The 72,089-nt window shown below is 36.3% G+C and overlaps 4 protein-coding genes across 4 annotated transcripts in view; 1 reads left to right on the top strand and 3 right to left on the bottom strand.

The window, feature by feature from the left end:
- LOC121296943 (matrix metalloproteinase-21-like) overlaps positions 1–8,323 on the bottom strand; it is a 13,200-nt gene extending 4,877 nt beyond the window's left edge. The window contains exons 1-3 of the mRNA XM_041222891.1: positions 8,234–8,323; positions 2,323–2,714; positions 1,045–1,717 (exon numbers count right to left, since the gene is read on the bottom strand). Coding sequence (XP_041078825.1) covers positions 1,045–1,717; positions 2,323–2,490 — 841 coding nt within the window. The 5' untranslated portion in view covers positions 2,491–2,714; positions 8,234–8,323. The remainder of the gene's footprint in view (positions 1–1,044; positions 1,718–2,322; positions 2,715–8,233) is intronic.
- Positions 8,324–19,932: 11,609 nt separating this feature from the next.
- LOC121297552 (interleukin-12 subunit beta-like) lies at positions 19,933–26,159 on the bottom strand. The gene is made up of 7 exons (XM_041223912.1): positions 26,064–26,159; positions 25,041–25,322; positions 24,669–24,783; positions 23,941–24,110; positions 23,202–23,404; positions 22,616–22,740; positions 19,933–20,135 (listed from the first exon to the last, which is right to left on the bottom strand). Exons 1-7 carry the CDS (start codon positions 26,143–26,145, stop codon positions 19,991–19,993), a joined length of 1,122 nt encoding a protein of 373 aa, XP_041079846.1. The 5' UTR covers positions 26,146–26,159; the 3' UTR covers positions 19,933–19,990.
- A 9,749-nt stretch (positions 26,160–35,908) lies between these two features.
- LOC121297366 (EF-hand calcium-binding domain-containing protein 9-like) lies at positions 35,909–38,130 on the top strand. Its single transcript, XM_041223651.1, has 4 exons — positions 35,909–36,166; positions 36,465–36,613; positions 37,414–37,590; positions 37,856–38,130. The coding sequence occupies exons 1-4, from the start codon at positions 35,968–35,970 to the stop codon at positions 37,997–37,999; spliced, it is 669 nt and encodes a 222-aa protein (XP_041079585.1). The 5' UTR covers positions 35,909–35,967; the 3' UTR covers positions 38,000–38,130.
- Positions 38,131–43,569: 5,439 nt separating this feature from the next.
- LOC121297367 (ubiquitin domain-containing protein 2) lies at positions 43,570–69,188 on the bottom strand. The gene is made up of 3 exons (XM_041223652.1): positions 69,029–69,188; positions 54,015–54,251; positions 43,570–44,146 (listed from the first exon to the last, which is right to left on the bottom strand). The coding sequence occupies exons 1-3, from the start codon at positions 69,096–69,098 to the stop codon at positions 43,749–43,751; spliced, it is 705 nt and encodes a 234-aa protein (XP_041079586.1). The 5' UTR covers positions 69,099–69,188; the 3' UTR covers positions 43,570–43,748.
- Between the last annotated feature and the right edge of the window lie 2,901 nt (positions 69,189–72,089).

Raw genomic sequence — 72,089 nt, 5'->3', positions numbered from 1 at the left:
CAAAAGATTTAGAAGTGAGTAGTTTTTCGAGATTTACAATTATACTGTAAATACAGTTATTTTGTGCTAAGCACAAATACCATGGTTTATCTATAAAAATGTATTCTCCCTCAAAATTTAGGTTTTTCACTAGGTCTTCATACAAAAGCACCTTAAGCTGTTTGGAAAATTAATTTTTATCCAAGAATTTAACAGTTCTGTGAATTATAATTAGGAACCCAGCTCTAATTTCAGTTCTGTTTTGGAAATCAGGGAAAAAGTTAGCTGTGTAAGTGCTACACCTCCTTCCCAGCCAATGTGGTAAGACAGGACTTTCCATGTCACTGAAACAAGGTCATCAATGAGTCTCACGTCATACAGGTTTCTCTGTTTGTACCCCTGAGCGTTGGTAACATGATGCCGGTTGGCACTGATGTGTGTTGCATTTGATTTATCTCTAACAAAATCTGTGTTTCTGTTCAGTTGTAACAGCTGCTTCATTTTCCTTGGATCAGCCAGAGAGGACATGTTATAGTAATTACACTGGAATCTGTTACCAAATGATTTCTTCTGTTAGGACACCTTGCTCAGTTAGTTATGCATAAAATAGTGTGTGTGTGTGCATGTGCATGTGCGTGTGTGTGCATGTGTACTACCAACTGGCTATGTGAATCCTTCGTCTATTGCTGCAGTTTGTAATACAAGAAATAATTTGTCATTTTATTTATCATTTTTTAATTACATTAATGGAATTAATATGGTTCCGCCATAGTATTTCTCAGTGGTTGATGTTAAAGCACATGCCTAAGATACGCTATACTAATATGTCATTTTCATCTCAAAAGCATACCTCTTTTTAGGTGCTGTGGTTTGTAGGTTGCTAACTTTGGTCCCCCTAGATGATTTTGTTATATTCAAGTTCATGTAAATGATAGGGACATTTAGAATAAGCTGCCACAAAAGTTCAGACTGACCAATGTTCTATTGCATGCAGAAAATGTCAAGAGATTAAAGCAGTCCCTTTCCTAACATCTTAGTCGTTGGCTTGCTAATTCCTTTACTCACCTGTGCCGAAGCCAAGTTTGATGTCAATCTCAGAAGAGGAAGAGGTCAGATCCTCTACAAACTGCACGGGTATGACCTCGCTCCACATGCGGAAAGCAAGCCTTAGCACACTCTTCTGCTGTTCAATGGACAGGTGCATGCTATAGCCCTCCTCCATCAGACGCCACTTCAGCGTGGCCTTGCTGAATGCCTGGTTGGTCCTGCTATCTCCAGCCAGGGTGTACACATCGGCCCTTTTCTTCCTGACATGCTCCACCAGCCAGGACAGGAACCTCTTCTCCCGTATAGGTGCCATCTCTGTGTCGCTGGAAGCGAGCTCCGTGGTCGAGTTGGCCTGGGAGGCGGTGGACGTCTCATTTGAAGCTGTTTCATTGGAGCTTGCTTTGTGGTCTGGGACACCACAGCGGGGTCGGTTCATGACTTCCTTGGTTTGCTCATCCAGGACGCCGGTGACCGGAATCCCGTTTTCCCTCTGGAAGCTCTTCAGGGATTCAATGTAGGCTGGGCTTTCGGTCGGTTGCTGTTCTATATCTTCTCCGAACCTAGATGGTGGTTCTCCCTCAGAAATCAGCTCTTTGGGGGCCTGATTCTCATCTATAGGCATGGGGACATTCTCAGAATCTAAATCCTCCCAACCAACAGGTTCGACATAACCATATTTTGTTAGGAATTCCTATAAAAACAAAAGCCAAATTATTAGAAAATTACATTGCAAATTATATCCAATTTACAACAAAAGCATGCTAGATATCTCATAACAATGCACTAATTATACAGTATTGTGCTATTTTAGATGATCTAGCGTGAAACAATTTGACAGCTGATATTCTACAAAATGCCTGATTCATGTGTTGTTATACGATATTTCACCACATTTGCCAGTTTCACAGGCAGTTATAATTTTTGATGATTTATGCTGGGAAATTATACATGTAATGGCTTTTATTCTCGTTGTTCCTCACTGGATCTAAGAGTTCATCTTTACAAGGGTACAAAGGCTTACAAAGAGCTTTGCATTACTCTATTATATAATCAGTTTAAGAATTACAACTGGTGGTAAATGAACAAGACTGAGCACCACTGAACCACTGTTATAACACAACAGTATATCCTTTGCAAAATATCCTGCAATAGAGACCAGGCAGTGTGAAAATAAACTTAGCAGTGCATGGGATTCTGCATTCTTTACTTCTAGTTGAAACATAACATGTTTTTATTAATTTAAAAAGTTGTGCTGTCTTTACACTCCAGAATGAAATTGAAATGACAAAGCCTTACCTGCGCAGACTCGGGTGTCTGAATAAGCTGTGCTTGCCTTGAGGGCAGGTCCTGGATGTCTGAGTGATCTCGGCTGTGAAAGAGCTTTTCGGCCCCTGCATGTCTCACTGTCAGGTAGAAGACCAGGGCTAGGAAGGTTCCAGTGTTTCTATAGGTTAAGGGCTCCATCCTCACTCAGATTACTGACTGGGGCTGAACTAGTCAAGAGGAACACTCAGGCGTGAAGCTGGTGAATCCAAAAGCCCTCAAGTTCTTCTTTAGGGCTTTTGCTTTCTGAGATATCTGGCTGTCAGGCTGCTATGTTTAATACCCCAGAGGAATTCTTTTCTCCTCCCTTTATCTTGTGACGTGTTGAGAGAGAACACCCACCTGGACAGGTTCTGGCTGTTGTCCTAATGAGAATAAAAAATAAATTAATTAAAACTATACCATACCATGCCCATACCATCAATTTATCATGGTTTTACAGTGCTATCGTTTTAGTAGGATTTACTATATCCACCCTATGTTTTATTATTCATTAATAGTATGCCAAAGTAAAAAGAATAATGTTATCTAACCCGAGTGGATAAATAAATAATTGCTGTATGCAACTAGAGAAATTGCAACTGGCACAAGAACAGAGAGTCCTGCAGTAATAATATATCACACGCCAAGAGAGATACAGCTATCACTGATACAACGCTTTACATATTAACACTAATCCAATCTGCTCAGCTGTTTAGCAGTTAGCTATATTATATTTTTACTTCAAGAGATTATAGTGAAGGAAGTCTAAGGAGTTAATGTCCATGTTTTCTGGGTGGGTGCACTGGTGCTTTGGAAGTGTAATGTTTTCATTCACTTCACAATAGCAAGTGAATTTGATAGCCTTGCCTTTGTCCTTATTATGAATTACTTGAACACATATTACTGAACAGCCCTAGGTAAACCCCGGCTAGGTTCGTGACTGCTTGATCTATAAAGGCACAGGCAATTAAGGACATAATGTGTGCGACTTGTTGTTTAATTACAATGAATCACTCCTAGCTTTGGAATGTTTATGCAATTACCCCTGTCAAGTAGCAAATCAGACATCTAAGAACAGTGCACAGCACCTCATTCCATCAAGAAACAGGACAGATGCCTCAATATAAAACACGTGCCTGTATCGAAGACTGTGTGAAAATTTAAGCTGTTACTGCTATCAAACTCCACTTTACATCATATTTGCAAGCATTATTGTAAAGTATTACCATCTCCTATCACTGTAACGTCAAATACTACATGTGAAGCTGGAGAGAATTGATGTCCAGGTCTTGGTTGGATGAATTAGTTCAGGCTATGGGTGGGGAAGCAATAATGTATTCATTCTGTGGTTACCTGATCCCCATTTCATTCATTAGCAAGAAGAGCTCTAATTACTCCTGTACTCAATTCTAATTGCATATCAAATCACAGTGAACAGTTAAACAAAGAGAAACATATTAACTTACGAATACTAGTATCTATCAGTTGGAAACTGCGAAATGTATGTTTCATATACAATTTGTGTGATATTTCCTAAACAGATACTAGAGGACAGATAAAGTCTGAATAGTTCAGAATGCACTAAAGCTAAGGAATAACCCTGTCTGAGAACTTATTTTAGAGGGCATTGATTATTTATAAAAAACCTCACGGTCAATCAGATTGCCAATGAGCTTCTCTCTTTTGAAACATGACAGAATGTTCATTCCAATGTCGCTGCTCTCATTGTTAATCAAGATGGCACTTCTAGATGGAATAGAGGCCTAGTGAATTACAAGGAGGCTGTGCTGGTAGTTATTTTTAGCAAGAATGCCCTTTTCAGCACCAAAATATGTGACGATACAACTTTAAACTTCGGGATAGCCGGTATAACTGATTATTAAACAATCTTCTGTAAAAAAATTTTACAGACACAAATGCTTTTCATTCCAATTGCATTACATAATTACAGCCTTTCACACATACGTTCTACTTGATACTAAAACGGCACTGTATTTTTGAAGAATGGCAGCAACAAATAGTGGTGAAATGGACTTAAAGCCACGTGGAAAATGTCTAAGTTAGTTAATTAAGCAATTTTTGCTAGTTCCTATTTCCTCAACAGAAGATAACATTCATATAACCTCAGAATTGCTGCCAACATGTGACCCCTGCTGTGGGTGCTGCAACTTCGCAGTGTGCCACCAGAGGGCATGTGAAGAATGAAAATGTAAAAGAAGCACTTTCAGATCAAAATTAATCTCATGTTACCATCAGATTATTAGTATTCACAGTGATTTCAAGACACAGGTGAATCTTATTGTGCTGATACTACAAAATCATAGGTTGTCCTTTTATAAATATAAATATCTGGTACCACACTAGGTTAAAATAACTGTAGCTAACCAAATACTTGCATCGCCACCTTGCACATCCTCTCAGAGGCTTCAAGTGTGCTGCCTTAAAAGACACACACGTTTTACCTCACATGTATTTTCAATATAAAACATGCTATCTTGTACTCAACTTGGTTAAATAAATCTGTTTGTCAGCCATGCTTTTAGAGCTTAGAGTTGTCCCACCACTTCACAGGCTTCTTTCCTACTAATAACCAATCAGCTGCTTCCCATATTGACTGACATGCTTTCGACCAGCAACATGCTGTGACCCAGAAGACACTGCGGTGAAATAACACAGGATGTAATGATTCATATGGATGTATTCTGTTAGCGAATATTCCTTTAAAGAAAGCATTCAGTTCAGATGCCTTAACTTCAGCTAGTCTATATTATTTTCCCTCCTAGGTAAATTCACCTCAGCAGTGTTTTTAACATCAAAGCATGTCAGTGAGAAGCATCTACATGGTTATTGAAAAGAATGCATGACACAGGCGGGAGGAAATGATCAAGGTCAGCAAGACTACCTGAAAGTAATATGCAGAGAAAGCTCTTTCTTTAATCTACGATAGTGGCAGGGAGAATGTTTTTGAAATTTCAATACGTGTCAGATTTGACAGAAAGTGCACGACAGGTACAATTCCTGCTATTATTTTGTTAGCTGTAAACACTTTAAGCACCTAATGTAGTGTGTCTCTCATCACCTCTAGGAACACGAGATTCCTGTTTGACGCGCGGAGATCCCGTCCGTCTCGTTACAAGTGCAGGTATTTTCTTCCAGACACGCAAAGGCTATAAAACTAATTGGCAGTTCCTCATCTCTGCCCTCTCCATCAACAACATAAATGCATTTCTGAAAGAGCAATCTCCCCATGTGAATAGTGCAATCCACCACGTCTAATGCAAGTTGCTTGAAAGACAGGGTCCGTTAGGATTAGGAAAACGCTTTATTAGAGTCTCATGAATACGTATTTAATTAATATGCAATTATCCATTTGCTTAAGTTTATTTACATGTTCACATCAATAGATATACCATTCATGTGTGTATCTATCACCTGACTGACATTTTAGCTCATATGTTGAGTATGTTTCTTGAGACTTGGTAGCACAAAGATGTGTAGTGTTACTGATAGTATTCCATATGTTATCCACACTACCTAAATAATGCATATTTAAACCACATGATTGCCATTCACAATCACATTTTCAAATCATGGTGATCGTATGAATACGGCATTACAAGCTTTACAGTCTTTGTATCTTTTTTCTTTTTTCTTTTACTGGAGCAGGAAATGCACAAATGCACATCTATTGGCTGTTTATTAACATGTAACTAAACTTCAGCAAATGCCTTATTGCATATGAATGAAATACTTGTTTATGACACTCAGAACAAAGTGTTACTGGAAGAGTGTGTACATGAAAGGGCAAAATTGTGAACGTCTCCCCTTCACTTGTTTGTTATTTCTAGTAAAAGGGTAGCACAAAAAGACATTTCCGCATGAGGTGTGTTTTAAGTCTTTCTGTGTTTACAGCCTCTCCAGTATTGGAAACCATGAGCAAACTAATTTGAACCAGCTATGCAGCAGAAATGTTAAGGCTAAAAAAAAGTTCATTTGATCAACTATACTCTACACCACCATTCTGCTGCTGCTGCTGCTGTGAAATGCATTTGTAAAAAAAAAAGACCTTCCATTGATTAAACAATTTATATGTTGAATGAACCTCTCTGGCATTTTCCGACGCCCCAGAGCTGTTCTTGTTTGGCCACATTCCTACTCCACTTGTAAGCCTCAAATCTTAAGAAAAAGCTTTTTAGACATTTTATATTAGGGATATTTGTATTTGTGTGTGTGTGTGTTTGTGTGTATGTGCATGCGTGTGTGCGTGCGTGCGTGCGTGTGTTGGAAATAAGTTAACTGAAGATTAAACATTTCAAGATCTAATATATTTCCACAGAAGTTGTTGTGTTATTTATCCTATTTATGTTCATTGTATCTTTCTAAAATGATCCCTGCTAATTATAGATCCTTACACAGGTAATAATAACACTAAAAGCTGTTTTTATTTCTAGTTTCAAACACCAGAAACAGAGTATACTGTATAATGAATTTGGGTGATTGACGAGAGCTGTTAGTGTCCAGTGAATTTCCATGAACTGGAATAACAGAGTGTGGGTTGCACAGCTCCAGATTAAACACACATAGGAGTGATTTATTTGAGGTTACATGATTTCCATCTAATAGAGCAGCACTGAACTCCAAATAACATCAGCACCCGATAAATCAAACAAACAAAGCAGTAACCTTTAAAATAACACAGTTTCAAAGAGTTATTTCATTGATAGATGTTGCATGTGTATGGAAGCTATATGGGGATAGACTACAGCAGTAAACAGTAAAGATGCTGTGGAACATAGCAAAGCTGGAGTATGATGAAACACGACAGTGACTTCCTAACCGGAAGAAGGCAAGGGCAATAGTATTTCAGCATATATGACGTGCATTTTCTCCGAGGGGAGATTTTCTGACCCCATTATTAACAATAAAAGAAGGTGGAAAGTTTACAGTGTTTAATTATATTCCGCTGCTATTTGGATCAGAAGAGATGTTTCTTATTGGGAAGCCAATTCCTATAGTTATCAAACTACTGCAGCACATTTCCTCTGCTGTTATCTATTACTTTTATACACTTCACTGATGTTGTATTCTGAGTCAGCTTCAGCTCATCGCCATCATTTCTCACTCCACTCTCTACATACTGGTGCTGCTGCTGTTTTAAAAACACAGAGCTGTATTGGAGTACATGGAGAATGTACATTTTTACAGAAGCTTAAAACAGTGTCTTTAGCTCGTTCAGTCAGGTGTCCGTAAAAATATGTATTCAAATTTAATTTAAAGTAGCTAAACCATGTCTATTTTTCACATTGGAATCTGGCCAAAACAGTTGTCTGCTTGACTTGTTTTTCCCCCCATAAATCATATGGACAGCAGTATAGACACATAGTAATGGGAAGATTACACAATTATGATCTACTTCCTCTCTGTTGCTATTTTAACGCAGCATCAAACATGGGACAGTTGTGTGACTGGAATTATTCACATAGTTTTTAACTCATTAACTGGAAAATTTCATGAATATCAAACTATTAATTAAAACAGGTACAGCTTTATGAATAACATCCCATATGATAAACCATCTCATCCAACATTGCCTAACCTGAATTTTGTTAGAAAGAACTAAATTAATTTAAAAAGTGAAAAGCCTGTTCAGCTTATGAAGGCTCATCCCAATCTATTTATAAACCCATCATCCTTGACCATATCATAACCTTTACATAACTGCAAGATATGTTTCCAACTGCTACAATTATTCAGACAATAACACGGCTATAACAGTGCTATAATTGGGATCTGACAAGGCCGGTGCGTCCTTATAGTCTATGCACTGAAACTCAAATGCACATCCATGTCGCAGCTGAAGACAAGTTCCTTATGGCTTTATTTTAATATTCAGAACTCTTACCTTCAGGTTCTGCAGCGTCTCTCTTATTTAAGTTGTAGTTTCCTAGTTTGTGGACGAATAAAGAGCTCTTGAGCTGGAACTGCTGGCCCTGTTGTGGTTGAGAGCTGTTATGAAGACAACATCCTCCACACTCCACCAGCTGACACCTTTCAGAGCAAGGGGTCACTCCCTTGAGCATTCTGCTCCAGCAACTAAGGAGGACTTTTTCACACAGACTACTCAAAAACACTTTAGACTTTAATAAAGCTTTTATAATCTTTTTTTCAATCTTTTTGTGTTTCATGTTAATTAAGTCAAGGGGCATTCAATAATATATATATATATCGTATATATATATCTATATGATATGATAATATATATATATATATATAGATATATATGTAATCTTTTTAGAAAAAAAAATGAAATTTATAAAGGTATCATTCAAGTAAGTACTATATAATATTCAAATAGTCCTCCCCCCCTCCCATCCCCCCCCCCAGCGCCCCCCCCCCCCCCCCCCCCTTTTTTCCCCCCCCCCCCCCCCCACCCCCTCCCACCACCCCCCCCCCCCCACCCCGCCAACACACACATAGGACCGGGTAGCTGCAATATGTTGATTCTCTTCTAGGTGGCTAGAACAAATGCAGAATACAGGTGTTATGTATAAAGTGATGTATAGTATGCCCAACAGGTGGTGATAGCAACGTCATTGGTATTGGACCCCCCTACTGCCCACCCACCCCGAAATAAGCTTTGCACAAAGACATACATCATGTTCAACACATAGTCAATACATGCCCTTAATGTCCTCTACTGACCTTTTTTACACTTTGGACAGTATCTCGATTTTTATTACATTGCAGCAATGTCTTCTTCAGCAATGAATTGCAACACAAATCGTGTTGTACTGTAGAATGCTGGTTCCCAGGAGTTAACTGCTTCCACATCTCTTAAGAATAGGAAGAACAGGGCAGGGATTCAGTAGGTTTCTGGCAGGGAGTGGATGAGAGAGAAGGGTTTTCTCTCCCGCATATTGGAGTGGTTCTCTTTTTGTGACCCACTCCACATGGCTATCATAGAATCACTTCATTTACAAGGATGTGTTGCTATGAAACAACAGAACATACATCTGTCACTTGAAACAGTCAATCATTGGTACTGTATTCAGGCGGGCGTCAGAATATATAAAAGAATATTATATTCCTCATTACAACAGACTGCAGTACATGCCAGTTCACATATACTTTAGTTGGACCCTCAACCCCACTCCCTGTTCCTGTGCTAGCAACATGCATAAAATGCATATGATTTGATATAACATTTATATGACGTATATAGATCTGTGTTGAATCTTGTATGTTTTGTATCTCAAACGCCAAGAGAAGAAGTACAGCGCTCTGAATCTACCTTGGAACAACACCAGACTTGCGCAGTGTAGAAATGCCAATCTGATTACATGCAGCCCTTTCATAAACTGTGTCCTTCCTGCAATTCAAAGGAACTATTTAATTACTATTATTTGATTTCAATGGATTTAAGACTGAAGCAATGCCACTGACCAGGGAAGTTGGATGCCAAAGCTAACACAGGTTTATTACTTTGTGTAATAATGCTCTGAAGTGACACCAAAGAAAACAGCAGGTTAAACAATGAGATGTTGTCAAAACAGAAAGATTTAAAACACATCACAAAACATCCCTTCACAACGTTTTAATCGTAGAGCATGATTTAAGCTGAATCTGATATGATTTGTAATGTGTTGCATAAATGACACCCCAAAATAAGACCCCTTTTTTATGACCCGGCAGCTTTAATTTTCTATTTTGTATTGTACCTGTTTTGCTAGGAGCTAGCAGTTGCAAAGCAGTGGATTGAATGATAGCAGACGGACAGTATTGTTGAGTAACAGCTTTCTTTTAAATCTATTTTTTTGAGCAGAGCTACTGTACCTCAAATACATTTGATGTAATATATCTCCATTGAAACAAAAACATTGCATACAAAAATGCATCACAATACCTGTTGTGCTCTATTGCCCACAGCCACTGTATCTTGAGAATCTAATGTTTCCAATGCTTTCAGTAAGCAGTTATAGAGATAATCTGATGATGTTTTGTTATAGAGTACGTTGCTGAAATTATTTCAAGTAGCTCTTTGTGTAATTGCAAGACTAAATGGATTTTCTAAACACGGGTGTGTAGGTTTTAGGGCAAAAATTTGGTAATTGTAGTATTTTGGGAGGTATAATGACACAGTGAAGTTCAAATTAGCTAGTGTCTGGACTAGTTTATGAAAAGCATATTGTAGCATCCTGATGTCTTATAGACTGATGATGAACCCAGTTTCCCACAATTTGTCTGGTTAAACCAATTTTAAAAAATCCTAATTAATTAGTTAACACCACGTCACTACTTTGTGATTGCGTTTCTTGTGCCTTACTCTGCATCTGGAGCTGTGGGATTATATCTCACAGTCTTTTGGCATCCAAGGATTATTTGGGCATCCTTCATTCCAGAGTCTGTCATAAGCTTTAAAACTGGCTAAAAAAACCCTTCTGTATCCTCTTCAGTGGATATTTCTAGTTTGATCTGTTTTAATAAGGAATGATTGCTACCTTCCATTTACCCAGCCGTGACTACCCACAAGCCAGTGTTAATGAATTACTAACATTGACAATGCCTCCTTTATACTCCATATAGGCAGCCCCTGTAGCACAATTCTGATCCTGTGCCACCTAAATACTGTGAAAAGAACACGTTTCTGAGTTTCGGTGCAGCAGTATTAGGATCTGGCATTTCCATTATTAAGATAACATTTCATACAGCCTTTAAGCTTGAGGTTAGTGGAAGATGCAGGGCTGTGTCAAGCCAACATCACTAAAAGGTCAGCATGATCGTAACAAAGCAGGTATCCTTGATCGCCTCGGGATATGGGTGTCAATGGATATCAATTTAACAAGGAAAGACGGCTTCCTTTTCATGACAGTAAATAAATGAAAGCGTTGCTTTAACTGAAACCGTCAGTTAGCCAAAGTGAATTTTTGTTTTTTTTAATCTAGTGTACATCTATACCGTATGTATTGAAGACAAGTGAAATGTTCCAGTGACTGAAATAACACAGAAAGCTTCCTACCATATTGTGTTTTCTTTACATTCTTTATTTTGTTACATTTCATGGAGTATCTTGGCTGTGACCTGCTGCAGGTGTAATGGTGGCTGATTTTAGCAAGGCTGCCAACACAGACTGACTAAAACCGAGGCTGGCAGTAAATATCTCCATTAAAGTATTTCTGACTAAATACTCTCCCTTGATGCAAACATAATTGAAAACTGGGCTTGGACTCATTACTGTGGCATGCATTCAGTGTTGTCATTGCACTAATATATTGAAAAGTACAGTAATGTTTTAATGTGCTTCGAGAAATATTCCAGTAAAGGTACATGTTGGCATCTTTGAGTATACAAACAAGCTTGTTAATTAACAAGCTGTGGTTAATTAAAGTGTGCTTTCATTCATTCAAGACACCTATATTATTATTTTTTTTTTTTCAGTGACTACAGGGAAGTCATGTTTGCAGATAGTTTCATCTTGTCACTCTTTGCGTGAGCATCTTCAGTTCAATGTGATTGATTGATGTTATGGCCCCAGGTTCTACTGTCTGTGCTTGGGTTGTTTGCTCATTATTAATGACATGACTTTTTCTTTTTTTCTGGAAGTATTGCACGAAACTGCCATCTAACCATGTCATGTGTTATTTGCAACCCTTATGTTTAGAATACACATATGTTTAAGCAAAGGGAGATAGACACTATAGTGCAAAGTAATACAAAAATGTAAAAATGATGTAAAACATGATCTCATTTAATAAACATAACTACAGTAACCTCTTTAAAAGTGCCTTGATAATCCCTATATCAGCCGAGGTGTCTGATGAGCATTGATGGCTTATACATTTATAATATATATAATATATATATATATATATATATATATATATATATATATATATATATATATATATATATATATATTATAGTTAATATATAATTAAACTATACTCGTTGAAAGCTTTGTTAGAACTTAGTTTGTAACGTAGGCTTGTTGTTAACAGTTAATACACAAGACTATGTGATAAGCGCTATCAAAATGTGTACAGATATATAAGATGCATGTTGTCGATAGCACTATTACATTTATATAGACTGTATATTGTTAGTGGTATATCTGTTTTGTTTCTGTATTATTTGTTTTTAAAGACAGGATTTGAACTGAGCACAGTTAGTATACGGTGTGCAAAGCTGTATCACAAATGTTAATCCTTTTTATGCGTTAGTGAAGGCAGTTGTGGATGCTGTTTGCACTGGATAAGTGTCAGTGCAGCTCTGTGAACAGGTGTGGTGCTTTTCACCAGGTGATTGAGAGCACCAGCCCTCCTGCTGAAGAAGGAGGATGCAATCTCTGAGCTGTGCGTGCTATCAGAGATGGGAACTGCAGCAAGCAAGCCTGGGAAAAGGCTGACCTCAAAAGATTGCGTGACAGGCACAGCTCATAACATTTTGTTTTTAGAAACTGAAATAACCCTGTTGCAGATACAAAAGCTGCAAGGCTGCTTTTTTCATATATAAAAATGTAGGTTCCACATACATATCTTCACATATACAACAGTATAGAAAAATACATTATATACCAGTGTTCAACATGCAACGACTAATATATAAACACAATTAATTAAAATCGCTTAGAAAATGTATCTTACAGACTGAGGCATATATAATATATTGTTTCTGCTTTATTCATATACAGTTCCAGTCGCTGCTCTTGCCAAACTATTACATTATTTGGTTAATGAACTTTGTAATAGCAGTTGGAACATTAAAAAAAAAAATAAATAAATAAAAACTGTACTGTCTACTAGCCTACTGTCTCGATCCACTCCATATTTAAAATACAGCTTAGACAGGATTTCTATACCTGTACTGTCATGATAACACTTACTGGAGAGATGACCCCACAGTAAAAGTTGCCTTGCTGGTAACCCTAATTTTCAGGAAGTACATTGTACTGTACATGCTTTTCTATTGCAATCATGTAATCAATGCAGTATAATCCTTAGAAGCATGTACATTTCTAATATTTCATCTTTGTGGTTTACCTCAATCAGTATATTACTATCGGTAGGTTTCACATCCCCCTAAATTGAGCCTCATTTTAACTGTTCTATATGAACTCAGTTTGTTGCGTGCCTCATGGTTGATGGATTAGTTGCTGGCTAGAATATTTATTGTAGCCAGGGATAAGTACTTTCCTTTGAAGAACAATGAAATCCGCACAACACAACTATAATCTTTTTTTCAAGGTCCTATAATTTCAGCCTGTAACCAATAATTAGTGGCTAATGTGACTTATAGCGCAAAGTCTGTATTACAATAAATATGTGTATTTAACTGGAATATTAGACTCATCAGAGAACTCTGCAAAGTTATAATTAAAATAACCAGGTGCATTTTAAGCAATACGATTAGAGCTAAGAATGTTTCGATAATAAAAGAAAGTAAAATTTCCTGTTGCACTGTCAAAAAAAGGTTTCAAAAGAAAGCAGGTCCATTTAAAATAATATGAATCTGCACCCCTGTCTTTCTCTCCGATTTGTAATGTCCTTTTATGTTCCTTCAGCGCACAACAGCTCAGGAGAGGTGAAGGTCAGTAGAGCCACTGCCAAGCCAATCCCCTCTGCCAGGAACGGAGGTTGGCAAGCTGTCAGCCTCTAGAGGACAAAGGCCAGCCCTGAAAGGGTCCTCTTGGCAAGCCAGGGCACCCATACTGTGAGGAGGAGACTCCCTACCGATGTGACCACCCTGACCCACGAGAACGCCAATGCAATGCTTCCCGTGGAATCTCCAGCAATGATTGGCAACGTTGCAAAGCCAGGAAGTGAACCTGAGTACCCTTGGAATTATAGTTGTGTAGCAATAAGACATGCTTTCTTGAAAGCAATAAAGACATTTTAAAAAGCCATTCAGCATGAATGGAATGATTCCTTCCTTTAGTGTTCACTAACAATTCCTTTAGCTATTTTAAGGTGACAGATTTCTGAATGAAAAAACAAAAATTATTAAGACACCATCCAGGTGGTTGACTAAATATTTGTGCAAAATTAAATGACACTTTTATTACTTGCCAAGCTTAACATGAATTGCACTGAGTAAAAAAAGCTGATATACCAATAGTGTTTTTTTTTTTTTTTTAAATATATTTAAATATTATTCATGTGTGTTTTATTGACATGCTAATATTTTTAAAGGAAGTCCTTATGGCGCCTTAAAAGCGATGTCCAAACAAACAAACAAAACCAGGTGCAGATCTGCAAATGCGTGAATTAAAAATCCAAAATGATCTGCACACTGCTGTTTGAAGAGTGGCAACAAAAAAACACTACAAAATCAAAATTATGTAAAAAAACAGCCTTTTATTTGTAGGACAGGCAAAAAAAAAAAGTGATATAGTTTTAAAAAAGTGCCCGGTGCTAACATTTTTAACACTTTTTAAAATATTGTGCAACTGTGGGGCTGATTTTGCTAAGCAAATTGCTAAACTTGTTTCCTTTGATACATAAATATATTATGTTCTATTGAACATCTGCAGGCCTGATGATACTAGCTATGAAACAGGTGAATTTCATTTCTGAAAAGGATGTTGAAAACAAACAAACTCACCCTCACTTTAACATCAGCCCCAGTCCTAAGGGGTCTTATTTGAATTGTCCACAAGGCATTCTTCAATAGACTTTATTAGAAATAACTCTAGCAATGGAGGTTGTCCAATATCCATTTATCTAAGATTAATCACATATTGACATTTTCTTATTATACGTTATCAATCCTATGTACATTACTTCATAGTGCATTTTTTCAGTCAAAGGCTCCAATGACATCCATACTGGCAGGAGAATCTAAATATAAATCGAATCCCAACATGGGGTCCCTGTGTAGCTCATGTGGTTGAAATTGCTGATCACCTCAGTCAGCATTGCAGTGGCTCTGTCACAATCACCAGCGGCTGGTTCTACAGCAGATCTTATTGGCAAGGCACATGGTGAGCTATAGTGCTGGCCTTTGTCTTTCAGGGGTCAGTAACTCACCAGCATCAGCTGTCAAACTCTCAGGTATAAAGAGGTTAATTCACTTTGCAGGTGGATCTACCACGCAAGTAGCTGTTTGATTTGTTCTAGCTTTTGATATGTTAGTTATTCTTTCAGATGTGTAGTTTAGACTGTATAGTCCATTTACCAATATATTATAAATCAAATATGGGACAATTTTGCAAACCAGTTCTGTCTAGTGGCAATTAAGTAAGCCCTGTCTAGTTGGACAGCGTGAAACCAGCTAGATGTGGAATATTTTGTAAGGGTTGTAAATTAAGAAGTAATATGACGTTTTGAGCCAGATCTTCCTTTCCATCTTCTGCTGCAGCCAGAGTAAACACAGGGATGCTAGAACTCACAAACTGGAGGTGGAAACGAGGCTTTCCAAAACCATCTTCTCTTACACGGACTGAGGGGAAATCCTCTCTAGTACCAGGGGTAATGTGTAATTAATGCTCAAGTTATTTTTAAAATATGTTTTTATATTATTGCATTTTTATTTGCATTGTCATTGTTTGAAATGTGTTTTGTTACCTTGGTGTTTCTGAAAGGTCGACAGCATGACTTTAACATAAATAGACCAAAATAAATACTGATGATGCTGTTATAAATATGAATTTGATTTGTTACTGCTTTTGTTAATGCAAGGTTCTGTTGTGAAAGAAAGTATGAACAACATGTAATATTTTACCGTATTCCATTATTAAAATAATTAACCTAAGCTTTGCTAACTTTAATTAATTCATTGTTATTAAAAATGATTTAATCATGATTTAAAAATAAATAAATAAATAAATTGCAACCTAGTTCTATTCACATTTAAAGTGTTATAAAAGTGAATAGAAACATAAATAAACCTTGCATTTGAAACAGTTTCTTTCAAGCAGGAGCTTGGAGCTGTGCCACTCCACTGCTCAATGAAAATGTGTATTTAGAAGGGAATGGGATTGCATTTTAGCTGCAGTCACGCAAGGTAACACCTTTTAAAGTGCTGCATGGCTTCAGGCCAAAAACCAGTTCCTAAAGTAATCCTTTAATAATTTATGGTCTATCACTGTCAAAGTGTTTCTTTTCAACTGCGGAAACTGCAGAGAAAGCAGGCCCATTTCACTGCACTACAGCAATATCCAAATTTACCAATGAAATGCTCAACTAGAGACATTTTAGATTTTTAATAAACAAAGACATTTGCCTTTTTGAAGGATCAGAGTTGTTGATTAGCTATAGAATGCAGATTCACATGGGTTGTTGTATTTGCTTATTTTCTTTTAGATAAATAGTACTGTTCACTGCAAAGTCCTTAAAAAGGTTTGGTTTTATATTGAATGATTCTTCGCTGTCTCCTAGTAACCATTTTGTGCAAGCTGCTTCACCTGCTACATATCTTTAAGGGTGTTTAATCTGCAGGCATTGTTTCTGATGAAAATACAGATTTGGGTTGAGTACGGGTCAAATTCCATTGTCAGCAATACTTTATCTCTCATATTGTTTCTTTTTTTATACTTATTTGTTTACACAGCCTCCAATGTTTAGGTTGATTATCTTAAGCTATTGGATGACACTGTTTTATATGGGTAGGCTTAAGGTGGGTGGGCTTAATGCTTATGCATCTTTTATTTTTTCTGTTTTTACTATAGGACTCCACTATCCTTATACACTAGCTGCTTTTAAAAAATGACAACAAACTATCATATAAAGTCCACATTTTGGATTACCTGATGATCATGGTTTATGTAACTTTCTTTATTTGTAATTTAGTGTAATTTAGGATGTAAGCTATTATTTGGGACACTCGTGGCCTCAAAACAATGCAATGAAGATATTTTCAAAATCTAACATGATTCATGCCTTGAATCATGGTACTACATTGCATTTTCCCACTGTGGCCATTTCGTTTAGATAAAGGTGAAAACACCTCCATACTCATAACAGTTTGAAATACATCACATGAATAATTGGTCCACAGTTTCATCATTCGAAGCACAACACCAGCGCTTCCTCTCCGCTGGTGTATGATACTACCTTCCCCCTTTAAGGCTGCAGGGTGAGTCAGGAGAGGTTGAGGGCTGACTTTTGTGAAGACTTTTAGGTAATTTGTCATTCAGAAAATCAACCTTCGTTTCCAATAAACAGGGGGGCCTGACTGTTGTCTGAAGCAGATCTGGTCATAGGGATTTTCAAAAGCGTTGGTAAATCCCTTGATATTATAATGATCTTTTAGCAAAGTATACTTTTCTAATAAAAAAAGTTAAACAAAATAATGAAACTATGCTTTGATTGTCCCTTAAAGTAAACAAATTAATATAAAGCTTGAAAGGTTTTCAGGTCAGAAATCTATAGTATCATTAATGCAGTTTATTGGTCAATCCACAAGCCAATTACCGGCAAGTTCCCATTAACCTATTAGGTATATAAACTTATTTCGCAAACGCAGTCCTGCCGTGCTTTTGAATTATTCTTTGTTTTTAGCAGGCAGCACTGTAATGCTCTGAAGGATGAGGCTGTGCTCCAACTATTTGTATTCTACTTTTTATTTTTCTTCAACCATTGTTTGGGTTCATATTTTGTACTATAATAAAGGTGGTTATTTAACTAAGATTGTCCTGACTGAAATGACACAAAATAATAGATTTTGTATGTTTTTTTTTATTATTTTTATTTATGTTTTTTTTTTTTTAATTGTTCATTTTGTTAATCTTGTATTTGCTTCAACCTGCTACTGCCGTTGCTGGATCTTGGGTGTTAATAATTTTTGTAAATGTGTTCAACTGTTAGTCCGCCTGTTAGCTATCAGTATAATGAAACAGTATTACCTTGTAACACATTTACATGTTTTGCTGTATGTCAGAAAAAAGACAATCTGTTTCCCTTGCAGCTAAAAATAGGCTAATGTTCGTGACAAAATGAGTGCTGCCGTGCAGCTGGGAGGAGACCCACAGTTCTGTAGCCAAAGGTAGCAGCTCATCCTTGATCTGATAAAAAAAAAATAAGAAAGTTCACCCTTTGGGGCAGATAAGTAACTAAACAAGAAAACTCAAGAGCTGGTGATAACACATCATAAGCACAAATAACAGCTGGGCCATCATGTTCACAAATGAAGACCTAGACAAGCCATTATGATTATAATTAATACAGGTATCCAAACTGAAGCAGTACAGTATGCCCAAGTGTCTTCCAAAGGTATCAGCTTTGATGGGCATACTACCCCAAATATGAAGTGACTTTAGCATATATTTAAAAAAATAATAATAATAACATAAAGACAGACATCAATGAAAAACTGTTACCGATAGCAACAATACCTTCTGGGCATTACCTGATAATCAAACCATGTCTTTTGCACGGCTTGGTATTGTCATTGTTTATTATTTAAGAGATGCAGCCCTGGTTAGAGAACACTGCTGCCTGGCAGCTGACCACGTCGGGGAGGATAGAGACAAGGTCAGCAAGCGACGTAATGCCAGATAGTCAAGGTTTTATTGCAGTTAGAAACCGGTAAAGAGTCTTTAAATAACATATTTATCTTCCTTTTCAATGCTTGGCTTTCCTTCCAGTTACTTTGTTTTTTTAATTTAGATATATTTCAATGTCATTCACCAGGTGGAGAGTAGATGACAGTTCTAAGGTATTATTGCTTAATTCCAAGATAAGAGCTATTGTTACAAAGAGCTAACACAGTGCAGATTGATATCTCAGGAAGGTATCTAATGAAACAAGCTAATGGTTACTCAGAATATCTAATGAATGCCAAGCATGCCTCTTTATTTTAATGACAACACAGAGAGATCTACAAAATGGACAGAAGGATTATGTCTGGCATTTGTAACTTTCTAAAAGCAATTGCGATGAAAAGGGCATGGCAGCACATTGTTTTTGTACTGAATTCAACACTGTGACGCAGAGCTAGAATACCCAGTTGAACAAATAAAACGTCTGGCCTAACTGTCGATTTGGGTTTTGTATGATGGAGGTTCACCTCCCACAGGCACAACTGTGTGTGTGTCACTTTACTGGATCTGACAAGGTAAGTGCATGAGTGAATGACAGAAAACAAGCCAACAGTAATTATGCAGCAGAATTCTTCAGTGACTGCACAAATACACAGCTGTTTCTGTATACAATACTGCCCTTGATCAGTGGTCATTGAAACCTGAATTCTCCAGAATACTGCTACAATTTTAAATAGGGTAGTATAGTAATAATCTTATTAATAATAATAATAATAATAATAATAATATAATAATAATAATAATAATAATAATAATAATAATAATAATAATAATAATGGACATAAATCCTTATGAATTGCTATTGAACAGTTGTTGTGAAATTCCATAGACTTGAAGTTTATTGTTTGTCAGCACAACCAGGTTACATTAATGCAAAACAAATATTTTCAAATGCAATAATTTAGAAACTCTATATGTGCAATATAAAAATTAAAATACATTTTATGGATTATAAAATGCACAACAATGCATCACAGATTAGATATTTAAACAAATAATAATTTTTGTGAAAAAAATGTAATACATAAACCAGAATTAATGAGAAGAATACACACTTACAAAATATGTGTGCTTGTAAAAGCATGTGTCCATAATGTGTGTGCAATTTGTTTACAGCATATAAAGTTATGCAAGCAGTAATAAGTGTGTGCTTATAGTGGGTGAAGCCAGCGTCTTTGTGACATGACATAGGGAGTAATGGTGCTTCAGAGAACACAAAGAATAATAATAATCCTTCAACCAGCACTGCTGCCCAGGATCACGAAGGACTCTGAAAGCAAAAGAGAAAACAAATTCTCATGAAACAGATAAAAGTAATCAAAGAGAGTTTTACTACCAGCAGTCAAGCAATGTGTTCAGAAGAACTCATTCAGTGCCATTGTCCTCATTTGAGTAAAGGCTATTTTGCCATTTAAACGTTCTCTTTTACTGTAGTGTTATGATAACTTACTCTAATTTTGTTAACCGCAAATGTAGAAATGCAATGTATCAAATTACATAAATGCAGCTTATGTTTTAATGTTAATTTAGTACTTAATGGGCTAAGGGCCCTCATGCAAGAGACTTGGGAGAGTACCACGGTCTAGTTTATAGTATGAAATGGACATTAATAATAGTATAGAGATGAGGTGAGGAAAGTTTCAGGAAACAGAAATTGCTTATTTTCACAGTCTGTATGCATTCTTGCGTCAAACAAAGATAACACATTTTCCAGAGTATGTTAATATCAGTCCGTGTGTCCAGTATTGGTGCATGCGGTATGATGTGTGGTAGAGGCAAGCAAATACAAACAAGCAAAAACAAAATCTTGAAAAAAGCATTTTCTTTGTCAGTAATAATATAGCAATCAGCCTTTGCAAGCCATAATACAAACTGGCTTCGGCGTAGAAGGAACATTGATAGCAGAATTAAAAGACGACACGTGTGTCACTGTAGGGTTCAGGCTGATGGAGTTGACAAGATGGAGTTGCAAAAATAAATTCAACAGCTGTGTAAAACAGCAACAAAAAAAAAAAAGATATTCAAGAAATATAAGACAATCAAATGTATTAATCTTAACAACAGCAGCCTTGCAACATGACTATGTAAAGTATAAAGCACAGGACAAGACATCCCAAAACATGGCCTTTCAGTTTATTACTGGAGTGTATACACAGGACAGACCCAGTGGTCAGCAAAATTAGTTATTTGAACTTAAAAAGACCCTCAAGGAATGTAGACAGACGCTGCACATATTCATAAACCAGCCGTCTCTCTATAAGACATCAGATGCATGGGAGCTGAAGATTGTAATAGAAAGACACATGTAGGCTCCCCTTTCTTAAATGTCACTGCTGATCCAGACAGGTTTGGTAGCATTTATTGCATGTTCATGTTTACTTTAATAAGTAAAGGGAATCTATTGTCTACAATGAATACTGGGAAAACTATTACAAAATACAATGAAATTAAATTGTAATTACATTTAGTCTTATGTAAAATAATAATATGATGGCAGTGCACCCAAAGTGTAATGGGATATTATTGAAAAGGCACTGAAGAGAAATATGATTGATGTAAATTATACTGTGGGAAGTATGATAGCTTTTTTTTTTTTATTTCATCAGGTGAAACTTCAATACAACATTATTTTTACTAAAACACAATGTCCATTTAAGTTATTTTTCTTCTATTGGGAAAATAAATAGAAGAAAAAAAATATATATATATATATATATATATATATATATATATATATATATATATATATATATATATAATATATATTTTAATATAAAAGATATATATTTCTGTAACTTAACTGAGTGTAAAAGTACTAACGTTTCATGATTGCAAATAATGTCTTTTTTTATTATCTATTTATCGTATCAACTAAAGTAGTTTATGTAATTTTGTCATATCAAGGATTATATTAAATTAAACTTGTAGCAGTTTGTAATGGATCTTTATAGACATTGTGTAACAGTATAAGTAATTCTTCAGTTTATCAGTATTATTATTTATTATAATATAATAATAATAATAATAATAATAATAATAATAATAATAGCTTATGATCCTTTTTAAGCTTACTCCTTTACAGTGTATACAACAGCAGCATTTCCTGTGCTATATGCTGTATGTTGAATAATTATGGGATGGCTGAGAGCGGAGCTTTAAAATCTGTCGAGGATTCTGTTACATAGAAGGCGTACACAGCTCATCACTGTGTTTGCTGTTGTTTTTTTCTGTCACGGTTTTCATTTCTTTGTTTCTTAATTATTAGTTTTTTGGAGCTGCTACAAAAAAAAAAAAAAAAAAAGGAATCTATTTATTTATTTTTTGTTTTTGTTTAAATCAAATGCATTCAAATATTTAAATGACTCAAATAGATCTTTAAATAACATGTTGATGACATCTATCCTTACCATTATCTGAAGTTTAAAAAGTCTGTGCCCTTTCGTCCCCTTCTATAAACAGTTCTGTTATGTGTTATTATCTGCTGAATTTACGCAATATACATGTGTATGAGACAGGTCTTCTCCCCATCCTCTGACCTCAATAGCTTGTTGCTGATTGGCTCAGAGGTCAGAGGACAGTAGAATCCTGATAATAAATAGACACACTATAGCATTATACGTACAGTAAACTAGTACCTGACAGTGAATGTGAAAAACGAAAGTATCCATCACAAACTGTAATCATCTCGCAAGTTCACATTTTACAGTACATACAGTGCAAATGCTATATCCAGTCTTGGATTATACATACATTTCACTCCATTCACTCCAGGGAGAGTCGCTGTACATGTCTTTAGCTCTTAAACAGAAAATGTACTTCTTGGTGCTATGGTTGAACCGCAGGCTTCTCTCTTCAGTGAAGCAATGAAAGGAGCCCTATTTTCAAAAGAAACATGCATTTCAGTCATAAAATACCACTCTGAAGTATGTTTAAACATTCGTATAAATTGAAGAATAATACCCGCCTGTAATATCATTTTAGTCAGTGGTACAGTATGCGCATTATTTATGATGGGAAATCCCATAATAATAATAATAATAATAATAATAATAAATAATAATAATAAATAATAATAATAATAATGGTCTTGAAATGATACCACTTCTTAAAGCTGTAATAATTCCTTGTGGTCTAACAACAATCTCACTTCATAAATTCAGCCTTTAGAAGTAGCAAAGGGTTAAACAGGTTAGAATTGCCCGTGGTGAACTTTAAGAAGGGTGAGGGACCCTGATTTAACCCTTGGGGTTTCTCTGCATTAAAATAAAACATTGCGATATACAGCATATGAGTGGACTTGTTATCCTATGTTTTAAACTTGGTTTAACCACCACACCTTGTATGGCACCTTGTGATTACATGTGAGCTGGTTCGAACGCACTTCATGGTTGCAGTTGTTTTTGTTTTTGAGTACTTTAACTTCAAACTTCAAAGGGAAGTAGGAATGTGGTTTATCCCAGGAGTTGGGGTACTCCCAGGACACGATAACCTTCTTGTCTCCCTCGTCTTTCTTGTGAATTGGTATCTTCTCTGGTGTCACTGAGCACATTCAAAACAAAAAGTAACACGTCACAGATGCTCTCAATTTGCATTTCAGTTCTCTATAGCTTAACTGTGTTATATGAAGAAATTCAGTTTTTTAGAAAGTATGATCTGCTATCTCCTTTTTTCCCACTAGATGGCAGTATACGTTTTTCTAAAACAGGTGTGGACTTTTCACTGCAGTATGGAGATTCCTACTAACCACAGACCACTGTGCTGTCATATAATAGGTATGACATCCCAATCCTCTTGAGTGTCTGCACTGAACTTTAAAATTAGAGGTTCACACAGCTTTCAGAACTTCAGAATTAGAATTTGTGGTGAAAAAAAAAGGACTATTGAGTGTTTTAATGCTATAGATCAAAATAGTTATTAGTTTAGAGATTGTTATTATCACTGTAAACTAGTAGACAGAGTATGCTGACATAGTGTAATGAAATACAAATGTTTTTAACAATTGTGTTCAAATTAATGTGAATATCTATGCAGTAGTGTTTGGCAATCATAACATTGCATTAACTATTATAACTTACCAATATCTGCAAGGAAGAACTGATTGGAGTAGCTTTCAAAGCGTGGCCCATCGATTGCATACAAATGAACTTGTACTTTCTCCTGCTCTTCTTGGAATGGGCAATATGTCAATTCATGACAGATAGCCCTGGATTTGTCCTGATCATGAACAGTGCAGGAGATGCTGGAACTGTATTAGAGAAAGTATCCACACCATACACTGAAATGCACTTTTTTTAGCTGGTTCAATTTACATCGATATTCCAGACCAAGCTATTGGGACATAATGCCTTGTGATCCTGGCTTTTGAAACCACATTTCAATATCATAGTTCTATGATAAGTGTGGAAAGCACTTATTGCTTCTGATTTCTCAAAGGGTTATTATTTGATTTTAATGAAATCTAAATAGCCCAAACAAAGACTAGACAAGGCATTTTTAGTACAGATTACAATCAATATTGTGAATGAGCTGAACAGTGTCCAGTTCCACTGAGTCTACTGTCTAATGGACAGAAAAAAATGAATGTGGAAAACCTTTATATCAGTAATGGGTAAAATTACAGATTTAGAAAACATGTCATTTTTAGTTTATTTCACTGTTTAACTGAATCTGTATTTACAGTACTACTGAAACAGGTCATCCAAATTACTGCAGTAAAAGTGTTATAGAGTGCAGTTTATTTTAAACAAGAGTGAGCTGTTTCCAGAACGGATTTACACATGACTGAGAAGCAAATGAAACTTACTTTGGCCGATAAGCTTCAGCTAAAATCTGGACAGTGTTGGGATTCACATTTAGATTCCACGAGCACTCAAATACACCAGAGTAGTTTTTTGTTTCACATTTAATATACATTTGATCTGAAAAAAAAATAAAAAAAATGTTTTTTTCTTGGTGAGTAAATTACATTGTTAAAGTTATTAATAGTCTCCTGTCTGCTCATGTACAGGGCTTGCACAAAAAGCAACTTGACTTTGGTAGAACAAACACAGAAGAAGTAGACTAAGCTTGCATTGTTAATGCTGTTATTCTTTTTTAATAATCAATACCGGTAGTCAAAGCTCCTAAAAACCAAAACACCCCCTGATGTAAATCCCTGAAATATGCAGTAACTTACCAGAGATTTCTTGAAGTATTTGTTTGGGATGCTCTCCTCTGTCATTTTTTGTCACTTGAATTAACACTAGGGTGTGGTTGAGAATGTCTCCATTATCATTGTGACAGGTGAAGTTCCCAGCATCTGGGAAATCCTCCACGCAAATGGTTAGCTCACTCCCCTTCCCTATCTTCTGTTTCTTCCTCTGCCAGTACACACTGGGGTCTTGTTCCCCACATTGGAGTGTCACATTTCTGCATTGGCTGGGTGTGTTGGGTGTCATGTCAACATCCACAACAACAACTAAAAAGAGACAGAAACAACACATTGTACACCCAACACTGCCCCAAAGAGCCTCAATGAGCTTGCTTCCATCCTGGGTGTCTGTGTTCTAGCTGTAATATAACTGCACTTAAACTGAGGTCAGCTTTTGCTATAAAGATGCAGAACTAAAAGGCTTTCAATTTCAATTGGACATTTGTATCTACTTGGGTAATAACGGCTGGGGGTTTCAAGGGAGGCACAGACAGGAGAGTTGCAAGAACTGCAATTTAAGTTCGAGAAGTCACAATCAGGCTTATAGCTGTCAGTTTCTATTTTTGCATGACAAGTGTGACATTTTGACCTTGTTACCAATAAGCAAATTCAATGGTTTCTGGATCTATCTGAGCAATGTCAGAATGCTTCGATATACAGCTAAGCATGCCACATGTTCATAACTTCTGAAACCATATAAAGTCTGGCAGCTTTGTAGGGTTCTGCAGAAGTAGCTTGAACAGGTCCATTGTTTTATATTCAAATCTAAACCACCATTCTGCCCTACATTATTTAACAACTCTTCCCAGTTATGGGTGACTATGACTGACAGCACATTCTATAGATTCTATACAAACAATAATATACAGTATTAGTTCTATGTTAGGGTTAACTGTGTAAAAAAACAAAGTTATAAGGAATACACAAGACACATATTTAATTGAGAGAGGAAACAAACGAATCTAATTCTATATCATGTGTATGTAGTACAAAAACAAAGGGACGTACCGTTAGGTTTGAGCACCATGGTGTATCCTTCAAGTTGTAGGAATAAACATGCAATCGATAGCAAACTCCACAGCAGGTCCATCTTCAAAAAATAAATAAAATCTAAGTCAAGAAAAAAATGTATTTCATTTGAGGAAAATACCAATCAATACTTTTTTTTACACTGACAAATTGACAATTGGCTCCAGTTAAAAAAGTTCAATTGATATTCTGGTGAAATTGATCAATCTTATATTTGTAGAAATCTTACCAAGTGGCGATAACATGATTTGATAAGACAGACCACCGAAGATGTGTTCACTGAAGAGACACATTTCTGGGACCCACTTTGTAAACGAGATGTGATATCTCGGAGTGGCCATCCCAGACAATAAAACATTACAAAATAAAACAAAACATTACCTTGATCATGTGAGTTTCTTGTCCGATTTACCTTGATGTTTAAATGTCTGATGCACAGATGGCAGTTCCTATTATTTATACATGTACACACAAACAGAAATGAGAGTGGGAGGAGAGCTGGGATCTTCCAAGATCTTATTGTTGTGTTTGTTTACATCACAAGATTTACTTTAAAATATAGAATATCATTTACTGTATTTGTACATTAATTCCCTCATTTTGTATTGCTGTTACCATTATTTCTACAAAAATCTAATTTGTTCTGGTTGAAATTGCCAAAACAACACAATCTTCATTGTAACTGTATCTTGTATTTGATTTCACTAGGTAACCCTACTGTTTTTTTTTTTTTTTTTTTGTATTTGCTCTTATTGTCAAATCATTCTCATCCATTTATTATACTTGCTACATCTTCTTACTAGACTTTACTCATGAAAGCTAATATTTAGTATAAGTTATAATGCTCTGAGTCAAACTTGCTCTTATAATATATTCTTTATTTTGCTCTTACTTGAATGTGATCTTATTGTGCTTTCATAACTGCTCTTATTTGTATTATGATATTCATAATTTCATATCATTATGTCATAATATGATAACTTGTAATGTGATATTTTCTAATGCGATACTTTGTACTGTGATATTTTGTAACAATAAATTGCCCTGGATAAGTGCATCTACTAAGAAATAAATAATAACCCTAATATAGAAGCTTGCTAAAATGCTACTGGAGGTGCAATCTGGTGTCCTCTTGGACGGCGGGTTGTTGATGATTTATCTGTATTGTATGTTCTGGCTGCATCCACACTTTGAATAGTAGCGGATAAATAGAGAAATATCTTTTTAATCATCCTGCTGAGGGACTGAATAGCAATTCTGCAATCTGATAAAGGATGCTCATGGTCTTTAGGCAAGACGACTCCGCATTATATATATATTAGACTATTTCTACGATATATAGATGCTCCGTTCTTTACGATATATATATAATATATATATACTATATATATTATATATATATATATATATATATATATATATATATATATATATATGGCAGCTGGCTCTTTGAGCTAATATATATACTGATGATTAGAATACATATAACAGAAACATTATATGTGAGTGTTCTTATCATCATTTATACTGATTGGCATGCTGAACAAACACTTATTACAGAAGGTATTGTTTCTGGTTTAAAGTACGGGATTAACGACACCTGTTTATATTGGTAGCCCAATGCAATGTCTTCCATGTGTATTTGTTTTGGAGTGATATAAGACCCTTCAGTGTTCATAACGTAGGTGAGCCTGCACATCTGCCTTCTCTAAATCCCATTTGCTGTGGGTTTCATTGAGGAGATGATTGGGTTTTTTATTCTTGGATAAAGTCAGACGCACCAGCCAACTGTTACCCTCATCTCTCTATCAAAGACCACACTGACTTCAAAACTTGACCAACACTGTGTGTTTTCATTTTTCCAGAAAGGAAAACAAAACAATTAAAAGTTATAAAACTAGTAACAAACACCTGAGACGTGCCTTTAGGTCTTCAAATGAAACTCCTGAGTTGTAACTAGTTTTGCAACATTAACAGTTTATTCATAAAACGTTGATTTCAATTTCATTTGAGTGTCTTGATAAACCAGGTCCTATGTACTGAACCTATTAGTTTATGGTTTGGAAATTTTTATACTACAACTGAAAACTAAAAATGAGACATCCACCTTGAAATGACTTGGATATTTTCAGGAAACTTCAAATACCTTCTGCTAAACTTTGTAACTAATTAACCACAGTTACCTGACCTTTAGGAACATGACAGTGAAAAACCAGGGGAACTCAGAATCAAACCCAGTCAAGGTAATTTTCAGTTGAAAGTGAAATCATTCAAGTGAAGCTTTAATAATAGACTGAAAGAAAATAAATCTATACAGAGCATGCAATTAAATGTCTATCATTCTAGAAACAACTTTATTGTAATTATTTTATATTGCCAATATAGTCCATTGATGGAATACAGCCTTGCTTTCAACACTTTAATAATAAATAATAATAATAATAATAATAATAATAATAATAATAATAATAATAATAATAATAATTACTTATAATTAAAGTGGCCTTTAATGTTTGTAGAGCAGCATGTTTTATACTGCATAACTAATATTTCCTTGCTCCTATCCTATTTATTATGAAATATACAATGATACACTATGAGCTATATTATTGTATTAATTATGTGGTGAGGTTTATGATGTATGAAATCAAAAAGGCAGGCTGTAAATAAACTCAATGCATTAGCAATAACCTGGTCACAGCATCCATTTCAAATACCTGCTGGAATGTGGAATTTCTAGGCTCCTGGGGTTTTGTTTCAAGGGGAAATACCAATACGGCACTTCCATAGCTTCGTGAGTGAAGGATGGAAGTCAGGTAAACATACCTGAAGTGTACCTCACTGCATGTTAAAACACACACCAAAAAACACCGTTTTTAATCACCTCTATTTCACAATGTGCGAGTTCCCACTTTAAAGTCATACTATAAGTACAGGAATGAGCCCAACCTCTTGATGATGTCAGTTATGTGGTGCCTATTATGCAAATTTAGAAAAACTGTTTGCATTCAATTGTTCATATTGCTATGTACTAGTTTGTGGAAGTGCACAGTATGTACAGGTACTGAATGTAGCTTTCAAAAGTTAAGGGCAATAGTCAAATGCCAAAATAAAGTAATCACTGTGATTTATTTGGTTGTTTCTGTTCTTTATCAAAGGGCAATAAAAACAAAGAAAAGCAGTTTGTAAATGCTCCAATCATACCTGGGCGCTTGGGTCCTGATATCATGTAATTTCAGGTTCCTGGTTGGAATATTTATTCAACATTGTGTCCATGTTATATTTTGTACAGTCAAAGCTGGATTGTGAAATAATATACAAACTGAAGAGCAGGGTTTTTTTTTTTTTTTTTTTTTTTTTACCTATTTAACTTCAGCTTTTCATCCAGTGATTTCATACTGTTAGTCAAATTGTAGTGCCAGGCTTATTATATCGCCTGAAGGTTATTTTGATTTGAACCTTTATATAAAACATGCCACACTTTCAGCATATGTGTTAGATGCAATAATACTGAATGGTTTTGACTGTGACATGCTGTGTACATTCCCAGAAATGTTCTGAATTTGTTTTTATTTATTTATTTATTTATTTACATATTTCTGTATGTGATAACTGTATGTTTTGAACACACAAGCAAAATCTCCAGGGAAACTGAGTCGAGTGTCTCCAATTACATTGAATGCCACTTACATTAGCTCCCACTTTCACTCACAATGGGCAAGGCAGCAGATCTAAGAGGTTATTAGGGTTGGGGAAGTTCAAATAGCAGTTGTAATATAGCATAATAGGTCAGTTTGCACAGTGTGCAAAATGTATGGTTTCAAATCCGGACACAGCTGTGAACTTCTCAACAACGTTATTCATTCCAGGGTTCCCTAATCTATTTGAACTCTGCTGGTCTGGGAGCCTGGTAGCACATTTGTTCCCAACCTGGCATTTAAGAATATGTCTGGACTGTATACTACAATCTACACCAGTATCGCTATATTAGATATTGCATTTCAACAAACTTTCTTGTTATTGTAATTACTGTGTATTTACATAGTAGTTACTAAGTAAATACATGTGCACTAACGCACAACTACAATGTTATTATGCATAGTTACACTGTACGTAATGTGTAGATCTTTGTGCATGATATAACCCTAAATCTAACCCTTTTCTGATACAATTGTGTACTTAAATATTTTAAGCAAAAAGATGTACATTGTAACTATGCATAATAACATTGTAGTTGTGTGTTAGTACACATGTATTTACTAAGTAACTACTATGTAAATAGACAGTAACTAACACTTCATGTCTCAGAGACATGTTTAACAGTTTCTATAGCATTGCATGTACCATTCCATGTCATTGCCTTGTGAACAGTGCAGGGGATTGCATTGCTGTGCTGTACTTGTGTTTAGGCTATGGGCTATTTATAATTGTATATTTAATTCATTCTGAACTGGAATCAGTGTTATTATTCTTCAATTAAGCCTTAATAACATATTACGATGAGATAGAGGATAACATCTCTTCATTGGGTTCGTTGCGCTGTATCGCCTTTCTGAAGAGCATCCCGTTTCTCCAAACTGCTTACCTGAGAGATGAAAGAGGAAGTTCAACCTTGCAACAGGCTGGAAAATACCTTTAAATAGCAACTCAGTGATTTTGTGCAGCTGTGAAGGGCTTGCAGCTCTTTGTTATATCTGGTAACAGGTGGAATTCCAGCCATTCGTACAGTTGTGACATATACAGTAGCAGCAAGCTTCCATTGCTGTCCATGCCTCTGATTGTGGACAGCAGGGTGAGATTTGTCAAATTTCCAGCGTGGGGTGGGGAGGGCAATAACACCTATGTTTACAGCAACTAAAATAATGTTAAAACGCGCGCGTGACAAGTACTTGCATGGTTGTATATAACTTCATTAATAACTACACAGAATGTAACAACAATAAGCTCCAGTCTTTGTCTTTGGGGTTTTACTATGGATTTTTAGTGTCCTGACTTCTTTTCTTTTTTCTTTAGTATTGTATGCACTTCCGATGATAATTAAAAGTAACAGTTCGAAATACAGCAACTGAATGCCGCTGGCGTAATTGATTTTCACTGGATATTTTCCCTTGCTATGGTGTGTACAGATGGATCCAAGCCTGATTCACTCTACACAGCTGAACTTCATGATCCGGTTCCAGTGAAACCACACTCCATTCCTTTTTTTTTTTTTTTTTTTTAAATCATGTTAACACGATGTGCTACTGTTCTTATGGTTTGAAGTGTTTAGACCAAATGTTTTGAAGTCAGTTTGCATGAATATGATGCAGCATGCTTTTAGAATTATAAATATGTTTCAAATTTCCAGTAGAAATCATTGTACATTCAAAATCTTTTGTCAAGGGGGGGGGGGGGGGGGGGGGTAATTTATCCCAGGGATGACAACTGAAAGTGCAGTCCCAGGGACAAACAATGCAGAGCTAGGGAAATTCCCTCCATCTAATTGCACCCTGATGGAGAGCACGATTGTAAAGAAGCGGGCATGAACTGTATATCCTGTTAAATGTCAAGGATTTCTTTGTGATACTACAGTACTTTATGGAAGTAAATAAACCCAGTTTGTATCTGTACAGAAAGCTGTTTTCATATTTCATATTTTGTTTCAGAAATATAAAACAAAGCTGTAAACAAAGCTGTAAGTAAACCTGCCTGTATATAGTTCAAGAAGGGATTCGAATTGGGACCTCCCAATATCTTAATGAAAGGAAAACAATGAATCCCTTAGTTTCTGTCATATGCGAAAAAAAAAAAAAAAAACAAAGCGTTATAAGGGGATGTTCTATTTGATAGCAGCCCCTTTGTCCTGTCTGGAATTCGGCATGGCAGTGTATTTTATTGTGTTGTAAGTGGATGGCAGTTTTCTACTTCAATCGAAATGCTGCACATACAAATATTAATATTAAGTAAAGCATGAATTTCAACCTCTGCCTTTACAGTAAACAATTAAATCAACATACACTCCTGCAATACAGTTCTTTGGATAGCCAATTAGCAACTCCTATGATACAGTCTTTACTATTGTATCATGCCCCTTTTACACTGGCACACCCAAGCCAAGCTGGTGCCGAGCCCAGCCAGCCTGATACAGCTCGGGTAACTTCAGTTGCTTTACACTGTAAAGCCGAGCCGTGCAAATTAGGTCACACATAATGAACGTGGTGAGTCGCAGAGAATACAGAAGAGGTGTATGAAAAGCAAGTAATGTGGGGTTTCTTTTTGTCATTCAAACATTTGCATGCAGTATTTACTTTCTAGCCTAAAATTAGTAATGTTACTAAAAAAATAACCATGAATTCACACTTGAAAATGTTTATTTATTGTAGTTCTCTACTTATTTATAAAGTTTAAAGCCATATATTACTTAACATGAGTTAAAGGAGTTTTGTTATATCTGTTTAATACTTAACAGAAGGGCCCAAGTTAAATCAAAACATTGACTCACACGTCAAATAATTACAAACTGGTAATGCATGGAGATTCACATTTAGTGAAATAAAATTAAAAAAAACACAGTACAAATCCATAACATTTTAGTTTTACCATTGTTAATCTGTAAAAAGACAACTTCAACGAAAGCAATAAGGTTACAGATGCAACAGTCAAGATGAACCAGGGTCATGATGGAAGACAATAACCCCGCCCACGGCCTGCTTCGGCCTCAAGCCAGATTCAGATATGTTATCAGGTCAGTTCGGGTTGGGTACATCGCCAGTGTAAAAGCACCCAACTCGTGAGGGTCCCAGGCCAGTGTAGAAGGGGTATCAGTTGTTGTATTAACACTGCCATGGTTACTGGTGGGTATCGTGTACTAGCATACTCAAGGTTACTTCAGGTTACTGGTTAAATAACATTGTTCCTTAATCACACTGTCAGTCTCATACATTTGAAATGCCTTTCTCACTTCCTTGACGTACAACTTGTGACCAGTAATCACACTCTGATGATCACACCCCACTGTATATGTCCAATATTTCTGGCTGTCCAAAAAAAAAAAAACCCTTAAGTTTTACCTTAAACATATTTAACTTTGGGAAAATTTGCGTTAATGTAACTAAGCCACATTGAAATTGTATAACAGACAGTGCCATGTATTTATAGGCATTATAAAATAACTTGTACACTATTTACAGTATATAAAATATGGAGGGCAAAAGTGAAAAGGGCATTTAAGCAAATAGAATGGTTATTAGGTTACATATTCTGTTGACACACAGTTTGGCAGAAACTGTGTGAAGCCCAGAAAAGGGGATGTAGTGAAAATGACAAATTGAAATGTCACAAGGTGTAAATAATGAGTAGGCAAAACTAGAAACTCTAGATCAGGGGTCTGCCAACCCTGGTCTTGGAGAGCCCCTATCGAGCAGGTTTTATAGGTGTCTTTACATCATCAGTGACTAAAGATCTGGAAGACCTGTTAATCTTGACTAATTAAGCCAATAATTGGTTCAATTCAGTAACTGAGAAATTGATTGAAACGAGAACAAGCAGCCACAGTAGCTCTCCAGGACCAGGGTTGGAGACACCTGCTCTAGATAGAAGACAATAAGTCTCAAACAGGTTACTTGATAAAGCCACTGTTTCTCATTTGACACCACAAAGGAGAACAAAGGGTTAGAGAACCTCACTGGGTTTTATCTTGTTTGACACAACATGTGCTGTAGAATTCCACTGTTCAAGCAATGCTTTCACAATAAAGGAACTAGCTTATTCAATTACCTCATTTACCCCCTTGATAATATGTTTGACAAAAATAAATACACCACAGCAGTTTAACAATTAATATATACAGTGTTTGATGTGCTCAGATAAGCAGTAACAGAAGAATTGGTTGGTATTGTAAACATGTATTTTCAATTTAAAACCTTAGTGCAGTAGAGCAGCTCCTTGGTTAGTTCAAAAGCGTGGCCAATGGAAAGAAAAAGCTTTGGTTTGTAGCGTGAATTCTTACGACCAATATACTTCATGCAGAGCATTTTGATATGCTTTCTTTTCTATTATTTGCATTATTATAAAAAAAAACAAACAAACAAAACAAACAAAAAAACTATTTTAATTGCCTTGCTGTTCAGATCCTCCCACTGTAGAGATTTCCCCTGAGGACTATCCCTTGTAAACAACAAAGAGAGTGAATTGCATTCTTTCATTAATTGGGTTTCAGTATCCCTTTTACAATGTTTGCACATATACCATAGTAGTACAAATTAATAGAAAGTTCTTGCAATGATTATGTTTCTAAATCAGTTGTGATGTAATGAAATATAACCTTTCAGAGGTTCAGTTTCATGACTGTATTTTTTTTCCTCATAACCACTTTTCAGTCATACTGTGTTTCGAAGTGATAGTGGTCTTCCCTGGCCGAGTGTGATTGATAATATTCCTTACGTTGACTTATTTAAGGGGCAGAATGAGGCTACAGCTATGAACAAGATAGCAGGTTCCCAACCTTGCGCCTCCTAACCTATTCTGAGTTCTGTTTCTCTCTTCTTGTTTTAGAAATTATTATTATTAGCATTATTAGTATGATTATTGACTAATAATGAACTTGGTGGTAATTCCCCGCCACGAACAGTAGCACACCTTGTAAAGCAATGAAAACTGTTTAGTCATTTTTTAGGAAACAGGGAAAGTACCAGTGGTTTTTTTTTTCACACAATGAAATAATAACCAATTTGGTCTCCTGTTTGAATGGGGCTCTTACTTTGTGGAACCCTAGTAGAGTTCTCTTTGAAGCCTGTGGTGTTTCTAAGAAAAGAATACTGACATCGAATGGAGTGTGAAACAGTCCAAAAGTGGAACTCAACAATAATCATAGTTGCCCTTTATAAATCATCACCACGGTGACTTTATCCCGCAGTACCCTGCTGGTACTCCTCCAGCTAGGGCGAGCATTTGTTCTTTAGCAGAAAGCTGATCTTGTTTAAGTTCCCTAAACTGTTGGCCCGTACGTCATTCTGTACTACCTGAGGCAATATTGTAATATACTCCTTTATAGCCAGGAAAGGAAACAGGAAATTCAGAAAGGAATTTTCAGAATGCATTTTTGTTTAACACCTCACTGATAGTAGGGCATAGTGTATTTTTAGTCACATCTAATTACAGATGTGGACTGTGGACTCCAGTATTACAGTTTGTTTAGATGATTAGGAATAGATGATTTATATTAATCGTATAAAAAAAAAAAAAAAATACAATGTCAAAAATATACAAGACATGATTACTTCGTATTTTTTGTCTGGCTTGCTGACCATTTAATTCAGCTATTAGGAAAGAACTTGATATTACTATACATAGATTACTCCAAAATAACGTATTTTTCACCACTTTGAAGCACGGTGCAACATACATTTACTTTGTATCTCGCTGCAGATTACACCGTGTAACAATTTTTTTTTTTTGTTTCTGGGTAGTAAGTGTTATTTCCTAATTGCATATGCCTCAAAAGTATAGACAATGGCTATTATTCCCCACAAACTTTGCTTTTGTGACCAGGACAGTGATATTTCAAAATATCACTATTTCCAATGGGAAAACCGGCAAATGTTTGTCTTTTCGTTCACATAAAGTCATAAAAAAACAACATATGAATCCAAATTAACATGTATTTATACTAAAGTAATACAAAAATGACTACAAAAAATTTAGAAGTGAGTAGTTTTTCGAGATTTATGATTATACTGTAAATACAGTAAATACAGTATAATCGTAAATCTCGAAAAACTACTCACTTCTAAATCTTCTGTAGTCATTTTTGTATTAGTATGGTGCTGCTGCCCCCTAATGGGCATAATAAGTCATAGCCATTTCATAAGATGAGTTGATCATTCCATTGGACAATGCTGTCATTATGAGGTCATTACACTGTTTTATTTTTCAAAGGTATACACATTCAGTGTGTTTTTGGTTGAAAATGAAGCTGAAAGCAGGAGTGGTTCTTCATTATTTGTTCCTGGATAATGCTTACTGTCTGATGTCAATAAAAAATGCCAAGATTTTAGTGGAGTATTTCAAGATGCTGGATGTGCACAACAAGAGCTCCCTTAATGGTAAACATTTAAAAGTTTTTATCGCTAAGTCTGCGTTGAATACTGAGATCATCTCAGTAGCTGTGAGAACGCACAGGCTGAATGATAGACAGATGTGTAGCTAGTTAAATGACTTCATACATTAATTCATCATTGAAACGCACTTATTTGAAAGTGGGACCAATTTGTTTCTTTACTAAGTTTAATGGAAAGCAGAATGTTTTATGCTACTTTGCAGACAATCCAATTTGAATTGCAAAAAAAAAAAAAAAAAAAAAAAAAAACCAGCCGACTATTTGTTAATCCGTTCCGATTGTAGATATCCAGTTTTATCATTTTCTCCACTATACAACGGATCTGTCAGATAAGGAAATCATGTTGATCTTTGACATGTTGGACTGGAATGCCAGTGGAGAGATTGGATTTGAGGAGTTTTACATGCTAGTCTGCATCCTGCTTGCTAATCAGGTATGAAAAAGGATACCGTGAAAGATTGACTTTTCCACCTTACCACTGAAAATCATAAGTAGAAATTATATAAGAAAATGCATCCAGTCAAGGCAGTAACATATTCATTGCACAAATGTTTTTAAAGATATCTTAGGGATACCATTATAGTTTCCCTGAAGAAACCCTAATAGATCCATTAGCAGATCAGCAGCAATTCTAGCCATGGCAACCCATATGCTAGTTCTGATATTATACTATGGTAGAGGAATGGTGGTACCACTGGCATGTCAACATATGATGTCACCATGCAAGCACTGGCTCATACAATGACCTTAGCCTACCCGATGCCACCTAGGTTCCTTGTGGATATCGTTAGTTTATGTGTCTGGTTTATGCTTTAGGAAACTGATAGAAAACCATCTAACACAGTACATAGAGCATGGTATAAGCAAAGTAAAAGAAGAATGGATACCATGATGTTGTTTTTCTACATCCAGTTACATACGTTGGATGACCTCTTCTCCAATTTGTTTGCTATTGGTTTGGCGAATTGGCACTAATTTCACAAAGCAGTTCTAGGTAGCATATAATCTGCTATATCTAATTCATTTACATACAAAAAATATAATAATAACATTTAAATAAAATAAGACATTTATCCTTTAATCACATAGACTTACTGAGTGAATTTCTGATATCATTCCGTCTTATCATTTTTTTGAAATCGGGTAACAAAGACAGCTTGCTAGCTCGCAGCCTAAGTGCTAGCAGTGCTTTGTGAAACTGGCCCCTTTTCTCTACGTCTCCCTAATGTTTAGAACAACGTTGAGAAGCAGTTCATCTCACGTCACTCCCGGCCAGTGTTTGAGCTCATCGACATGGACGGAGGACACACCATCAGCCCTGCCGAGTTCCAGGCCTCAGGATTTCTCTTTAACCTCAAAGGACACGCTCTCAACCAGATCTTCTATGACTTTGATGTCTCAGGGGACGAGGTGGGACCACAGTAACAACTGTTTTAAAAGACATTGTTATAGCGAAAATTACATATGGAGATGATAAATCCACGTGGCTCATGTTCTCTAATAGTGTCCTTGACAAATATCAAAGGCACACAAAAAGAAGACAAGGAATAGTGCTCATAAAACAATAATGCTGAGGTGCAAAATACAACAATCTGCTATTTACTGTACTTCTATGCACTAATTATACAGATCTGACCAGATTCCAATGTAGCATGTCTTATTTTCTTCTACATAGAACCTGAGCTACAAGGAGTTTAAGATGTTCGCCATGGCTTGCATTGACAAGCAAGAGCAGACAAAGAGGGAGAAAAAGAAAAAGAAAGAGAAAAGCACACTGAGGAGCCTGGGAGCTTGCCTAGTGAAGAGCGCTAACCCATAACAGACAAGCCACAAACCTTCCCCCGCACAGAACAAAGAGTTCGGAGGAGGACGCATTAGTCGAGCCTATCAGGTTAATGCAATGCAGATTACAAATGACATTATACAAACACGTGCAGCGCTTTAATAAACAACCAGGTTTATGATAATAGATCTTATATTTTACTTTTTTTTGTTCTTCCAGTGAGTATCTGTGTGTGTTTTATAGGATGAAACCATAACACTCTTTAAACACACTTATGTTACTTAATACAATGAATACCTTTGATAGGGGTGCCTTTGGTTAAGGAAACCTGCTGTTCTTTATGTGTTGCTTTCAGTATCAGTCTCAACACAATTGCCTGTCTGACAGATAATTATTATTACTATTACTTCTTAAAAGAAAACACTCACTCTAAAAACATGATAACTTTGATAACTTTTAAACTATAAAAAGTTATATTTAATGTTTATAAGTAAAAAACTTTGCAGACACAGAGCCTTTAAAAGATAGTAAAGTGTTGTGTTTTCTTTTTTTCATATCACAATGAACAGATTACAAAACATCACAAAAAAAGTACTTGACATAGCACTGGGCAAAAACAAAACTGTAGGAAGAAAAAAAAAAAAGATTATCAATGTCCAGCAAACTTCAAATGTCAATTGCTTTTCTTTTGTCACTTTTCCATTACTATCCTGTGTGCGGACTGAACTGCTTTCATATGACGAGACTGTGACTTTTCAACTCTGCTGGCATGTGAATGGAATGAGGAAGGTTGTCCCCACTCCCTCACGGGCTGCTTGCCCTATCGAATGACATGCTTCGACCCAGAATACACTGCTGAGGTTAAAATGACTCTGGGTGTACAAGTGCAAATGGCTAACCCAGGAACAAGGCATAGAAACAGAGTCGTCTTTCACCAGAAGTGGTATAGTACCAGATATCATGTTTTCAAATTAAAAGACATGTGCTGCTTTTAAAACTGCACATGTGAGACTTATGTAGCTAATAGAATTTCAGAATGGCCAAGATTGATGTAATTAGTTTGATAGCTCCAATGACTTTAATGAGAGAAAGGGTACTGCATGGACGCTCAAAGTTCTGGTGCTATTTCTTTAATGAGGCCCTACTATATAGTACGAATTACAACTGGTCTTTCCAGTAACAAGGAGGTCAGCAGCTAGCTAGTGGGGCTTGCATATTTAGCTTTCATTTTAACAAGCCAAATCAGTGTGCCGCACATAGGGCACCCTTAGTACTGCATGGAGTAGCAACAGGTCTCATAGGGACACAATAACCAGTTTATTCAAACTTCCAATACAAATCCTTATTGTGACTTTATAAAAAGTCATGGAATCCATTTTCATATTTATTTTTTTAAAAATCACACACAAAAGTTTGAGCACGCAAATGTTCTTCAATCATCAATTTTCAAACATGCTGTTTTTGAACAATTTTAAAGAACGTTTTAGGGCAATGACATTTTGAGAGAATACATCAGTGATGACATTTGACAATAAAACAGTAGAAAAAAGGCATTCCTTTAGGTAAAAAGAATGTGTAGAAAGGGTGTAGATTAAAATTAAATTAAAATATATGAATGTAAAAATGATGGTAGAGGTATTTGTCTTGCAAGGTGCATAATTTAGTCTTTGCTTCTGGTAGAAATTAAGAAATCTGAATTGTGATCAAATAAGAGATTTGCTAAAGCGCTCCACCAAGGAAATAATTGTTAAGGAAATAATAATCTTCAGGGTATACACTACAGCTAAATACAATTATATTCGGTTGTCTAAAGCTGTTGTCCTCAGTGGCAAATTATAATTGAATAGGTAGGGAGATGGGTCTGCGCTGAGTGCCAATCACCTGAGTTATATTTAAACTTCTATCTGAAAAAGGTGAAAGGCTTGCAACATTACAGTACAAGCCCACATCACCCAATCCACTCAACACACAGGGGCCTATTTTAATTTTCAAAGCAGTGGCAGATATAAATATCACTGCTCAAAGATTAAGTAGCAAGTTCTGAAAAATACTGTTACATGTCCCCAAGTGTTGCTACAACTGTTTAAATAACAGAGCTGTACATTTTCTTTTCTTTGTTAACATCCTGACAACTTTTTACACTTACAACTTTAATGTCTGTTTCAAAGCTCTTTCAAAATGTCAGCTGGTGGTGTTCCATCCAAGCGGGCAAATGGTTTATTGACCCACATTGTTAATGTACAATAAGTAGACTGACTATAAAATGGAGTCTGCAAATAAATGCCAGCAGTATTATGATCTGCCACGGTTTAGGATCTACATGAGCTTATTAAAATTGAGCACACTAGCCGTTATTTCTCTTTCTGGGTGCAGACAGACAATTCAGGGACTTTTAATAGTAAAGATCAGCGGCTGATTCAGCTGAAGTAAGACTTGGAGCAGAAATGGTACTTGACTAAGTTTTAGTTTGTATTAAAAAACAGGCCCATCAAGCAAGGAAAAACAAAAGCACTTGTCATATAGCAGTTATAATTGGAGGATGCACACAGTGCATAGGAGACAACATCCTTGACTCTGCCTCAGATTCTATACACCTAGGTATCTCATACAATTCATGTGCCATTTAGTTATCGATTAATAAACTGTGCAACGTGGTAAGAGAACGCCAGTTTCAAAACAATGCAGAGCACTCTACTTTCTTATCTTTACTTTGTGTGCCTGAAAAGAAGTTACATTATACAGAAGTTACATGGAGGAAGGTTAACCTACATTGGACATCAGGTTTATCAATAAGGGTATTATGATATTCCGGGACTATAAAATATAAATGTATCAGTTTGCACTTGCTTAAAGGAAAAACAAAACAAAATGCAGAAATCAATAACTGGTTGCAATAATGTAGCAGAAGTTAAAAAAAATAAAAATAATAAATAATGTAACAGACACTAAAAAGCACTGAAATAGCAAATAATGTACTGAGATACAAGGTTTTAGGAAACAGTTTAAACTATTATAAAAAACAGCTTTGTATTTGTATGGCTGTTTTTTTGCTTTAATAACTTGTAACCGTCGTGTCTCAGAATCTCTTTATTAAGACTAAAACCTGGTACCCAAGAAAGCTCACTGGAACGTGCTGAAAACTGCTGTAATAAAATCACCAAAGCAAGGCACATTTTTTTGGCCTGGTGAAAAGTAAATATTAATTATTTAAAAAGCAGAAATGTAAGTTTCAGCACAGAGAATCCGCTTAAATGAACAGAAATTGCAGATGATTTATGAATGTGAAGGGCGCTCAGGGCCTGAGTGAAATATAAATTTGGACGGAGGTCTCGTCCGCGGGTGCCCGACAGCTACCTGCATGAGGCCGGCTGGAAATACATGAACAGATACATGCATACCAGTGCCGCAGATAGGACGTGGCTATGAGCCACCTCCCCCTAAGACGCCAAACCATGAATGAATAATGAAAAAAATGTAACGCTCTCCAGTGGCACTCTGCCACCTAAGCCCCAAATATTGAATTTAATGAAAATCAGCATAAGACACAGCCCATACCCCAGAGTATGACTGCCCCGGGGAAGAGCCCAGCCTCTCAAACCTTACCACATACCCCACAGAACTACTAAATACGAACCACTCAGCACTCAGGTAAGGAAAAACCCTACTGACATATTTTTTTAATTCTTTTAGGGGGAAATCTCAGGAAATCCGTGGCTGAGGGCAGCCCTTCCTCCAGGCTCTAAGCGGTCAACTCCTGTTTCGGCCTCCCAGCACTTGACTGAGCAGCCGAAACAAAAAGAAGAGTCAAGAATGAATAGTGCACAGAGCTTTTATGCGCCTGCTGATGATGTATTGTTTATGGAGCGGATTCTCCTTCCAGAAAAGCAACCAAGTTTACAATTCTTGTTTTGGTATTAATTTCTAATTGATCAAACAGATCATACAATAGGAAATTAAAAAAAACAAAAAAAAAAAAAAACAAGATTGTTCTATAATCCAACATTACAATTATTAATATTCCAGCTGCTTATTACCAAGGGTATACCATTTAGAGAGATCAGGAAATGCAAAGGGTTAAATGGGTACAAAGTCTAGGTTAGTAATGGGCAATGTCTTTAGAGGATACTAGGGAATCACAGCTCATCTGCAGGGCTAACATTGGTCACAGGCCTGCCTTTTGCTGGTTTGTTAATGCACCTGAACACAAAGCATATTCCAGTCGTAAGGAACCCTTTTGTCTCTCTGGAGCATTATTAATGTGAGACTGCCATCAACAAAGCAATGCCTTTGCAAAAAGCTCTTGTTTGCAGAGATACTGCTATTCTGTTAGGAAACCTATTAATTTCTCTAGGAAATTTGGCATGTTAACAACACTGTATCCAACAGAAGCATTTAGACAGCTCAAGACACATTAATCTTTTTCTTGTTTCATTTTAAAATAACCTTTATATATAATAATAATTTGTACACTACTTGAGATTCTACACTACACCTTGCCTATGACTAAATCATACCATAAACATAAATGCATGTCAACAAACATAGAACAGAATGTAGAGCTCTCGTCTATTTGTTTAAAAAAAAAAAAAAGTGTTCACTTTCATATTTGCAGCCCTTTGTGGCCGAAATGCATGGCTTTTTTCTTTTCTTTTACAAAACAGACAATTCATCCTATTAACACACATACAAAACAGAATAATAGTTATAAACGTTGTCTTTACATCCAATCTTATTTATTGTACAGGTGTTCTTTATAGAATGGGATGTGCTGGTTTCAATGCAGCCTGCGCTGATTTGTATAGTATCTAGTGGACCTCAGAAAATAGCTTGCATTTCTATGTATATGTGCTTGGGCAGATGTTTCTGTCTGTGTGCATGTGTGTGAGTGTGAGTGTGAGTGTGGTGGGGGGGGGGTTGTTCCAGAACTTCCCTGATTTGATCTTACCTACATCAGAGTTCCTCTACTCTGTGCTTGGTACTGCTGCTGGTGCTGGTAGGAGAGACCTTTCCTACATGTGAACTATAGGTTCAGGGGCAGATCAAGCCACTGTGGTGTATTTTATTTCATATTCTTATAAAACATTTATGCCATGCTCTTTGACAGACCGCAATCCACCAGTGCCAAAACAGCAAACCCACTGTACAAATTTGACCATCATCATCAATTGTCCGACAAATAATTTTATATGGTTATCTAGACTCATCTAGCCTTGACTGTTGATTTCACTTGCATGCAATCCAAAAGGCATCTATTGTTGACTGTCAGGCCATGGGTTTGCATTTTCTGTACACATATTGTCCATTACATAAGCAGTAAGTCTCTACTTTCTACAAATGTACTACTACTGCTACAAAAAAAAAAAAAAAAAAAAAGAAATCTAGGAATATACTGTACATGGTTACCCCACTAAATATTACCCCTTTAGCTCCAAAAAGAGTTATAAAAGTATGTGTAATTTTTACATACATTAACTACTTCACTCCTACACATTTTCTTTTTGGTAGATCTGTAGACAAAAAAAAAAAAAAATCTGCCTTGGTGATAGTAAGCATTGCTTATATAAGTAAGACAAACAGCTCTTCAGTGCGTCCGTTTTTCTCGTTCTGTTGACATGGGCCAGCACCAATTTGCCTTTTATTTCCATCACAGATGGAGGATGATTTATATATTTGTACAAATTAGTGTGCAGGAAAAAAAGAGAAAAACCAAAAAGTAGAAAAAAAAATAAGAGATAAGACAAGAAAAAAAAGGCTTGTATTAAAAGAGGAAGTTACTATTTTTTTTTCAGTTTTCCACAGGTGTTGGGCTCTGCAGAGGCTGGCTGACGATCACCTGCACTACATAGTCCTTGGAGATTTTCAGTTCGTCGAGTTTCATTTTATCTGTCAGAGGCCGGCCAGAAAAGAACCACCGCTGGCTGCCAGGCTCAACCCCCTCCTCAGAGTGCAGCCGTCGCTTCATGTGGTGGACGGAGTCCGTGCTGCGAACAGACAGTTTGAGGTCCTTGCCCGTGGACAGACGCAGGCGGAGCTGGCACTCGTGCCCAGAGTTGGGGGGTGGGTCAGGGATGTCCAGTATCTCCAGGTCACTCTTCTCTTCAATCATATTGATGGGAGGAGCCAGACAGTAGACTGGCAGCTGGTATCTGTTGCCCAGTTCATCATAGCATTCAGTAAGGGCACCTAATCAGACAAAGTAAAAATAGAATTAGTTTACAGTAACCAGCTATTGAGCAGGCCTGGATAATACTGTAATGATTATCAGCGAAAATTGATCATGACAATCATCTTAGCTTATGTTTTAACTCCCATTACTTACAACTTTCCTTAGCTACTGCAAAAGCATTTTATTTTATTTATTTATTTATTTATTTATTTTTACAAATAAGTATTTCAGATTCCCATTAGCGTTTGGTGACTGTCAGAAATATTGATCATATTTTGGTACAAGAAATAATCAAGACTATAAACAAACAAACAAAAAGAAAAATCGATTACATCACAATAAATTGATTATTATTCCAACCATCCTATTAATTTACCCCTCAAAATAATAATAATAATAATAATTTTTTATTTTTATTTAGTAGTCGCCATATAGTTTTTTGTTATTTTCTCCCCAATTTGATAGTGTCCAATTATAACTTTTTAGGCTCAGCTCACCACTACCACCTTAATCAGGAGGGGCGAAGACGAACACACGCTGTCCTTTGATGTGTGTGCTGTTAGCCGCCCGCTTTTTTACACACTGCAGCCACCCAGAGGTACAGGTAAGCCCGCAGGCGCCCAGCCAGACCACAGGGGTCGCTGGTGTGTGGCAAGCCAAGTACACCCTGGAAACCTAACGCTCCCTCCCCCTGGGCGGTGCTCGGCCAATTGTGCATCAACACCTATTCTTCATTCTTTTTCATTTCATGTAGAAATAAACAGCAATTCATTTTGTTTAAGAATAAAAAACAAACAAATTGACTCATTTTAAATGATGTATTTAATATTTAAATTAGAATGTAATTCCATTCTTTATCTTTTCATTTATAAACAAAAAAAGTGTGACAGGTCGTCTCAAATGACTCTCGTTTAACTAGGACAGCCACTTATTTCAGGGTATTTTTACTTCTTCACGATAAAGCAGTGCCAACTGTAATGTGAACTATATAGAGCTAGAGGAGCATTTGTATGGTTTTCAGTAATGTAGGAACAGATCTGCCGCCAGGTGGAATCAAAGTATGTTAAAACTAAACAAAACCAGCCAGAGAATCGTTGTTGTGGACTGGAGCAATACTGGAGTACTGGTTTGTAGTTATCCGTCATTGTGTTACTGCAAGATTCAAAAACAGGAAGCTTGGTCAAGCTTGTTGACTGCTTAACAGTAGCTCCACACAGCCATCATACAGATATGTTTTCAGATAAACAGATTTTCAGGCTTACTTATCCGCATTATTCATTCTTACTTCTGTAAAAACTACTTGAAAAACACTTCAGGATTATCTGCACTTTAGACAACTAACATTGTTACGAAAGGAAGATGATAAGGTGATATGACAATGGTTAGAATTAAATTATTGGGCACATGTTTTAGACAAAATTAATTGCTTCATGTCCCCCCCATGCGGATTTTTGGTATGCCACAGTGTTTGCACTCCAGCTCTTTATTTTCTTCTTTGTTAATTAGCCAAACCCTTTTTTTTTTTTGGCAGTTCGAGTGAAGCCAGACAGTCTGGTCTTGGCTCAAGCTTTTACAATTCGCCCACCTTAACTCCAACAACATGGCACATTCATCTACTGCAACCTGGTGTGAGAAGTGATTCATCCTTTCCAAGAAATGTAGTTGGTAAAATGTTTGAATTTGGTCTACTGTAAAAACAGTTGTCTGATTTATATACAATGGAAAGTAGGAAACATATAGTAAGCTCAGAGTAACCAGGCATCCACGATCTTGCCCCTTTAAACATCAGATACATTTTTGCTACTAAAAAATGACGGCATGATCATGACACAAAGGTATTTGAAGGTATTCCTAATAAAAGTGGCCACATCTTGCCCAAGGCTTCACCACAGATAATTAACTCAGTCAGTTGAGAGAATAGTTGTGAAATGTGAATTTGGGCAAAGCAGCAACTTCACAAAATGTAATGCATCAGTACTAGCTCGACAATAACAGGACTGGAACACATGTGCTTTAACCATTTCCATGAGAAAATGGGTCCTTGTAGACCAGTACATTTAAACCATATACATTGCATCAGCAATTATGTGCACTGTAGGCTGCTAATACCCAGGATGGGTATAAAGGAAATGTTTTAAGTGATTATTAAGATGGCTATTCTAATTCCAATTTACCAATACAGGGGGGGAAAAAAAGAACGTCCTCAGACACCTGGGAAGAGTATTATTTCCTGGGTTTGTGTAAAGTACTGGGGAACTTTATCCTTCTCATTTGGATGCTTTTATTATCTATTTCCCCTACTAGTTATTCTGTGAAACAAAATTCTGTCAATACATAATAGTTTAAAAAACAGTAATTCAGCCATCTTCTTAAACTCTAAGGGATAGCATTACATTTGTTCAATACTAAGTACTTAACAGTATTTGTCAAAATTCAGATTTGTCATGATTTAGAACTGTGCCAAATGCATGCATGCGTGCTTATTAAGAACAAAGGAGCTCTTTCATGGATTGCCAATGGGGAAGCTTAAATCACAGTATCTGGAGCAGTTGTAAAGACTTCGCCATACAACTCTCAGGGCTTGAAATTAGCACTGGCCTGCCAGTCTTACTCTTGGGCAGGGACACAGTACTGCATGTCACACAGCAATACGCTGTTCTGGCACATTTATTTTTTGGCCGCCTGACAGCAAGTACCCTGGTATTTTAAAAGGTGACTAAGAAATAAGCAAGCCACCATTTACTTTACACTTCAAGCAGCTTTTACAGGAATACCAGCAGCAGAAATGGAAGAGTTGGTCAGGAAATTGTTGTTGTAAGAAATGACATAGGACAGACAGATAAAAGTTGGACTGGGTACTACAAGCTGGGGCAAGGTCAAGTTTGGCAAATATTTACAGTGATAATGTGTTGATGCATAAAAACTTGTTTACTTGTGTATTCCGTAGACCAGCTGCATTACGCGATGGGTCCACAAAAGTAATCAATGTGTGAAAACATAACATAACTGCTCATGGCTTTCCACACACATTAACTTTCTTGTTACCCACGCAAGACTGTCACTTTTTTGTCGATCCTACTGAATACCTGCACTTTTAAAACTGAGATTATGCTGCTTCAAGTGCAGCAGGTTGATCTGAAGGCATCTGCTTTAAAAGTACTAAACTGAAAATCTGCTTTTTTTTTTTTAAACATTTTATCTAAAATTACAATGTAGTACATACTGGGCCAGTAGAAAGAGAATTCCCATTATGTTTCTTGTCCAAAGAACAGGTAAAGGACTGTATCATTACTGTACCACAACAAAATAATTGCTAGACAAATAACAGGTAGTCAAATCTAATGGAAACAGTTACAGGGCAACAGTTACCAAGGTTCGTTAAGCAACGTTGCAAGAAAAGCACAGCAATGGTGTCAAAAACATTACAGGAATGGTATATCAAAAGCTTTTTGTGCTTTGTTGCTATGTAAAAATAAGTCAAACAAACAACCAGTGCCTACTGTACATGCTGCCTCCAGTGAATCTGGATATGCTGCATGGTTGATCAAGAAGACTCTTTAGAAAGTTCTGTCCAACCTACCACCAGGGTCATTAGTAACTGACACGTACGGAAAGTTGATGCATGTCTGCCTAACTAGGTGCAGTGGTTTGAATCCTCTTGTTGCAGCAGGTACTTCAGGCTCTTGCAGGACACTGCACACATGCTGCCCTGTCAACTCAGACAGGCAACCAACAAACCAACCAGCCAGTCACTTGGACAGCCTGTGACTGAGTAACTCGTCTGTCACCCTGCTGCCTACAACAGGGAGTCAGCCACTAGAAAGTCTGGAACCCTGTCACTCTGCATAGCTATTCCACAGTCTTCTTGTCAGTCACTCTGTAGGAGGGGTCAACTAGCCACAAAAGCTGCCACGCTCGAGTGGCATATATCTGGAATGCACAAAAATGTGTTTCAATGCCCTGTTTATCTCCAAGGGCAAGTTACCATACAGACTCTAAATTCTGGTTTTAGTTCACTATTCTGGACTTCAAAGACACACTGGGGAAACACTAGCAAGGTATTCCAAAGACAGTCAGCATGCATTCATTTATGTTCCTCTTTTTATATAAAAGGGATAACCATTCTATACAAACTGTAACTGTATAGGGACACAATAAATAAATAAACAAAAGAATCCATGCAAATTATACTGAACCTTGGATTATCTGCGAAACCACACTTTGAAAAATTCATACAATATATCAAGAGGTGGGGACTTATTAACCAAAGCCAAAAATTCATCTCTACACTATAGATCTCGGGGTACATGCATCACACCACTCCTGACAAAAAACAGCTGTGAAGTTTGTCACCACCGCAGGATGCTCTCTCAGAAAAGTTAGCTTTCCCTCATGGATTTCAGCCCTTTATCATTCAGGGTTTCCACTCAAGACAAAAGCAGATAAGAACATGTTCAATGCAATGGCTTCCTTGCTGCACCTAGACAATCAATACGTTGGATGTTTCAGGGACAAGAGTCTGTTTTATAAGCCAGGCAGCCTCAGTGGAGCTGCCTCATATTGATCAAGTCTAAACATTTTCCTCTGTGCCAAGTGCTGACGTACTTGCTCACCTGGAGTGCTGAAACGCCTCCATTAAAGCCATGCAAGCCAGTCACTGGGACTAGCAATTTACACATTTTGTAATGAAATCTATTAAACAAAAGACTACACAAAAAAAGAGAACAGATGTGATTAAAACAACTGCTGATTAAAGTAGCGTAGTCATTTCTGCCCAAATTGAGAAGAACTAAACCATAGTTACCCATATAATCCTTAATGCATGTCTTAACATTTTTAGTTTGAATTAAGATATGCATAACGTCTGATTTTCAAGTGTCAGTTTAAGGCTTGCTTTCACACTCTGTGCAGTATAGTACTCAACCAACTTCAGCTAATAAAACTTGGTGTTATTTAGCTCCACAGCCTATCCAAGGTACCGTAGCCACTGCCAAGAATCCTGGCATAAGGTGAAACAAGCGTAACTTTTGAACAACAATAGACATCCAACACCACTCTTTGTTCAGGATTGTTAGCTCTTGGTACTGGGTTTCTTGGTGCATGTTGTGTGCCTACAGTATGAATAATACACACCATACATAGATGAGCTGACATGAAAGGGAGTTAGTTAGCAAGGGCAAAGTAAACGCCAATGTGAAACTCTAAACCACTACCCTTAAGCACCGTGTACAAATTTATATACATATAAAATTAATCTTCCAAAAGTGATCATTTATTTTAAGAAAATGCTTTATTACCTTCTTAATGAGAATAATCAAAGTAGCACTGCACATGACTTTATATTATGTTCTGGATGCTGTGTGGTGATATGCAGTAGTTGAGAACACTGCAGAACTTTCATAAAAGCACCAATTCACACAGGCCCGGACGTGTGGCTGGTCCTGTCACTGCCAGGGACGGAACTTTGGTCAATGGGAAGGAGGAATAGTGCTTCTGTATCAGCTGGTGTTGGAATCACCAATGGCCCACTCATTTAATATTAAAGCAGCCAATGCTGTTTTTGATTAGAACAGGCCATTCTGTTGGATGATATAACCTAAATAAAGGGGTATTTTCAACACAACTTCATAAGGGAGATGTAACATCCATTGTTATTGGGCCATTCCATGAAAATGGCATGTTTAGTAAACTGATATATCAGAGTAATGGCAAACCAAAAACTTTTGCAGGGATTTCCTATCCTAAAGATGAATTCTATACATAAAAAAATAAATAAAACAAATTGTTTCTTAGTTATTACAGTAGAAATGTTATTTTCATAAAATTAAATCTTAAATAATACTACACAATATGATGATGGAACACGCTTGTTTATTTCTGCAATTCCTAAAAATCTTTTAGTGCATCGTCATCTATGCGTTAATATGTGGATGTTCACTTCCACTATGTATGTTTCAAATTACCTTGGTTGGCAAACCATTGGTTTTTAAACAAGGTAGCGTATGGCAGCAATACTGTCCAACCCAGTTCTACTTCATGCAGAACTAGACAGCGTGAGTGCTAGACGATACACACTTATCATACATTATGCATCCCTCAGACTCTGAAAACTGGTTAAATATGCAGTATTTATCTGGACCCTAACTGCCTGTTTTCCTGTATTACTGTTACACACCGAAGGCTCTGGTTACTTTGTATTCATCTTTAATGGGCCTGGTTTAGGTTTGTCTTGTGATGTGCAACACAGACACTGCAGGAAAGATTACTCTGAAATATGTCAGTTTATGAATCCATAAATATAACACGGTGAACTAATTAAAGATTAAATAAAGACAAATCTTATCCAGTGCCAATTACACAATTCCTTGCCTAAAAAATCAACAATATGATACGCGATTTGAAATGCAAGTAAAACTGTAAGAGAGTGATGTTTGTATGTAAAGGCAGACTTCAGGCATCCCCTGATGTTACCAAGATCATTATTTTCATTGCAACTAATATGTGCTAAATAACCAATTTTAACCACCACTGAAAAGGCGGTTCTCTAGAAACTGCATGTGTAAAACTCTGAAGTCTAAACATACAGCAAATACCGGTCCCTCAACTATATCCCTGTCACTGGAGACAAGCATGCCTAATAGAGACAGAGACCCTGTGAAATCCAGGATACTAAATGCAATACAGTATATGGCTAAACCAGGGTCACAGGTTGGTAACCATTAATGTATTCACTTTTCACAATAGCTCACCTGCTGACTTGCTCCTCCGTTTACTACACTGCAGTACAGTAGCTTCTCTTCTGTAATAAAGATGGATTTTTCAATTTGAACTTGCAAGTAGCCGACTGTCTTTTATTGATCCTAGCCAGAGACCAAAAAGCTTTTTCAATATCTATTTTAAGGTCTTGTGGTTATTTTAGATTGATATGGCAGTATGGGTTTCAGTCTGTATTGTTCAGTCAAGGTTTTAGTTGCTTTACAAATGTAGTTTCTTCCCTGAAGTACAGTAGATTGTAAAAATCCAATCACCGGAAGACTTGGGAAACAACAGCATTAATACAGCATTTAGAAACCAAGCTTTTGCAACACTTTGTTAGAGACTGGTGTTACACCCTTTCAAAACTAGGCATGTCAGCACATGTACTGTACCTTATTGAATTTAGAAATCGCACGAAATTTTATAATCAGTTTACAATTGTTTTCATGAAATAGTAAAAAAAGAAAAAAAAAAAAAAAAAAAAGAGCCCAGTTGTTTAGTGGTGTGGCTGCCTCAACTGTCAAGGGCAAACAGGAAGCCTGCCCTTCAGACTTTAATCCACTTCCCCTTTGTAAACTGAGAGCGTCGCCTTATAAAGACACATTGTATATGGTTGTCTACCCCTACAGAAGTCTGTCTGCATTACAACTCTACAGTTTAGTCCCTGGAAAATAAATAGGTGATCCATTTTGAAATTGCACTGTATAATTCACAAGTGTAACTGCAGAAAGATCTGTAAGAGCATTTAAAAAAAAAAAAAACAGAAACAACACACACTTTCCCCATGGTTTACAGCCCTTTTCTTCCTCAACATTCTCAGCCAGTCAGCTATGAAGATCAATTTGTACATGTAATAACAGTGACCAATATGCTGAATTAAATGGCGGCACATTTGCACGGGAATATTTTCCTTGTTGAATGAGCTAGTCAAGCCTTATTCAGTTAGATATTGTCAAGAGTGAAACATTTTCTCATTAAAGGAAAAAAAAATAAACACCTCAGGCAGATGCTATAAAAACAGCAGAATTTGGAGGGCTGATTTTGGGTTGAATGCAGGAGCCCTGAATCGAGTTTACTGGATATAGTATAATTAGGGCTTGAACTTCTCTGTTTTTATTTTCTGAATCTATACAGTCCTTTAAATGTTAGTTAGTAGTTGTTAAGCTGTCTGTGCATCCTAATAAAAGAGAAGGAATTAAGGAATGGGATTATTTTTTTCTTTGCTGCAAATCAAGGATATTTTTAATGATGAACTTGCTATCAGTGTATGCTCCATACAGGGTATTTTATGCTGAAAAAAAATCTGGTGAAGACAACTCTTAAAATGAGTGAAAATAACAAAAAGCACAACGATAAACTAGGCAACTCCAAGAATGAAAAGCAAATAGGATCAGCGATGAGCAATTAATGAAATCTGTCACGTCTGTCTGAAAGAAAAAATAAGCAAAACAGAATCAGCCTCAAAGATAGGAAGGTAAAAAAACAAGTGACATTGTTTTGTAATTAACAGCTTTTTCTGAGTTTAATTAGAAAACAGAATCGGCTCAAAGGAAGTTTAAAAGAGATGTTAAGGTTGTGATAAAAATGAAACCCGAAAACTTCACATATAAAGGGACGAAGATGCGTCTAAAGAAACAGCATGTTTCTGCTTTGAGGACGACGTGAAGCATCTCACCTTCCTACTCATAATCGGCTATTTTAAAATAACAAGAACATGATCCACACCCAGCACAATATGCAGTACAATCTAATTGTTCCAGATTTAGCATGACTCAAAATCTCTACTGAATTTTTGCGGGTCTAATATTATGCAGTACATTTTAAACCAGGTAGCTAAATTATAAAAATATAAACGAAAAAACACCCTGCTTGTTTTTAATAATAAATAGATATTGAGAAGGAATGAAGCAACTGTAAGACACAGCACCCACGAAAATGGTCCTGCATGCATTTGCACTCCACTACAGCATTAACCAACAAAGAAGATGTTTCCTTTAAACACTAAGGAGGTTGCATTTTCAAGAGTAAGTTACATTCCCTCCCCTGCTTGGACAACAAAAACACATTTAGAACAAACCCCCGAATTTCACTCCGCAAAACATGCAAAGAAAATCTAGTTGGGCTTGAAATAATGTGATTATGAAAAATAGTTTGCATTGAGTAAATCAGCTAATCCAGTAAACTGCATCCATGGTTGTCCCAGGTTGTTAAGCTCACTGAAATGTTTGTGCACTGAGGACAAGGACTCAAGATCACAGAGCAGGGGTGTCCACTCCTGGTCCTGGAGGACCGGTGTCCCTCCTGGATTTTGTTCCAGCTGTACCATAAATTACTTAATTGGACCAATTAAGTGCTTATTAGAAGCTTAGTTGGCCCAGTTAATTAATTTAGGGTACAGTTGGAACAAAAACCAGGAGGACACCTGCCCGTTTGTTGAACTACATCATATTATTAGCACTGTCATTGCCAAATGGTGAACCCCTATATAAAAGATACTATACAGGGCAATACCGTCACATTATCCAGATAAAAGGTTCACGGTACGATTGAATAATTGCCCTGCTGAATACTTGTCATTTCAAAGCAAAGGGACAACAGAAAGAAAAGTTAATTCAGTAAGGCAGAACCCCATGTGACTGGAGCAAAACTGTCTTGCAGTAAAAAGTATAAGACTTAATTAACCTGTCAGCTCGAGTATATATATATATTATATATATATCTAATATATATATATATATATATATATATATATATATATATATATATCTATATATCAAGTCAAGTCAGACTTGGGCATCTTTAAAAGTTTCATGAAGTTTCAAAGTGATGAACAGGGTTGCAGGCTGTTGCACAAATACAAACAGCATAGAGATCAGCCATTTGTCTTTTCAACCTTTTTTTTTTTTTTTTGTTGCTTGCAACAGCAGACTTCCAGTAATGTACAATGTTGAAATGACATGATTTTTATTTATTTATTTTTTGCCCAGAGGCTGAACACCAAAGCAATTATAATGTATTTTCCTGCAAGCCAGACTCCTCTCAGAATAAACCTGGATATGCATCACTGAAAAACAGGATCAGAAGGCACTTCACCTATGGGCTTCACCTCTGAGAAAACAAACAACCTACCGTGTGGTAAAGTTATATTCGCACCATCAATAATGGCCTGTGCCAGTTCTTGGTCACTGCTTTCAAAAGCATGGGCAGCAGCCTTGAGGGCATCCCAAATCTCTTTGCGCCCCTCAAAAGCAGGTGCAGTGTCCCAGAATTCATCCCGCTTGCTGCGAAGTTGTCCGTCTGTCATGGGGTAATCACTCTTCCATTTTGGCTTTTCTTTCTTAAGGGGCTGATTACGACCCAAAGCAACTAGGAAAAAAAAAAAAAAAAAAAAGAAACACACACACACACCATAAGATAAATTCACAAAGGCAAATCCATATGAAGCAACCAAATGCCTTTGTAGTTTCCCAGACAGCAAGCATGTATACATTTTGGAACTGCAATGGCAGGCACTCTACATTATGCAGACCATGACAAGATTACACAGGTGGTTTGAAATAAAATTGTAATAAGATTCAGCAAAAACTTTGCAGGTGAAGTATTAGCCCAGTACAAGAGAACTCTTAATTCACAAGCCACCCACCCCAAATATACCCCTCTCTTGTGGTTGATGAGGTACTGTCTCTAGAACAGGAAATGTTGCAGCAAAGATTTTCCTTAGATTCCTACAGGGCATAGACACCATCTGTCTTCACCTGCTGAGGTTCTCTGCAACACTACAGATGTGTAAGTTTGGTACATGAGAGTGCATTTCTAATAACAGATATAAATATATATATATATTAAAAAGAAACATATATAGATTTCACAGCGAGAATATAATATGATTTACCACATGCAATTATAACAGACCACCTTAAGTGAGACAGTTTTGAATGCTTCGAAAAAGGAATGGTTCATTTGGCAGCATCTTGCTACAATTATTCCAAACCTTTGTCTAAAACATATGTTCTAACAAAAGAGGAATGAAGAAAATTGTTTCCTTCTGCCAGATGAAGGCAGCTCTTCTCTGAAATGTGATTTTATTTTGCAGTCAGTCATACTGTTGGAGATTTAAGACACAGAAAGGACATAGAACTACTGTATGTTACATATTTGATTGTGTTTTACTTGCTTTGTTTTTCTACAGCTAAACATTTGGCTTTTTCTTTCATACCACTCATGCAGTGCAGAAGTCTGTAACTGTACACTGCATGGGCCACTGAGCAAATTATTCTTGCCGGTCTAAATAGAGACACATATAAAATATGCAGAATTTAATTTGTTATGCCTACATGGGTGGCGTATAAAATATCAAATTGAGGCAGATTGAAATGACAATTACCACTACATTATACAGTATAGTAATCTTGTCATCCCACAGCAAACGTATACTGTTGTGCCACCAAAGTTAAAAACACTCTTGCGATACGGTCATGGACAAATGAATACCCTGAATAACCCAACAAGTACAGTATAAATTGCCCTGTAAGGAGCAGGGATGTGAATTACTTAAGTGTGTTATAAAAAGAAAACAAAACACCAGCACCCTTACGGGTTTAATGAAAAAAAAGAGGTCATATTGAGCATACTGTGTGCCAATAACCGAGTGCTGCAGGTCTGAAAAATCAGAGTCGTGCTGCTTTCCCAGATGTTTCTCGATCTGTGCTCCAATGCTCCAAGCCTCCTGGCTGCCATACCAAAGAAAGGAAATGCTCGGAACATCTTCATGCACTCGGAGAAGGGCTGTGTTCACACAACCTGCTGTGCTTTTGTTTTGAGATTCATCTTTAAAATAACATTATTTAAAACAAAATTACACATAACAATAAATAGTAACGACAACAACAACAATCCATTGAATTGTAGGTTTTTTTTTTTTTTTTTTTTTTTTTTTTTTTTTTATCAGTTTTGCAAAAGTAACATAAATGGAGATTCGTTTTAAAATAAATAATTTGAAGTCCTAAAGAATGACTGAAGAGATCTAAGGGTGGGAAAAAAAAAAAAAAAAAAAAAAAAAAACAGCCACTTGCCAAACACCAGCCTGGTGCCAGCAATCGAACCAACTGCAATCGGGTCTGTGTAATTTAGGGCAATCCAAGAATAATGTACTGTACAGTACAATAGTACATCTTTGTATGCCTTGGCCACAGGAAAAAAAAAAAAAGCCGGGGCAGTGGTGCTTTCATTTTGATATTTAAGTTGATCCCAATGAAAAACAACAAACTGCTGGTCTGTCCATGTGGGTCACTTGCACCTGGACATCAGTCACCCTATAGCTGTCAGGAAGTCGTGGAGACATACAAATTGAATTTGTTTTACATGCAGAACCACCAGCATTCCTACATTTTCACAGCTTTCATTTTCAGGAGTCCATTTTCTATTTTATTTTTGTTGTTGTTAGGGCATTTGTATGTTAAATGTTAATTGCATTTTAATTGAACAGTGTTTGTCTTGCTTTAAGGTATGCGGGGTAAGTATTGTTTTATTCATGATAAAATCAAACTTGTGTTTTTTCCTAAAAAAATTTACTCAAAGTTGCTTGTGCTAAACTGCTTTTTACAAGTGAACTTACAAAAAAAAAAAACAAATCAGCAAATACCTGAAAAACAATTATATTCCAGCAGAAACATCATAAATCCATTTTCTATGCATGACATACACAATTACTGTACAGTGCAATAAGCCATCACTGACTTATTCATGCGTTCTTTTATGTATCAGCATAAACATTTTAAGAAATGTTTTGGACCTACCTACCCTATTTTCCACACTGTTATTGTCCCAGATATAGGTTTAAAAAGCTTTGAAAGCAATGCCACATTCACAGGAGCCGATTAAAAGGACATCGTACCAAACTGCATACAGCATCCTTAAATCATCTCCATCAACAGCATGTCCAGAATCATCAGTAAAAAGCACCATTAAGTGGCAAACAGAAAAAAAAGCATACCTGGTATAAATCCAGCTTCAGAGAGACAGTAAGAAGCAATACACAAATTGTCTACCACTTACAGTAAACTGATTTAGACTGTTTGCGATTTCCTGTCACATTTATGAAACCCTTTGCTCTACATTTGCAATAAAAGCCATTGACCTTATGAATAAATGGGAGTGCTGTCAGTCTACATCTTTCAGCTATTTCACACTTAGCCCTGCAGTTCACTCACTGTTCAGACACCTTGTCACTATGTCGGCTGGTGTGCATGTACAATAAATGAAATCCGTTTTCAACATCTTGTTCTGTACGAAAAGTCAAAATGATGTGAATTACTGTAGCTAAGCTTTCTTTCAGTTAAAGAAAAGTTTGAAAGATTAGTAGGCCTAATGCTTTCAGTAATACCACCACTGTGGTTACAGTATGTGCAATTAATTAGTAACTACCCTAATTAATGCCATATTATTAATGCCTTTCTTGTAGTGTTGTTATTTGAGACACCATACTCAATGACTGGGCTGTTTTATCAAACATTAAAACAGTCATTTTCTGACTTATTTAATCGTGGAATCAAATCACTACTTAGAATAACATTCTTGTTTCGTTCTTCCTCATGCCAGGAAAATGAATTGTGTGCACATTGATCATGCCTGGTATCTCATCTGCATGAACACACCACTGTTCAACAATTGTCGATAGTCCTCATTGTTGTATCAGCTAATGTAAAGTTTAACGACTGTAGTTATGACTGAAAAAAGATAAAGGGACACTGCACAGTGTTGCAGCATTGTAGTATCCACTTGCAATTATTTGCACTTACCAGATAAGTGCAAGTACTGTACCTGTATTTTGACATTTATCTCGTTATCACCTGCAGCATTTTAACATCCTGATAAGATACTGTCAACAATTCAGAACATGTCTTTCTTGTTTAGATTCTCTGTTGCCTAAACAAATCAGTAACAAGATATGTGGTTTAATGAAGCTTAACTCAAGTTGCCTTCAACTTGAATTGGTTTGGTATTCCCTCAGAAGCCACTGTGATATAAATCTACAGTGTACACAGTACCATCTGGTTCTCTATTGCATGTAGAAAACTGGCTCCAAAACTTACTTTGTGAACAGTACAGTAATGGTCGAACGTAATCTCCGTTTCTGTGCCCCTCTGCATCAGGAATAATCCTTTTTTAATAATGAACACTTTGGTCACTTTGAAACGAGTACCCTACCAACATAACGAATCCACACGAAGGCACTGAAGATTGACACTGACTTTGATTTTGAAGATGGTGACAGTTCCTGTAGAATGATTTTTTAAAATGATTTTTTTTTGTAGATTCAATTTCTCTTTTTGACTTAAACATGTAAAAAAAAAAAATATATATATATATATATATATATATATATATATATATATATATATATATATATATATATATATATATATATATATATATATATATAATTTTAGTGTGTAATTTACTACCCCTGAACGGAAATAAAAAATTAAGAGTTTATTTTTAGTTCTTCGGTAAAATATCAGAAGCCATGCATTAATTATTATTATTATATTATTATGATATTATTATTTATTATTATTATTATAATTCTGATCATTGGTTAAGGACACATGCTCAAAAAACAATAGTTTAATCAGTATTCCAGAATTGGATTTTTGTTCTCTGGTAAAAGCAGTGGTAATGGAAGAATTCTCATCTGCAAATTCATACTATGCATTCAACAGCAGGACAAACACAGCCATGCTTGGAACTTCAGGTTATATATACTGTGGCTGCTGGCACCACAGTAGAAACAAACCAGCAGAACCAACATCCACATGATGCATCCCAGGCAACTGCGTCTTATTAAAACATTAAACTAAAACAAAGGGAAAAGTAAAACCGGTGTTACCAAGTAAGACATAATACTGTACTGTATGCACAATACTCAAAGTCAATGCTAACCCTATAAATCGAGCCCAACAATGCTCCTCTGTTCTATTTCTTTATTTCTTAGAACACCTGAAATGCCTTTAATTCAATGAAGATTGCAGCAAGCAGCACAGCTGTAAGATGAATCTATGGTTACATTTTTTATTTTTATTTTTTTGTTTGTTTTTTGGCATGTCGTAGCATTGTGATTTCAGGGTGTCCCTATGCAAGACATCAGTTGTTTACTCTAACTTGAATTACATTTGCCTGCCATTACTGTATACACTCTTGCCTTGGTATTGTCTGCTAGCACGTAGTTATTTTCATAGCCAGTTAAACATTCTTTCCAATGCAAAGGGATTTTTTATTTTATTTTATCATAGGTCTTTTGAAAATCATCACATCACCTACAAACATGCTGCAGGCAATGCTACAGTAGCATTAAAATGGTCAACTATTTAACAGAGTGGGAGAACTTCACTTGGAAGAGCCAGCAATATAAATCTCAACTGGTTTTGAACAGCAGTTCGATAATTCTTTTAATTGCTGTAGCAGAACCACAAAAAAAAAACTACTATATTATACCACTGAGCAATTGCTGCTAAAATGAGATACAATTTCAAATTACTCTAATACTTCTACTTAAACGTTATAATCTCAAGTTTGACTGAAATAGTCCAAACCAAAACTACGGTAGCAAGAATCTGCCCTATATAAGTATTGTTCTCCTTCTTATATTTTCATAAAACACATTAACAACAAATTGAACTGAAACTTATGTTAATATAGAACCACCACAATAGCAGATTCATAAACAGTACTTTCTTATGTAACATTCTTATGTGTAACAAAAGCATAATATGTAGAGCAGTTTTCAAATGAATGTTAATCAGACACTCGTTACTCCATTATATATCTTACTGCCACTAATCAGATATTTAAACTGTGATCATGCTCAGTACTGTAATGCACATGCTGGGAAATCTGGTCAGAGGGTGCTTTACTACAGGAGGGAACTCAGCCACCAGTGTATTAACACAAGGCTTGGGTGAAAGCTGTACGAGAGAGGATGTGTTAATGTCACCTGAAAAAATGACATGCTGCTGACTGCTGGGTCTGACGGGATCGCTAGTGTTGACCCATCCTGGGCACTGTAAACAGCCATTGCCACCATGCCACATCACATCAACATGCTTTAGCGTAACTTTGGCTCATTTCCTCAGAGTAACCTGAATTATTGTCCGAAAGCGTCCAACTGTGCAATACTCGATGCATGCAGCAATTAGAGGACTGCTTTAAACTGTCTGGTTTATTTCTGCTAATTACTTACATACAACATAGCAACCGAATTAGTGTACATTATTCACCTTATTCAACCAATAATAAAAAAAGGAAACACAGCTATGCTAGACAGCTACTGTTACAGAATCTTTCCACGATACGATATACTGTACAGTACCTGGCATATCAGATCCCAACAACAAGAAAAAACAAACCAAAAAGATGAAGAGGTCTAGCTGTAAAGCTGTGAATCTGGAGCCTATTGGAAAACCAAAGATCTCTTTGCTTCTATCTTGGATAAATCAGTAAATACAAACCTAATATTATTTCAATTCCTCTTTGCTCTAGGCCCAAAGTATATACTGCATCACCACTAAACACTTTATTTACAGCAGAGGAACAGTAATGTACAGTAAATTACATTTTATTTAAAAATATTTATTATGACTTTATCTTTAAATAATCCAAAAAAGACCTACAGGTCCACGTGGGAATAAAATAAAAACATTATAAATATTATTTCTGTCTCTAAACCTTCTTTTAGATAACACTAGGTCTTTTCATGTCTGATCTATAAAGCCCCCTGAATGCTGATGTGCCAAGCAATGGCCTGATAACTCTCTGAGTACAAATGGCAGAACCATCCTCCAGAAATGTCCTGAGGACAAGAGAAAAAATAAATAAAAAATCTCTGTTGCATCCAAAAGGACTTGCACAGCCTCTCTGAGCACACATAGAGCAAACAAAGAAAGGTATAAAAAGAATTTGCAAGATTGCACTGTACATTTGTTAATTTCATATTCATAGCTATAATTTACATTACAACTTGACTGCTTTATACATATCTAATCACTGCCACTCTCACCATTCACATAAATCAATTATAATTTGCACATTTAATATATGCTGGGTCTGTACAAGTACTATACAAAGTGTTTTGGGGATATATTCTTTAAAACAAATCGACTTAGAAATCCAAAGTTACTTATATTATCTAATGAAATGTAGAGTATGTTCATTATGTACAGTAGTAAGACCCAGTAATGTACCCAGTAAAAGACATTGCCAGTGACTTGGTAAATCATAAAAGACAATGAAGTCAAAAACAGCCTGACATTGCTCCTATCATGTGAAACACAATAGGAGCATTACCCAGCTGACACTACAGCATTTAGGGGGCCTATACAGTGAAGTTAGGTTTTCAGAAATGCGCAGACCTGTGAAGGAGTTACATTTTCCTTCCCAGCCTCCCCCTCCTTCATCCCACAGCTCTTCAACCCAATACTAGCCTACACAACACAGGCCGCAATGTGCTGGTGATGTGAAAAGCAGCTTTACACACATGGCTATAATTTAGTATTAGGTTTTTAAATACATTTCTTTAGTTCAAGCCTGCACAAGATTATTAACCAATCGCTAATGTCTTTAGGGCATTTAAAGAGGTGGTCAACCTATATGTAACATTATGCATCCCTAAAAATAATACTATTATCTGTGGAAAGCTTACAGGCTCACCCCAGGTGAAAGATCAATCATATTAGCTATTAATGCCTGGACACGGACACAAACTCCACTTGTACCAATTGACCTGTAACCTCCATGCCCCAAGAAGAAAGCGAGCATGTACACTTATCCACCAGTAACCAAACACTTATTACGTTTACTATCAACATTTCTGAGGCATTTGCTGAATGCTACTGTACATAATGGTGTTACATGTACAGTACCCTTTTGTGTTCGTGACACCTGCTGCTTCTCCATGTCAGTTATTTTTCCTGTTCACGTTTTAGTTTACGATGAACCCTGGGCATCACTGTTACAACTAACAGTGTATTTCTTGCAACCCTAAAGCAGTATTGTCTAAAGTTACAATATATGGGTCCAACTGTCTGAAGTACAGAATTTTCTGTATGGTTTCTGTTTAAGGAAAACCTGCTTGCTGGTCATGCATGGATACACATTAACAACAATGTGAATTGGGTATGTGAATAAAGAAAGTATCAAAAAAGATCAATGTGCTCCATAGGGTAAAAAGGTTTTTCTTTTAACAGGTTGTGAAGTTATGCTAGCTTTCATAAACAACTCGAAGTATTCATGAAATGAGGGTAAGGCATGCTTTTAATTAAAAATCACTTGTTACTAATCCAAATAACTTCATCTGAATGCTAAATATGGTGCTATGCATACTAGAGAAAGCAGAGAAAAAAGTGATATTCACAAAAATGCAAAAAGCTTTAGAAATGAAACGGCCACTAAAAGGCACCATAACAGGGGCTCCTAATAAACAGTTTGTCCTTGTTTTTCAAAATCCTAACCCATAGACAGTGTTACTGCAAACAGAAATCTAAATCTGTCATTTTCACCCTGAAATCCACCACTTTAAAATAACTAGAAGAGGTAGCACATTTCTCTTCACACTTCTTGTTTTGTATTTTAAAATGACAGAAAATGTTCAGTCAAAGCTGCACAAGTACAAACCCTGTTTGACTGTCATTCTCAAGTATAACCTGGGTTTTCTGGACTTGAGGCATTGAATATCCAGTGACCTGGTTTTATAAAAACCCTGGCAAGAAAATATTAAGAGTGGGAAGCCTATTATTTAGCACAGGTCAGGAACTCCATCCCATATCCCTAGAAATTAATACAGTACAGCCTTACAAAAGAGAAATGTACAACCCTGCATTAATTATTTATATTTCAATGCAATTAGTTAAACCACAGCTGGCCAATGTATGGTGCAAGGGGCAAGGGACAGTGTGATACACCAGTACAGCAGCTCATTATGGAAATGACTAGCTATAGTATAGTAAAAAGGACTAGCTTTTACACCATTGTTTTGCCTTATCATTTAAAATACATTTACATAATTGCTATTCATGTTTCTCCATTAGAAAATGCATCCTGTATTTACACTGAAACAACAGTTCCTAATTTAACTGGGGGGAGAGAACAAAAAAAAAAAAAAAACACAAAACCGACCTTTGTTATTCATAGAGTATTTAATGAGTAATGTTATACGTTCATAAAGGTTTCATCTGGTTAGGAACAGCATATGTATGGTGATGTCACATGTAGCTGTTATCCCAGACTTTATCAATAACCTGACCATAATGCCAGTTCAGGAATCCACTGCTAGTTTTAACACTCAGCTGGTTTAAGTGGAATTTGTAGATTTTGGAATGAGTACCTTTTAACCTAAAACAAAACAAAACAAACAAAAAAAGTGTATAAATGGACTACTAACAGTATCACCCTCTTAATGTTAAATACTTGCCGCAGCCAAGATATTCTAACAATTTCTAAAAGGATTTGCTGTGAATGCTTCTAAAGCCAAAGAAACAAAGGCTTCCTTTGGAACTTGGCATCCAGCCTCTCTCCAGATAAAGCACTCCTATTCCTGCCATAATTTCCACAAGAGCATTCATAATAATAACATTTTGCAGCCAAGCACAGACAAAAAGTTACAGGACCAGTTCTGTGGAAATGAATTTCATATTTTTCATGTGTCTCAAAATTGGTGGTTGGATTAACGCATTAAAATGAAAACAGCAGAGATAATTTAATTCATTAAAAAAAAAAGGAATATTAATGAAGATGGCCCTTATATGTAGCAACCGTGTATTACGTTAATGAAAGAATTTCTCATAGCCACTGCCACATTTAATATTGCATTACAATTTACAATGAGTTGCAGTAAAATGTAGGATGGCAACTCAAATCACACTGTGGCACAAGACTTAATTTACAATTTATACTAACATCATACAGCGCAATGTAAAGTGGGCAAACTGTCTTCACATTTTAAGCTAATCCATTATTGAACATGTCAGCTGTTGTAGTGAGATAAAACTAAATAATTAGGACTGTGAGGTTGACCTGTGCTTACTGACAGAGAACATGAAGGAACGGCATATTTTAAAAGATACAGTCGACTCTCGCCAATACACACCGGTTGTGACTGGACCCTGTTTTGTACTGGACAGAATCAGGCAATATTTTTTGTAAGTCATTTGTGCAGTTTGGGTCACATTACTACAAAAATACATCATTGCACTGGAGAAGGTACAGAGAAGGATAGCTTGGCTGTTCCCAGGGCTTCATGACATGAGCCATGAGGAAAGGTTAAAAGAAGATCTCTTCAGCCTAGAAAAAGAGAAGGGAAAGAGGAGACTTGATTGAAGTCTATAAAATCAGACATGGTACAGTCACAGTTAACCCAAGACACGACTTCAAATTTAGCAAAGTGAATGGAACAAGATGGCATAAAGGCAAGCTGAGTACAAGTAAGTTTAGAACAGAAGGCAGAAAGCCCTTTTTTACATTGCATGGAATAGCCTGTCAGGTGATGCAATAGGTAAAGGAAACACTGGAAACATTTAAAAAAACATTTGGTGCTTTTAAATTAGATCTCCCTAGTATGGAAGAATGGGATGAGTCTTGATGGGCCGAATGGCCTTTTCTCATTCGCAAACTTTTCTTAAGTTCTTATGCATAACCAATATCATCTTAGGCAGTGTACAGTAATATTACATTTCACCACAGCTGCTTTCAGCATTCACTGCACTATGATAGTGTGTTTCTGCTTATAAACAGATTCAGATTAGCAAGAGTCTAAGGTACCTTTCAAACCTCACACTACTACTGCACCAATAAAGGCACATCACTGACTGTTTGTTCACTGGATAAAAAATTAAAATACAATTACATTTAATTCAGCAAGATTTCTGTACTTCGCATTATCTTCAAGGGCTAATTAAACAATTCTGCTGTTGAGATCATTACAATATAACCCATCAAGTTAGTAGTAGCAATGGTCCAAATCAAGCAAGGCTGGGGTCAATTCCAATTCCATTTCCAGTGTCTTTTTAAAAATCAACTCCCAATTTCAATTCCAAGTCCTTCAAAAAATAACAGTTCTAAGACAATGGATGTGGCCTGCAGGGTTTTTATTGAGAGTTATTTTGACATCTTTCCTGCTTTCACAAAACTTGCAGCAATAGCAATTACGATACCTGTCTCTTTCAATGAAATGGAAGCTTCTGAGAATTATTAAGACTTTAATTTGGAAAGAACAAGAGTCATTTTTGGACTTGGGTGCTAAAAGGAAAATGTAAAGAACTTTTAAGCTGCAAAACTGGAAATAGTTATGATGTTGACAGCTAGCTGCAGAGACAATAGTACATGTTCTACAACACTGATTTTTATGTCGAGACTTGTCTTTATGTCTATTTCTACTACCATTATACTGTGTACTGTTTTACATGTTAACTTAGTATGAACTAGTTACACAGGAAAATAATATAACTATGTTGATGCAATATGTAAAAGCGCCAAATGACAAACATCGGAAGGCATTGTAGCTCGGTCGATACAGTATTTGTAATTCTAGCACAATGCTCTTAACTTGCTCTGTTACTTTGAAGACTCCTGAACAGATACAGTCCTAACAGTAAACACTCACAGGGGGTGAGGCAGGGCAGAGGGGAGAAGACGAGCTTAACCATATGCAGAGTCAGTGAGTCAGACCTGAGGGGAGCAAAGAATTTAAATAAAAAAATGTAATAAAATAAATAAATAAAAGCTTTCCTTTGCCTAAACCCTTTACACAAAAACAATGCGCAGGCTTGACTATCGACAGTTGTCAAATGATATGATGCATCGATTTATCAGCCTTAAGTAATTGCACATGCAGCAATCTACACATTAAAAAATGTCCATCCCACTGCACTGAAGCAGGACTCCAGTACAACAAGCTTGGGGTTTATCAGTATTTAAACACTAAGCAAAGCAGATGTATGTATTCATTCGTTCATTCATTCAAAACCAAAACAGCATTTGTTCCAGTGCAAAGTTTGCACCACTTGAAATAAAACAAAGAATTAGCATAATAATACAAAATAAGCAAACAAGCCATTTTTTCCCCAAATGGAAACAGCTACAGTAATGATTAACGACGGTCTTTCGAATGCCATTACAACCGGCAGTTGCAAAATCTGCATGTCAATATTTTGTTACTGTCCGCTGCATACTTCCCCTCATGCTCAAATTTTTTGCAACGTTGTTTAATTGTTATGCGCGTTTCAGGCATTTTAGAAACAAATGTCTTTTCGCTTGCATCAAAATTTTAATTCCCAAACAACTTGCTCCAAATTATACATCTGTGCAAGTGCTAATCAGAGCTTCCTTTTCCCTTCAGACCATGTCTATGGTTTAATGGCTGAGCCTTGACAACTACGACTGCAAGTATCTATTTAAAGTATTTATTGTATAAACCTGTCATTTTATGTTTGCTTTATGTCTTTACAATTTATATTTGCATTTTGTTTTACATGTTGCATTTCATTTTTATTTCGTGCTATTTCATATTTGTGAAAAACACAGGGCTCTAATTTTATAATAGTGATTTTGGTTCCCGCAGGTAGGCACATTACATAGGGCGAGCCAATCCACACACAGATGGAGGGCGGGCGTGAACCCGGGACATCTCACACTAAAGCCCATGCCGACACTGCTGTACAAAAGAGCCGGCTCCTTTGCAAGGAGCGTATATCAGGCTTATGTCTTCGTATGTGATTACGTCACCTACCAGCCCTGCTGCTGCCTTCCCCCGTGCATGCTCCCTGCTGCTGCCTTCCCCCGTGCATGCTATATATATATATAGCCCATATATATATATATATATATATATATATATATATATATATATATATATATATATATATATATAATCTCCGACCTGTCAACTCTCCCGTATTTTGCTGAGAACTCCACTGTTAAACCCCCTTATGTCTGCAAACCTTTAAGTCATAGCCAGTGTGTGGTTACTGCAATACCAGTCTGTAATATGCCGGGACCTAGGGGAGCCCATGCATTCAGTGCGCAAGGCAAGTTGACATAGTAATCCATGCACTGGTGAATTAAGACACAGGGTACCAATATTGATGACTCCATAAAAGTCAGTGAAGTTACTTCATTAATATTGGTACCTTTTGCCTTAACTCTGTTACTTCACCAGTTTTTTAATTGGAAGTATAGTGTATCAAACAGCAATGGCTGTACAAATTGCAGATGTGTATAATACCAAATCAATTTTAACTCAATCCCGGTAGCAAATGAAAACAAAGCATAAACTATTCTTGGACCGATGTTCTAAACTTTTACTACTAACTCATCATAAAAATAACATGCAAAAAAAAAAAACTATAAAGTACAAGTTCTTAACCCAGTATGTATCCTACTGGTTTTTGTTTTTTTTTACTATAAGGAGCCAATGCCACACTGACGAAGCTGCCCTATTTCTCTAATGGCAGCTAACAGATTGCACCCATCTGTGTATCTGTCAAGTTGCAAGAGTTACCTGCATTGCTAATTTGCGACAGTATGTCTTTATCTTCAGGCAATGTCACCCCCGCTTTGGTTGCTGTTTTAAGCTGACTTGATATCCTGCACAGGGTAACCACAGGAAGCTGCAGTTTGTTTTGAACAATGGCTGTCCAATGCTGGTTCTTTTCAAACAGAATGATCCAGACTGCCACAAATGCACACGGTTCACTTAGCCAGCAAGCTGTTGTCTTTAGCTGTGCCAAGCTGTCATAAAGCTTTCATTTTTCATGTTCCGGGGCATTTTCAGTAATTACCGCATTTTGCTAAGTCAGAAAAGCTGTTACAAATATTTAAAAACCATTTAACACAAACCCCTCTGTGGCATGTGCTGCATTGGGAAACTAAAGGGCCAATACTAAACTTTGGAACTAGTGTATAGTTTGGACCATCTTCTTCCCAAGATGAAAAAAAAAAAAAAAAAACTTTCAAACAAAATAACTGAAATACATGTTGTTTGCGTCAGCTATCAGCAAAACAAAAGATAACCACCACTCTTTCTAAAATAAAACAGACGACTGGGGACAGCTTTGTTTTGATTCTCAAGTCCCTGCCGCACCGCTTTGAGGACAATAGCAACACTAAATAAATGAATACCATCTTAGCAACAACAGTGAAAACCAATACGTGTCCGCCCCCCCCCCCCCCCCCCCCCCCCCCAAAAAAAAACGATCGGGGCTTATAGAAGCATTTACACAAAAACAAAAAAAAAATGTTAGTTTATTAATTAATTATAAACTAAAAAAACACAACAAACAAAAAAAAAAAACATTAAAAAAAAAAAAAAAAAAAAAAAAAACGACTAAGAAGAGACCCCTCCCGGGTAGGGCCATATAGCAAGTTCAACAAGTGTTCATTTGAGACTAATGATTATCAGGATACAAGTTAGTTGTGAAATTTTAAAATTTCACAAATTTTCAACAGTTGTGTGAATGTCACACATTAATATATATATATATATATATATTGTATATATTATATATATATATATATATATACACGATGTGATAGCTAAAAGGTTCCAGTGTGTGTGTAGTTTTTTTTTCCTTTTTTTTTTTTTTTTTTTTTTTTTTTTAAGTAACGGTTTCTACAGGTTCTACAGAGTACAGTATATGCTATAATTAATGCTCAGGCGAGGTTGATCGTATTGCGAGACACTAAAGTCTCATCTAAGTATTACTGCACATATACATTATTTACATTATCATCTAAATCTTTCAGTTGTTTATGTCACGTAACTGGATATCCCTTCTTCCTGTATATGCTGCCCTGCAAAGCCAGTTAAGTGACCCAGATATACGGAAGGTGTAAACTCATAACCACAGCGAGCACGACAATTTGATAAGTAAATACGACAAGGGATGCAAAGGCTTTCGAGTTTTATTTGCGAAGTGCACAAATTGTGACAATGCTCTTTACACAGGCCCTGCTGTAGTGTGCTCTCACATAACGGTGATTTCTCACTCTCACATACTGCCTGTAATTGTAAAGGCAAAAGAAAATGTTGACACGGCGCCGACCTAAGATAAGAATAACGGCAGAGATTATTACTATTATTATTATTAGTTACTTACCTCCAGTTCCATCTGAATTTTCGTTTAAACTGCCCGAAGAGTCATGGTGAGAGCCCACACACCCTCCCATGGGTTTTGTAACGGTGCAGCCCGTTGGTCTCCGTTTTCTTCCCCCAGCCCCAAGCTCTGAACTCTCTTCTTGTTTCACAGAAAAGGAATTAACACACAGCGAGCACCAGCTGGAAGGAGGCGGGCTGTGCACACATCATCACAGGGTGACGGAGGGGTAACTGAGGAAGAATGAGCTGTCTGACTGCGCTTAACAGCGACCAGAATACAATTACAGATTACAGTTTGAGAGGTTTTAAAAAACGGTGCTGTTTCAGAAAACACTGTCTAATCTTATAGTGCATTGTCACCAAGATACGAGGAGAAATGAACAGTATTGTCAGGACTCCCCTATTAAATCATATTAAATTAAGGCATGTTGACAAATTGCCTCGTATACAGACTGACCATGCAGTTACAAGACATCGGAATTATAAACAGTCAAATGCTTATTTATGTTTTAGTTTTCCCTTTAGTGGGTTTTATAAACATACTGCGATAAATGTACACTTGAAAGGTTTTCCACAAGGTAAAGGTTAGCCATAGTTATCCACAAAGTGTTCAGAGGGTGAAAGCAAATTAATGTGGTATTAATCCACCTAATGAAAAATGCTTAGGCTAAAAAAAAGTCAAGCAATTTGAGGAGATTTATTTGACCAAAGGTAATCGCTTGGAATATAGTTATTCTAACTGAGTTGTGCTGAAAGTCATGCTTAGTCTTTTTAAATGAAATTTTGTTTTCTAGTTGAATTGTACACCAATTAGTCCCTTTAGATAGGCATATAGATTAAAAATCAGTTAAAGTTCCCATGCAACTGACTTAATATGCTATCCTTTATTGCTGGAACTGCATAATTCCTTCTTACATCAGCTCTTGTCTGAACACCCCAGCAAACCAAATACAATATTAATACATTAGCTAGATAGCAAAGGTGGGATCGAGGGCAGCACCCTGTTAATCGTATCCTAACATGCATCGAACAGATCCCCCAATTCCCAAGCTGGTCAAAATGTTTCTCACAGACTAGCATGACAGCGAATATAAGTAGCTGAATCTGAAACACGACATCGTTCATATTGGCTTAACTAACTATAAAGTGGTTCAAGACCTCCCAGCCTGAGTAAGGGAGGCATGCGTTGTGTAGCTGGCAAAGTCTTGGATAAACTCAAAGGAATGCAGGCTCAAAATGAGGGAGGTGGTTTTGATGACTCTAGTCATTTTCTAAATGTAATCTTCTCTGGTTCAAGGTTCATTGTAACACAGCAAATTGAGATGGGAAGTCCTGTAATGTAGGCTGGGAGGGCCTCACTGCTACAGTCAGTATGTAATACATTTTGTGTAAACTCCTTTAACCAAGAAACAGCTTTTTATTTTATTTTTTTTATTTATTTATTTTTTTGCACTGGAGATAAAATTCTTTGCTTTTTTTTTTTTTTTTACATGAATGCAGACAGATTTAAATATTGATTCTTATTAGCACTAGCATCACTGTTTCACCTTTCTTTCTTCTGAAGATCTTTTGATTCCTTGCTTACCTATTGACTTCATATGTTGTACTTCAAACTTACTCCAATATTTGCATATCCTAAAAAAAAGAAGTTAAGAACCAAAAGATTCTCAGCACAAAAAAAAGGGGAACATGTAATGATATTTTAAAAAGCCAACAATAGGAAAAATGACTGTAAAACATTTATTAGCTCATCTTTAAATGAATAAAATGCCACTGTCCTGTAAGGAAGTTTTATTTTGTAAAGTCAGATAATGTGGCCAAAGCACAGGAAACAATGATATATTATACCTGGCACAGCATCTGCAGAGTGGTCTTTGAAGAATCTGCATATCATCAATATAATGATAAAACATATTTGTTAAATATCTTGATTATTACTTCTTTAACTAACAAACACAGTATATGGATATACTTTCTGTACTATTTCTATTTGTTTCTGCAGCTACTACAAAGCTTTCCCACAATGCTCTGGCAATTTATTTATTTATTTTTCTGACTGTCAAAGTATATCTTGTCAACCTTTCAAACTGTTGAATTATGTAGTGATTTTGTGATGCTGATTGTTGTTCAGTGAAGCCTTTGATTCAAGTCTGAATAAAATATTTTGCAGGTACAGCACTGTCAAAAGAAAACAATCAACATCCATCACAGAACATGCACATTTAAATTATAGCACCACATTTTTCAAAAAAGGAGGAAAGTTTATTTTTTTATTCTATTACAAAAATGACCTATTTCTACAGGACAGTCTAGTCTAATCCAAGGATGACTCAGTTCCAAGGAGTCCTGAAACTAAACACTTTCAAATTGTACAAAGTATGATGAATAACACATGCTTCTTCAGAGGTTTCAGGTGACTTAAAAACCAAAATACAACCTCTTTAAACTCGATTCAGTTGACTGTTAAATTAAATCAGCAAGACATATTGCTATTTTAAACTCTTTAAATTTATTTAAAGCTTGTCTCATGCATGTTAACACAGCATCACTATAGAAAGAATAAAACAGTATAAACTGAACTGTAAATGGAATCCCTAGCCACTTCTTCTAGTGTACTGTAGGTTATTGACAGACAGTAGCCTGCCACACACCAGACCTGATTTGATACTTTTGCAGCGACATGACCACACATACCAGAAGCTAGAACCATACCAGACCAGAACTATTAGAAATCGCTATTGACATGATCAAGATTGGTACATATCTGTCAACATGATGTGGAAATTGTGAGTTTCTTCTCTGACGATATTTCAACATATATGGCAATAAATCACAGATTCCTGGAATATCCAGTTCCTATGAAATGGACTCCCGTATATTATCTTTCATCTTTGTATCCTTGTAATTGCAATGATCTTTGTCATAAAGCTCTGGATATTTTTCCACAGCTTGTATGTTCTTTTCCAACATCATTTTGGAAATTGCTTGACTGACCTGGTGAACCATGTTCTTTGACGCTGTTCTCTGATTTTTAAATGCCCAAGTTGACACGCGACTAATCT

The sequence above is a fragment of the Polyodon spathula genome, chromosome 22 (assembly GCF_017654505.1).
Source record: "Polyodon spathula isolate WHYD16114869_AA chromosome 22, ASM1765450v1, whole genome shotgun sequence".
NCBI classification, from domain to species: Eukaryota; Metazoa; Chordata; class Actinopteri; order Acipenseriformes; family Polyodontidae; genus Polyodon; species Polyodon spathula.
This window is presented reverse-complemented; position numbering and strand designations above follow the sequence as displayed.

Excerpts from the sequence above, each read along its gene's own strand:
- LOC121297552 (XM_041223912.1), bottom strand. The coding sequence starts at position 26,145 with ATGGACCTGCTGTGGAGTTTGCTATCGATTGCATGTTTATTCCTACAA. Across the intron at positions 24,784-25,040 it reads AATACTTCAAGAAATCTCTG|ATCAAATGTATATTAAATGT; the intron begins GTAAGTTACTGC and ends TTTTTTTTTCAG. Across the intron at positions 20,136-22,615 it reads TGGAGTGAATGGAGTGAAAT|AGTCCTTCGTGATCCTGGGC; the intron begins GTATGTATAATC and ends TTTTGCTTTCAG.
- LOC121297366 (XM_041223651.1), top strand. The coding sequence starts at position 35,968 with ATGAGGTCATTACACTGTTTTATTTTTCAAAGGTATACACATTCAGTG. Across the intron at positions 36,167-36,464 it reads CAACAAGAGCTCCCTTAATG|ATATCCAGTTTTATCATTTT; the intron begins GTAAACATTTAA and ends TTCCGATTGTAG. Across the intron at positions 36,614-37,413 it reads GCATCCTGCTTGCTAATCAG|AACAACGTTGAGAAGCAGTT; the intron begins GTATGAAAAAGG and ends CCTAATGTTTAG.
- LOC121297367 (XM_041223652.1), bottom strand. The coding sequence starts at position 69,098 with ATGGGAGGGTGTGTGGGCTCTCACCATGACTCTTCGGGCAGTTTAAAC. Across the intron at positions 54,252-69,028 it reads AAATTCAGATGGAACTGGAG|TTGCTTTGGGTCGTAATCAG; the intron begins GTAAGTAACTAA and ends TTTTTTTCCTAG. Across the intron at positions 44,147-54,014 it reads GAATATAACTTTACCACACG|GTGCCCTTACTGAATGCTAT; the intron begins GTAGGTTGTTTG and ends TTGTCTGATTAG.